Raw genomic sequence first — 59,779 nt, 5'->3', positions numbered from 1 at the left:
GCGAGTGTCCTTCTGTTTTATCCACTGCTGCTTGGCTGCCTCCTTCATTTCTGGGCTTTAATGTGCAATTTGGGGTCTGTTTCAAGGCTCGGCTCTTAGTTGCTTGGTGTAAATGAGTGCAGTCCTCTGGGTGTTACATCATTAGCTGTTGGCACGGAAACGCATAAATACTCATGTTCTCAGCAGATTTGAAAAAGGACTGAGAATAATATTTATCCTTCTGCCTTTAACAACCATGTGAGCCTCGTTACATGGGTTTTGGTCAGCTGTTTGTGTTTGTGGTCTCATAATTACACAAACTGTGTGTTTTTTCAACCGTTCCCTCGGCTGATAAGTGGACACAACACACAAGCACCATCTGGCTCCTCTCTCAGGACTTCACGGCTTTTGGTGCTGCCTCTCGGGCTGTTTTTCTTTTCTTTTTCTTTTTTTTTTTTTGCGCTACACCTCATCGGCTTTGGCCACGATTTATGTCACACACCACATAAAAATCGACTTCTCTTTATTTGTGTCATGTGGCTATCCTGTGTTTTCCAAAAAGATATTTTGCTCCCTCTTTAGGCAGTTCCAGGTGTAAAATAAATAAATAAATAAATAAATAAGAAAAAAATCAAATGTATTCCATAGTCAAAACAAAATGCAGATGTAACTTTATTTTTAAAATAGTTTGCGATAAAACATGATTAATATGATGTTTTCCATGATAAATAAGTGCTACTTTTGAAGAAAGTCACTTTTTCCGACACAGTGGACCTGTTTTTGGTGACACAACTTGACGATGTGTCGACAAAACATTAGGTTGCAGAACTGTGTTGACATGCATGATGTCTATAGTTTTTTATCTTTTTTTTAAAACATTTTTTGGCTCTAGAGGCCTTTATTTGACAGGAAAGTGGGCATTGAGAGAAGGGGGAAGACATGCAGCAAAGGTCGCCAAGGCCGGGAATCAAACCTGCAACAGCTGCATCAAGGACTAAGGCCTCCATATGTGGGCGGTGCTCAACCCCTGCGCCACCACAGCACACCCCCTGGTTTTTATCATATTTTATATGAGTCCAGAACTGCCTGCAAACCAGCTGCCGTGAACCTTCTTACTTATTTTGTCCCACCTGGTGCTGCGGTCAACCTAGGGCGTCAAGGCAACAAGCTTGTTTGAAGCCGTGCAGAAATTGTGGCACCCTATCTGAATGCTCTCAGAATTTTAGTGCTTCAAATTAGCATTTATTGGTAATCCCACTATGTTGAATAATAGGAATATTAATCTCACTGCAGGGCACTCTTATATTCAACCAGAGGGTGCCGGTTTGTTACGTGTCCAAGCCGCACTCAGGTGCTTTTTTTCCCCTCAACTTCTTCTTTCCTCTTTCTTTTCATTGATTTGTATTTCCTTTTATGTTTCTTTTGATTTCAGACATATAACAAAATATAATTAATATGAACTTGACAATGGAGAGCAGAAGTTGTAAAAAAAAAAAAATCATGAAATGTGCTTTTTAAGCGTCCAGCTGCAACTATAAAATGTATAAATGGTTTCAGTTCCCCGGGCATCCCCGGGCTGCCCTGGCTCCTTCGTGAAGTGTCTGTGTGTTGTCCTGCATGCAGTGCAGTGAAACCGGAATTAGGCTGCCTCCCTTCCCCTCATCAATGTTTTATCCACCGCCTGAAGAGCCTGAGCACCAGAGGGTGGAGCTCGCCCACAATAAGTGATCAAATTACGGAAGTCATGCACAGGTATGATAAGCTGAGGTGGGTCAAGACGGCTGTTAAGAATGAAAGAGAGCTATTGGTTTTGCTTTCAAAATAAAAGCCCGAATGTGGCGATTCTTGTCAAAACACCGTTTTATATCTTAGGAGTTTGATGCACATATGATGGCAACATCATATGGCAACACCACAACTCTTAAAGCCACATATCTACATAATCTGAAGGGGGGGGGGAAGTTTGTAAGACATTGACAGAAGTTATATGCGTGATACATTTTATAAAGTTTTCTTTGTTTTTGCATGCAATATTGAACATTTTACAAAATATTTAATGTTCTGCTATTGTCGTTGCCTTATTGTTTAGGAACAAAAACTTCACAACAGAGGCTTGTATTTTTGTGGAGTTGCACATGTTTTGTGCACATGACAAGAAATAAAACCTCTGGCTAATACAGTATGAATGTACATTGCCAGATTTCACCAAATACAAAGTTTTTACAAAGTACAATCTAGATAAAAACTGCTCATTCTGCTGATCCTGTGTTTTATCACATCATAGCAGGTACACGAATCAAATTAAGCTGCTAGCATTAGTGAGCACTAAGACAACTTTTGACTGACCTTGATTTTGATTCTGAATCATTTCAGATGCATTTTAATTGCAGGTGGCTCAACTTCATTTATGACACTCAAGACGACCTGGAGGTCATGATGTAAACCGTCAATAAAGGTTAGTGGCGACTCAAACAGTGATGATGATGATAGGTTTTTTTTTCTTTTTTTGCAGAACTTTTACTTGCTCATACCTATTTATATTCCCGTTTGAATGTACTTAGTTTCTGTGAATACTTACCACTTGAATGAACACACGTCTCATTTGGCTTGTTTCATTTAATATGCCAGTGTGATGGCATTCCAATAGTGTGAACTCATACTCCTTAAACCAACTTGAACTTTTTTTTCTCTTTCTGGCAGCTGAAGAGATTATTATTTTCTTTGTTTCCTACTTCTTCTATCTTGTGTTGTCTGGAATGATGGCCAGTGGCCTATGGTAAATTTATTTTTTCTATATTTTCAGCATGTTGCTATTGGAGAACATATCAAAGAACATACATAATATAAAACAATGACAAAAAAACTGAAGTGGGATTGTCCAAGTTTGATCAGTTAGCATAAAAAAGGCTTTGAGAAAACCTTATAGTTTTATATCATTAAGCATAACAATACCAACAGGTACAAAGGAGACCCTATGTGCATTTTATATTGATGGAGATGATACCAGCTGTATTGCATGTGCATGTTTTGTGGAGATAATTAGTAGGGCTGGCCTCATTATAAATTTATAATAAAATCTGACCATTCCAGTCTGCCCCAATCCTTTTCACACACCTGTTCCACCAGTTTGATTGTTGCCTTGTTTTCCTGGGGGGAAAAAAATGCAGTATTCTCACACTTGGTCACAACGTTTTGCTACAGCCCTACAAAGTACAAAATCATCAATTGTAGGAGAAATTGGGTTAAAAAGAAGGGAATGAGTAAAAAAAAAGTACTTTTTTGATTAAAAAAAAGTAGGCTTGAGGTTGTTCGAATAAAGCTGTTTAAAAAAAAACCTGTAGATAAACAACTAACAAAAACTCGACAAAGATTTTAAAGTTTAGTTGATTTTACAGAAAACTGTGGCTACTTCATTAAAAAAATTCCAACACAAATTGTTTTATTTTGAAGGATGAAACAGGAAGTCCGGTGATTACAGTCTTTGTTTTGACGTCACCTGCATGGATAGACGGTATTTGGGTTTCCAGCCAACTGAATGCGGCCGAGTGTTGGAGGGGGTCGGTTAAACAACGCTTTATTTTTTCAAAATACAAACATTACTATCGAGGTAGGTCGTCGTTTTGTCACGCAGACGTAATGTCGCAGTGGGTTAGCTTGCTCTTGTAGCCCAGCTGTCTCCTCAAAGCTCTGACAGCATCCAGCAGCAGGTTAGCTCGGTCCAGTCAGTCTCTGGCTCTGCTCACTGACCTGCAGCATCGACTGGGGCGGTGTGTGGATATGTAACATTTTGACCAAATTGGTAATGTTCTAGTTTTTGACGTCAAAGTGATATAACTGGGGAAAAAATGGCAGTTGTTATTAGAATGACTCAGGGTGTCACCGGATACAACACACTTCTAAGCTTTAATGGGGGCTGAAATGTTTGTGAGAAGCACACCATGTTTTTTTTTTTTTCTGCAGTTTGATTTTTTTAAAATTATTATTATTATTTCTGTTTGTTTTTACAATGCAGATTGAATTTAGTACATTGTAGTAACTCTGTCATTCGCCCACACACAGCTGGAAACAGGAAGTGAAACACAAACTGACCTGAGAGATCTCTGAAAATAGTTTGTCCTGGGATCACCTTAATCTGAACAGCTGAACACAAAACAATAACCCATTTAACGTCTCTCTCTTCCTCTCTCCCTCGGCCCAACGTCTCCCTTGCACGCCCGCAGCCATGTCTCCATCAGTCCCGCTGCAGGAGATGATCCGAGCCATCAGGTCAGCCAGGACCCAGTGTGAGGAACGGGGGGTCATCCAGAGAGAGTGTGCCGCCATCCGGGCCCAGTTCAGACAAACCGACAATGGCGGGCGGTCGCACAACCTGGCCAAGCTGCTCTACGTGCACATGCTGGGCTACCCTGCTCACTTTGGTCAGGTGAGGGGAGATTTAGTTAATTCCTGTCATGGGGTTTTGCGTGGGCTGAAGTGTGGGAAACCATCAAGTGTCTGCTTTCACTTCATGCCGACTTTCGCAAAGTCCAAGTCCAAAGAGAAGTGAGGCACCGAGAGGTGTTATTTGTGTGATAAAGCAGAACATCCAGGCCCCTTCCACATGTTGCCATTTTACAAGCATAAGCTTCAATGTCTTTTCTTGGGATTTCATTTATAAATCTGAAGCGGAACAAAAGGTTCTCATCGTACTTAGTCACTTTGAGTCAAGACTTTGTGAAAACCCTTTCTGCTCCCACCTGGAGATTATTTTGGTAAATGTCTCTACCTGTTTCGCACATCCAGAAACTAAGTTCTTGTCCCGTCCCTCATTTAGAAAAATAGGTCACATTCAGTCGGATCGGTTCAAGATCGATTGTAGACATCAGGAGTTAATTCTTACCACAAATTCTCTGTTGAATGTTCGGGTGTCCAACTCTGGGCTACTGGGTGTCTGTCAGTCGTTAAAACGTATTAAATTAAGGCCTTACAATATCTTATAATCATAAAAAAGTAAGTGGGTCTTACATACGTTGATCACAGGTCTTAAAATTTGTGTTGACAAAACTATTTAATCATATAGATTCACATACGTATACATATTTGTTTTTCTCCTGAGACTTTTCTGTCAGGTAAAATTTTAATCGTTCTCAGACATCTACATTGGACGGTTGAGGCTACTGCTAACTCACTGCTAACATACCCTTCGCTAGTTCACAAGCTGTTTGTCTTAGGTAAGTGCAAGTTTATCGCCAATTGGATGGACGCAGTTTGTGCATTTCTGTGAAGACAGAGGTCTTAAGTTTAATTCATAATGGTCTTAAAAAGTCTTAAATTTGAGTTGGTGTAACCTGCAGAAACCCTGAGCTACCTTCCTGCAGGTTTTTAGACGCATTCCTTCTCCAACACGCCTGAATCAATCGATTCCAGGCCGGGTTCTGGAGAGCTGATGAGGAAGATCAGAGACATGGCTCAGACGTGTTGAAGCACGGCTGCATCTCGAAGTTGTGAGAGTTGCTGTAAACCGGAGATCTTCTGGTTTTCTTTCAACAGCTGCTTTCGTAAAGGGTGTGTTTGCAGAGCGCAGCACGATTGGGATATCGTTTTACTACTGAAAACCTGCTTAATTTTCTGTCCATTTCACATTTTTGTGCGACTTTGTTTTGGTCTGTCACATAAAATTCTTTTTCTAACATGACAAAGTGTGAAGACTTTTCCAAGACGCTGTAGTAAGTGGTTGATCTTAGTCCCTTTTTTTCTGTTATCTGAACAATGTGAATTGTGTTTAATTCCCGCAAGCAAAACTTGTCAAAGATCAACAAATCTCCTGAAAGTAGGCCACTGACTCTGTCGTTTCCACGCTCAGACTACCGAGTCTCCTCTGCTCAGAGTGATGAAAGAGCAAAGATTTTTGCCTTTGGGCTTCAGCAAAGGGGTCAGTGTTTCAAGCAACTCCACACTTCACAGAGTCGTTTCTTTTTCTTGTGTAGATGGAGTGCGTTCGGATGATTGCCAGCCCGCGCTACAGCGAGAAGCGCGTGGGGTACCTGGGAGCGATGATGCTGCTGGACGAGAAGCAGGATGCGAGCCTGCTCATCACAAACTCCATAAAGAAGTGAGGAGAACTCTTACTAACTGCACTGTATGTAATAGGATCTGAGTTTATATTCATGCAGGGAGAAAAACACTTTTTGTGTTGGTGCATTTCCTCTTCGTACGGCTAACCGTCAGTGATTGGTAAGAATAAAATCACAATCACACATAGTGCTGTGGAAAGGTAGTTAGTCTCTTACATTTTTCTGTTTTTCTTACGCTTCAGTGTTTCAGACGATCAAACACATTTTAATATGAAAATCTAATAACTGGTTGTGTCGCCCATGGCAACAAGAACTCCCATTAAGTGTTTGTGAAAGCTGGCAATCAGCCTTTAACTAAATTTCTTCCCAGGATGAAAGGGTTTTCGATTAAGAATGGCCCGTTTAGCATCACACGACAGCATCTGAGTTAAAATCGAGCCATGACTTGGACTAGGCCACTCCCAAACCTCCATTGTGATTTTTATTTTGCGGAATTAACTTGTAGGATTTGCGACGGACTGACGGTCACGCATTTTCAAGAGTGAAAGTGTTGATTCCACCTTTGACGGTAAAAAAAACATCAGCCTAGATCACTACGCTCCCTCCACCATGTTTGATGTTTTTCTCCTAATTTCTATATTAAGATTATTAGATGTAAGTACAGATGTAACTGTTACAGAATATTTACCGAAAACGATTAAGAAGATATTTTGTTTTGTTTTTTTTCTTGGTAAACGTGAGACAAACCTTTGCGGGGTTTTCTGGTCGTTTTTTCTTATCGTGTCTTATTGTTGAATCATGAACCTGGGAACATTAATCTGCTTTTATTTTTGTTGTTTGTGCTAGTCGGCTCTCACTGGAGTCATAGAAAACATTTGTTGCAACTCTTTCCAGGCTGATGGGTCTCAACAACTTTGCTTCTCATCTAGTCTTGAATTTCTTTAGATGTTGTTACTTTTTGAGGTATTTTTTCCTACTTCATGTTGGTCCCCTTCAAGAGATGTTTGGGTTCTTCAGACTGGTTTGTAATTTAGACGGACTTCTTTGTATTTTCCTCAGATTTTGGGTGATATTAAAAGTTGTTTCCTATAATCTGAAGAATGTGGCCAAAAGATAATTTTAATGAAAGAGACAAACCTCAGTGGAATGAAAAAATAGCTAATCATAAAAGTGTTTCATGTCATTCAGATAAATTATATGTCCAAGTTTTATTTTATTTTATTTTATTTTTTCTGCGATCAATGTATGTTTCTGTGTTTGTCTCGTTCAGCGACTTGTCTCATAGCAACCAGTACGTGCAGTCTCTGGCTCTGTGCACGCTGGCCTGTATGGGTTCAGCTGAGATGTGCAGGGACCTGGCCCCAGAGATCGACAGACTGCTGCGCTCCTCCAACTCTTACATAAAGAAAAAGGTTACAGCATTTCCTTTTTTTAAATTCATGCAGTTCCGACACGTTTATCCATTAGTAGAGCTCTTTTTGGTATTACTGGAAACACCAAAGAATGTCAGCGGTTTATTTTATTATAATTTTTTTGGTATGTGGGAGTTTTATGTTATTATGAGCAGTCGGTGTCCGCCCCCAAGCTTCACCAGTCAAAGAGGAATTTGTTACAGATGAAGATAAACTCTGCACAGACTAGAACCATGATGAGTTTTATTCATTTGATACAAAATAAGAAATGTTTTATCGGTTTTACACAAACGCGTTATTGTTCATTTTAGGGATGTCTAGATTGAGATTTTTAGTAGGTAGTGTAAACTTCAATAAAACTTGATTAGAGATTCAAGTTGACACTATTTTCTTATACGTCCATTTGAATTTAAGTTTTCCAGTAACACCAGATTAATATTGTGACTAAAACCTCTCAGATTTAGAATATCCATTTTACCACATGATCCGCCGTTTGTTAGATGTTTGTGTAACACGGGTTACATTTTTGCAATACACCCTTATCTTTTTGAGGGGAGATTGGTGTGTGAAAATCTGACACACTTTTTTCTCCAATCGCTGTCAAGGCTTATTCTTTCAGTCGCTTGAGTAATAAGAAAACAAACTTCTGCTTTATCCTATTTATTATTGAGTTGGTAGTCCTAATGTTACTAGAGTTTAGCAAAATGTAAAACAACAGATTGGAAACGTTGCAGATTAATTTAGCTACATATTAATGTAGATGATGGCTAATAGTAGCCTTTGAATTGAGGTATTTGTAGCTCCTCTGTTTAAATTTAACCACTCTTGGTATGAGATTGCGTAATTTATCTTGCAGGCTGCTTTATGTGCCGTTCACATCGTGAGGAAAGTCCATGATCTAGGAGAGCTCTTTGTCCCGTCAGCTCGCTCCCTCCTCTCCGAGAAGAACCACGGTTGGTAGATTTTAATCCCACGTCTTGCGTCCCGGTGTCCCAGATGTCGCTTCCATGACCTTCTCGTATTTACCTTTTTACGTGCAGGTGTGCTACATGGAGCTGTTGTGCTCATTACTGAGCTGTGTGAGCGCAGCCCAGAAACGCTGGAGCGCTTCAGGAAGGTAAGCGGCGTCCCGATCCGGTGGCTCTGCGGTAATGTGCGCGCCGTAACAGTGGGTGTGTCGTGTGCTCTCCAGACGGTCCCGGATCTGGTTCAGATCATGAAAGGCCTGGTGATTTCAGGGTATTCTCCGGACCACGACGTGGCAGGAGTCAGTGATCCGTTCCTACAGGTCAGCCTCACTCTTTAGGACTTTGACGCTTGCAAAAGATGTCCGCTTCCTCTCTTTGGCGTCACTGGATATTTTATTGACTTAAACCCAGATTGGGTTTTTTTTTTCTGTTATGCTTTGTAAATTTATGTCAACATTTGTTTAAACTTAGAGCAATTCATAGTGCCTTGCAAAACTGCTCAGACCTCTTCAACTTTTCTACATTTTGCCACATTGCAACAACAAATTTCAATGCATTTTTATTGGAATTTGGTGACTTCTTGTGCCAGCTGGTTGCACTAAATTTAGAGTAAAGCAGGCAGATTACACATGAGACTTCTAAAATATTTATTGGTAAGAGATTTGGAGAACCTACATTACTTTTAATTGACCTATCATTTAAAATCCCCATAAAATACAACAAAGTTTATAGGTGTAATGTCAAAACTGCCAAAAGGTGTTAATACCTTTGCAAGGCACTGAATACTTTGATGCAAGTATACACAGGCGTATTATTTCTCCTGTCTTTTTGTGCTTCTTCTCCCCCCAACTTTTCCTTCAGGTACGCATCCTAAGGTTGCTGAGGATCCTCGGTCGGAACAACGAAGCAGCGAGCGACGCCATGAACGACCTCCTAGCTCAGGTTTTGTTTTTATTCTTCCAACTGGACAGCAGTACTGGAAAAATGAGATGTTTTGCTCAGTTCCAGAAAAGTTTGCTGTTCAAATTTGTCTTTTAGATATCTTCCTTGTCTGTACCAGACTGAATTGTTTGCAAAATGCAGAGTGTCCTCAAATCCTTAAAAGGTTTTATATTAATTTATGTAAAATTAAGGCCTTAAAATCTCTTGAATTCATTGAAGAAAATGTAAAGTCTTACATTTTGTATTCTAGTCGTGTGCAGACATGTTCTGTGACTGAAGGCGGTTAAGGCTACTGCTAATTAACTGCTAATACTTGCTTGCTAGCTTGCTAGCACACAAACGAGCCATTGGCAGCTAGCATATGTCTCTCTAGGTAGCTAGCTTGCTAACTCATGACTGAGTTAGCAAGTGATGTGAGAAGCACAAATCTGCTGCCAAGAGCCAAAAACCCCCCAGTTTCGGTCCCCTGCATTTCTTTCTGCTCTGTCATGATAAACATCTTAAACTTTTTTTATTTTATTTTTTTTTTTTAATGGTCTTAAAAAGTCTTAAATTTGAGGTGATGAAACTTGAAATTCAGTCTGTTGTCCAACAACGGCAGCTTACTGACGTGCGATTTGTTTTCTAGGTAGCGACCAACACAGACAGTACCAAGACCGTGGGCAACGCTGTGCTCTATGAAACTGTTCTCACTGTACTGGACATAAAGTCAGAGAGCGGCCTCAGAGTGAGACACGTTCTCTTTTTACTGCATCGTTACATCAGCAGGCTTTATTTGATTGTCAAACGCTCATAACTTCACTTGCTCCATAGGTTTTGGCTGTAAACATCCTGGGAAGATTCCTCCTGAATAATGACAGGAACATTCGGTCAGTGCTGATTTTCTTCCCGTTTTATTCCTTCACCCTGTGTCGACTCTGCTCGCCGCCCATTTCCTCTGATCTCAGTGAAGGCTTTTTTTTTTCCTTCTTTATTTCAAAAGTGACTGATCTCCTTCCAGCAGGCCGAGCTGAATAATTACTTTCCCCCTGAGCGTTTTACACTAGGAGCTCGCTCAGTTTAAGCACATTTTAGCAGTGAATGTGGACTTGTTGCATAGGTTCCTAGAGGTTTTGTTGTATTGTGGATTTGTTGGTGCTTTTTAATAAGTAATAGAACGGGTCCATCTAGTTTGCTCTTGCAGAACTACTGACTTTCTTTGTGCCAGGGTGGCAGTGATGAGAATGTTTCTTTCCTGTTAGACCTGCCTTACTTGATCATATCTGCCCAAACATAATGTCTTTACTTAGAACTGTAGAAAAGTGCTGACACTGTTGTTAATCACTGTTCATGATGTGGTATAAAAAGGAAATGCTTCATTGTTGGTCCTCTTGCAGATATATTGCCATGACCTCTCTTCAGAAGATCGTTTCAACAGACCACAATGCAGTTCAGCGGCACCGTGGGACCATAGTGGACTGCCTGAAGGACCAGGACGCATCTGTCAAGCGGTAATCGTTGCCTATTTCTTTGGTGAAAAATGGGCTGAAACAGAAACACAACTACATGAAAGGCCTCTAACTCACACCCAGGGTACAAAAGAGTCCGTTTTCAAGCAGGAGTCAGAAGACCAGAGGTGTCCAAAGTGACCCATTTGCAGCCATTGGAATTATTTTTTTTTTTTTTTTGTGGCTTCTTAATTGTATTTTTTAAAAATTGCACAAATTTGGTTTCTCAAGCACAAACTGTTGATGCAGATGGACAATTTTTTTTTTACCATTTTTAGGGGAAGATTTTCTTTGGCAAATTGAAGTCCCCTTATGATGGCAAATATTGGTAACACAAAGTTCTTGATTTAATTTACCATGTATTTGGCTTTCATTTTAATTTCATGGTAAACAGGACAAAACCCATCCATATGTCATTATTATAATTTTAAAAACGTTATTTTTCTTTTTTAGCAATTTTTAGGACGCCTGTATAGTTACTTCAGTATCATTATTGGAGACTCTTACAACCAAAACCATAAATAATAGAATGGATTATGAAGTCTCAGCACAAAATTGCCCTTCAAAAAATATTAATTGTTAAAATGAAAGTTATTGAGTTTATTTTAATTTATCATGTGATTAATCGATTAATTGCTTATTGCGACAGGCTTAGAAAAAAAAAGTTGTATAATTTATGTAAAAACATGTGGGAAATCAGTTCGAATCTAGGAAAACTGCATAATTTGCCATTATGTAAAGATGTGCAGTAGTTATATTTAGATTAAAAAAAGGCAAGAACATGTTTTTAAGATTTATTTTTATGGAAGAAAACGTCAAAAAAAAAACGATTACAAAGGACTTAATAATAGTTTGACTTAATCTCATCCTGCACTTTGTTTGCAAAGAGGAAGATCCATCTGGATCTGTATGATTGGGGGAACCACTGCTAAATCTACGAAACTGAAGTAGAAATGGTTGCATATCATCATAATACACATTTTATATCTATTTATCGATTCAATCGTGAACCAAACCTGAAAAACGCCTGTTGTTCCACTTATTGCTTTTGAAAAAAAAAAAAAAAGATTTGAATAAACGCAGTGAATCGGTTACAAAAGCAAGATTTGATTTTTTTTTTTTTTTTTTTTTTTTTAGTAGTGTCTCACCATTAAAAACAATCTTTCACGATTACGTTTCCATAAATCCACACAAGCTCTCAACAAATTTACAACCAGCAAGTGAGACAGTTTCACACCACCTGTGATTTTTGGCTCCCTTATTTTCTCGTGTTTCAGCCTCTTACTTTGGGAGCTGCTTCACTTATCTGGCATCCATTTAAAAAAAAAATAAAAATAAAGCTGCATTAATGAGACAGAGCATTTGTACCAAACAGACTAGCATTTAAGCCTATTTAAAGCATCTCTTTTAATGTTCATATGAAGAGATAAACCCAGAGTATCAATATTTAAAGATGTTCCTTTTTTCACGTCGGGGAACGCTGTGAGCGCCTGTCGACGCAGCCAAGCCGGATTAATTAGCACCTTTGATCCTCCTCTCCCGTCCATGTAGGCGTGCTTTGGAGCTGTCCCTGGCTTTGGTGTCGGCCTCCAACATCCGCTCCATGATGAAGGAACTGCTCATCTTCCTCTCCTCCTGCCCCCCCGAGCTGCGGGCTCAGGCTGCCAGCGGCATATTTAACGCTGCTGAAAGGTAGAGTCTCAAAGAACGTTTGGTGGATTTTATTCCGCGTATAAACGACTGATTTATTCTCAACACAGCCTCGTAACGCATGCAAACACAGATGACTTCCCCTCATGCATGTGAACAGATTGGACGTGTTGTGTGTTTTTTTTTTTTTTTTGAGCCAGAATGGGGCAGTTTTAATGCTGAGGCAGATGCAATAAAGGCTCTACTTATCCACTCAGTGATATTCCTGTCTGACAGACACTGCCCAGCACTTATTCTCCTACACACAATGCAGATACAGATTCAGCGCGCTCGTCTCACCGCAGAGCACTGCTCAGTTGGCTGTGTGTGTGTGTGTGTGTGTCTCTGTCAGGTATGCACCCTCCAAACGCTGGCACATTGACACCATCCTGCATGTTCTCACCACGGTAAGTTCACTGTAGTAAACACTCAGAGCCTCGCGAAATGAGTCGTGCTGACATTTTGTCGCCTTACAGCCACAAACTTTGATGAGTTATTAGGCTCGTACAGGAGGCATCGACGACTTTGATCGCCAGCGTTTGCACTCCTGTTTCACGTGTTTTAGTGTTCCCTTTATTAGCAGGTGTTTTTATTCATAATTTAGTGGTTCAGTGGTCTTTCTTCATCAGCAGCTGGATAGGAAGTGTTGTAAAGAAGTAGAAGACATGAAGTAAAACTCCACACTAATTTGACTAACAGTTACTCTCCCAGCTGAGCTTTGCATCTCTGCAGCTCCTCCAGAGTTACTGCAAGCATCTTGGCTGATTAATGCTCTCTGGCCCGGTCTTGATTGGTTTCACTCTCTTCCCGTTTTTGGATGACGCATTAAAAAGTTTTTGAAGTTTGTGGTTGTAATTTGACAAAAACTAATACAAAATTCAGGGAAAATAAACTTCTGGGTTTTTTTTTTTAAATGCCTCCTAACTAAGCTTTTTTTTTTCTCTTTTAATTGGCAAGAAAGTGTAAATTCAACAGTTCCACATATTGCTTAAATTTTCAATTAACCAATTACTAAATTAGCTGACAATTATTTCAATAATTTATTAACCATTTCATGTCTTGCGGTGAATGGCTAATAATTTTTTTTTTGCTAGTGTAACATGAAGGGTTGGTCTTTTTGCTAAATGCTGCCGCTATTTTCATTGAATTTCAATATATGAATATTGAAGAAATACATATGACGACACGATGCTGAAGATCCTTCAGCATCGTGACCTTGCGTGAGCTCGTGTGTCATTTCCTCCATCGCAGGCAGGGGGCGACGTCAGAGATGAAACTGTGCCTAACCTGATTCAGCTCATCACCAACACCTCAGAGCTGCACTGCTACACCGTCCACAAGCTCTACCGGGCGCTGCTCACCGACATCTCTCAGGTCTGAGGCTCAGGCTGCTCCAGTTTCACTGCAGCGTTTGAGTTGGATGGAAACAGATTTGTCTGTTAATAAAAAATTTAAAAAAAGTGAGAATTTACGCTTCTCCTATGTGTCTCCAAGTGATGTACAAGTGGAGTTTCTTTGTGTTCACAGCAACCCCTGGTCCAGGTGGCTTGCTGGTGTATAGGAGAGTATGGAGACCTGCTGCTGAAAGGAGAGTGTCAGGAGACAGAAGCTGTGCAGGTGAAGTACTGATGTTGTGTTTAGGTAGAAAGCGAAGAGTGCAGGATGGTCACAATGTTCAGGGAGAAACAAATCGTTTTTTGTTTTTGTTTTGTTTTTTTAACTCCACACGGTTAAAGGGAGAAAGATAGTGGCATTTATTTTACTCAAAACTGAATTTAAAATGTCTTTTTTTTTTCTAGGTTTATCACATTTTTTGTTTGTTTGTTTTGCACGTGTCTTCATCAGGTGACGGAGGACGACGTCCTGGACGCTTTAGAGATAGTTTTACAGTCGCACATGTCGACTCCAACGACCAGAGGCTTCGCTCTCACCGCCACCATGAAACTGAGCACACGCATCACAGACAATGTGGAGTAAGGAAACAAAGCAAAGCACCTTTTTAGCCCCTGGCGCTCCACAGTGATCAGAATCGTGTAAAAAGCCCTTAACAGACCAGTTTGTTGATGGAAGAACTTCTGCAGAACGCTGGCTGTAAGCAGCTTGCGTAATTTCTCCGTCTCTCTTTCTCCTCATGATCGCGCTCGCCACCGGCAGTCGGATCAGGAGCATCGTCAGCATCTACGGAAGCTGCATAGACGTGGAGCTCCAGCAGAGGGCGGTTGAATACAACGCACTCTTCAAGAAGTATGACCACATGAGGTAGGCAAAGACAGAGCAGCGTCAGGTTTTTTCTTTCTTATGTTCTAAGACAATGGCTCTCAAGTTTTTATAACAAATAGACAATGTGCTCTCTTCTATTTTAGACTTCATTTGGGATTCTTAAGCAGTATGGAAGTTTGAGTAGGGTTTCTCCAAGGTCTGGGTATTTTTTTACTCTAGAAAAGTCTGATCACCATCAAAATGTGTTAGAAATTCAGGGTGAACTTTTATTTTTGATATTTAAATATTAGCTACAAAAAATGAGAAATCTGTAAACCGGAGCAGTTCTTTAACTATCAGTCCATCCATTTGTTAGTTTATCCATATATCGATTTGCCCGTCCATCCATTTATTCTCCCATTAATCAGTTTATCATTCAGTCTGGGCTAATAAGGAAGTTTTGGCTAAACTGGGTTTAAAGTCATTTCCATATCCAGGTTCTAAGTTCCGAGGTCAATAAAACACACCGTCTCTCGTTCCAGGTTCACCGTCTCTGTCGCGCTTCTGTGTTTGAAGAATGTTCTGATGAAGCAAAGAGCACTCACTTGTACGGCTGTAGCTATTTCCAGACTGAGGTCGTTGCTTGTTTCCGCAGGGCGGCTGTGCTGGAGAGGATGCCTGTGATTCAGAAAAACTCTCTGGGTCAAACCAACGGAGAGCTGAGCGAGGAACCCATGAAGGAGAGCCAACCAGGAAAGGTCAAACAGGAAGAGACGGCGCTGCCGCCACAACCAGCTGGCCAGGTATGAGAACACAGACCTTCCTAAATTATCTCTTAACTATAGTTATTGTTTGCTTTTTTTTATTATTATTATTTTGACGGTCATCAGGAAGTTTAATAATGGTTTATTGTAATAATGTAAGAATAAAGTAACAATATTCTGAGGGTAAAATCATCATAATATGAGAATATTCATAATATGACTTTATTCTGCTAATATTACGACTTTATTCTCATAATTTTATTACTTTTTTCTTGTAATTGTACTATTTTTATTCCTTTTTACGGTCCTAATATTCTGTCACAGAATACAAACCGGACGCAGAAAAAGTGTTTCCATCGCGCTTTTTTTTAAAAATGTTTTTTTATTTATTTATTTTTTTTTGTGTGTGTTTCTTGTCTGATTGGTATTGTTTCTCTGTAAAAGCACTTTGAATTGTCTTTGACTGAAAGGTGCTATATAAATAAAATTGCCTTGCCTTGCCTTGCCTTTTGGCAACTCCAATTTCGATGTGACTGAAAAACCTCCTGATTCTAGAGTAAAAACGTTTTAGCGAAAAATGTGTTTATTCGAAAATAGCATGCTTCTATTAAGAAGATTTATTTCTGTAATTCGAATTTGCGCAATTTCATGGTAAGTGGAAGCACAGCTACAGTTTGTTTGGCTTAGTTCTGTTTTAAATATCTGTGTATCTATGTTCTGTGTTTTTTTTTTTTTTTTTTTTTTTTGCTCAGGTGGTTGACCTCTTGGACCTGCTGGGAGGGTCTCAGGAACCCCTGCAGCCCGGCTCGTCAGTCAGTGGCTCAGCATCAACCCAGCTCACTGCTGCCCCCACCAGCGCTGGAGGGGACCTCCTGGATCTGCTGGGTGGGTTCGAGCCCACCCCTCTGGCCCCAGGTCAGTCCCATCAGACACAGATGAGATGGAAACACAAAAACTATATGATGACTGTAAAAAAAAAAAAAAGCATGTCATTTTTAGAATGTATATTTAACTTTTCATAAGCTGGTTTGCGCCACGTATCTGAATCAATTCCACGTTTCTTTATGCTTCTGCTTGCCTCAGCTCCCACTGTGACGGTGTACGAGAAAAATGGTGTGACTCTGACGCTAAGCTGCGAACAGCAGTCGGAGTCGGGCCTGACGGTCACGCTCACCGCCTCCAACTCCACTGACTCAGACATCAGCGGCTTCACCCTGCAAGCTGCGGTGCCCAAGGTTTGTTTATCTCCCTTCATGAAGCCACCTTCTAACCGCTTCTGTTATGATGATGTCGAGTTCGGTGATAAATGCCCCATTCAGTGCTAAAGCGAGGAAAATGGCCGCAGCAACAGCAGTAGAGCTTTAATGAAACACTTAGGGACTCACTGAATGTAATTGTTAACAGCAGTCAGCTAAAGTGCAAACATTTTAAACAGACTGACATCATTTAAATTCATTTAAAAATGTCTTCTATACTTAAATCACGGTGACAGTAAACTGTTTGTCATCTTATTGAACCGGATGTGTTCAATAATAAGTTCGCTCAGTTCGTGTTCAAAATGTTGTTGTTTTGGAATGCTAACAGCGGTTAGCATACTGCCTTAACACAACAATGAACAAATCCCTCTGGTCTTCTGAGTCCAGTGAGGTTTAGAAATGAAAATTTAAATTTATGCAACTTTAAAATGAAAAAAAAAAAAAAAAAAAAAAACTCACTAAAATAACTATTGCATTTTGGTTTATGCTTAGCGTTGTGAAACCAACTACTGGAACCAGGAACTCTTATTTTATCTCTGTTAAAGACATTCAACCAATAAAACGTCTTATTTTCAACATTTAAAATGTGCTACTTCGGTTTTATTGTCTCTAAAATCGTTACTACAGTCCTACTGGCAGTAAATGAAAGTAAAAATCACCTGTTTTGCTACGCTGCTGCTTCAGCTTCACCGTATTTTTATTTTATTTTTTGTGTGTTGTTGTTTTCTGTCCTTCAGAGTGTGCAGCTACAAATGAGGGCCCCGAGCAGGGACTCTCTTCCTGCACATGGTGGCGCTAAACTGACCCAGCTGGTGGTCCTCAACAACCCCAACAAGGTTGGTGTGCAGAATGCAAACAGGGCTGTCCCCACATCCTGAACAAGTCTTAAAATGCCTTAAATTAATGTATTTGGAATTAAGGCCTTAAAATGTGTTAATTTCTTTCTTCATTTTTTTTTTAAAGTAAGTTGGTTATAGGTCTTATACTTAGTTGTAGGCAGATTATTTAACCTCGTTTATTAATAGTTTTTTTTTCATGTGGCTTTTCTGACACTTACAGTTGGCTTCTGTGTGTACTGTGACTCGAGGTGATTGAAGCTACTAGTTACTAGCTAGCTAGTAAATACTTATATTAGCAGTATATTTATCATCAGTTAGCTGGATGATGTCTCTTAGCCATTGGCTCACTTCTGTTGCCAACCCATATCATTGATTTATTTTTCTTTTGTACATTTCTGTCGCGACGGTCTTAAGAAACCCGCAGAAACCTTGTGCAAAGGCGCAAGCGGAGAAATAACGCACAAGCTGCTGCTCCCATTCAATGTAGTGATTCTTTAATGTTGCACCCTTAGCGGTGGAGGAGAACACCGATGGAAACGTCTTCAGAAGTCGGGGCTGTGAAGTTGGGAATTGACTCGAGATCTTTGGGAACCATGTTGTATTCTTATTTATTTATTTTTACTATAATCAGACATGAACAGTGAACTGTTCTTTACATTTCAGGTAAATCTGAAAATGAGGATCCGCGTGTCCTACACCTGCCAAGGCTCGGTCGTTCAGGACATGGTTCAGGTCGACTCCTTCCCGGGACTCTGAACCGCAGCCGGACCAGGAGGCGTCTCTCCGAGTCCCGTTAGGTCGTTTTCAAAACCCTGAGAAATGACGTGTTTCACAGGAATCCACAGCCACACTGAAGGAGTGATATTTTTTTGGTGCTCGTCAGGTAAACATCACAACGGTGAACATTTAAGGATTTGCAGGTATCGCAGAAAAGAATGGGTTATGTAAAATGAAATCATCACTATACATGTTTAAGCAGGGAGTTTTTTTGTTGTTTTTTTTAACCAGAGTGTTAGGGTCACTTGGAGAAAGTATTTATTTACCTGTTTCAAGATTAAAGTCAAAAGAACCAACTCGAAATGTTGAGGAAAAGGGTGAAATCCTGGGGAATACAATTGTAATCAAAACACAAAAGGAAAAAAGAAATTAGATTAGAGTTCAAGAAGCTGATTTTAAAAAAACACTCAATATATTTTTAAGGAACTTTTCTTAAAAAGAACGTTATGTTGAGATTGTGATTTTTCCTCTTTGTGTAAATGACCTATACTGACAGCAGTTCAGACATTTTCCTTTAATATCCTGTTTCCTCTGCTTTTTTTCTTAACATTTTAGATTTGTTCTTGAACAAAAAAATTGACTTTACTGTTGAACTAAAATGTAAAAAGAAATGTGTGACCCTAATACTCTCTTGTAGATTTGAATGTTTGTGAACCCTTTGATTTCTAGATTCCTGCACAACTTGTTTCAAAACATAGTTTTTGTTCTTACAATGTAGTAGTGACAAGAATTAAACCAAATTAATCTAGATATGCCGATGAGGTCATCTCGGCCTATGACATGTTTTAAATTGAATCCTTTCGATCATGTCTCTGGACGAGGACTGAAGATGTTTTAAAGATTAACAAAGGAAAAAAAATTAAAATCTATTTTTTATTTATCTGAGATACTTATCTGCCTCTGAAAAAAATCAGATATTTTATTTAAAGATTCATTAATACAGAAAATGAATGAGGGTTCACAAACCTTAAAGAGCCACTATGCCAGCTCAGCGTTTTTTTTAAAGACTTGCTGCTGCATTCATTGTTTTTATTTTCACCGGGGTTGTAATTTTTTTTTTTTTTTTTTTTTTGGCTTTTCATCTTTGCTCCATATAAAGATATTTGTTTTTATGCTCTTTGCACTGTCTAAACAAGGCAAAAACACTAACAAATGAGTTTCTAACCACTACTTCAATTTTTATTTATTTTTATTAAAATGCGAGAGATATAGAAGAGTAGATTTTAAACACAACCATATGAGTTGCCTTTTCTTATCTCAGAGAGTTCTTCGATTATCCAGGTGTTTTAGCTCCTGATCATTCCCCCTGTGCCTTCTGTCACTCTTTTTTCTTTTTTCAAAACATTTCCTTCAGAGGCCAAGATTATTTAGTTTGTTAGACTTGACATACCAAACAACACCTCTCCTGGATGCTAGACTCTTATCAATTGTTTACAGATGATTAAATAAAGCAGGTTTATTTATGAAGATTATGTACAGCAAAACAAGAAGAAATTCAGGCACGCCGCTGCCTACCAGATGTATATTTTGGATAACAAATGTCGAAGCACAACCAAGAGTTTTAAATCCACGGAAACGCCCAGCCTTTTTGTTGGTGGGGAACAAAGCGCTACAAAAAAAAAAAAAAAAAAAGAAACAAATGTCGAGATGAAACCAGGGTGTTTGTGTTAGCTCGGTGACTCATTTTCATCCTCTCTGCTTTTAGCGAACACTCTAGACGTCAGATCACACACACACACACACAACTCCACTGTAAAGAGCTGAGAGAATATTGATTGTCTTTAAATATTCTGTTTTGTTTTCTAATAAAATAAATTCTCAGGCGTGACTTAATCTGATGTCTGGGGGGTTTTTTGTGTGTTTTTTGTAACCAAAGGACGACACTAGAAGTCAACTTTCACCTTTATTCACAAGCAAAGATCACATAATCTTCAAACTGTGGTGGTTTAACTGTTCAAAGTCAAATAAAACAATGTAGGTTAACACACACAAAAAAAATCTACATATGTATTAGAGCGTCCATTTTTCAGTTGTTTTTTTTTTTTGAAGGTTTAGTTTTAGTTTTGTTTTTAATTGCTGTTTCTTGGTAGCATTAGCCTAATTTAGCTCTAACACTGATTTGAACGCCGCAGTGTTGGCACTCGGCAGGTCTCAGGTCAGCAGCAACTCATGACGAGGGAGAGAGGCGTGTGCAGCTTCTGTGGGGTTCTGATCCTCCTCTTAACGCCAGCACAAGATGGAGCACCGAGCCGCCCTGGATCTTGTAGTCTGCAGCCGTCTTCTCATCGTTCCTGAAGACGGGAGGAAGACAGAAGGAGGGAGGTTGTGGTTTTAAAGGAGAACCCTTATGGAGGGATCACAAAAAGGACTACAAAGTGAGCTGGCTCACATCTGTTTCCCGCTGTAGATGAGCCTCTGTTGCTGTGGAGGGATGCCTTCCTTCTCCTCAACCCTTTCCTTGATTCGCTCCACCTTGATGTGGGACAAAACGAGAACACTCAGCGCTGATAGAAATCAGTTGAGTAATGAGGGTTTTATTTTGTAAAACAGTAGTTTGCGTCAATGCTTCACCTTGTCTGTGGGCTCGATGTCGATCTCTATTTCCTTTCCGGTCAGGGTCTGAAAGTGAGAACGTTAACAGCATGGGTGAGATTCGACCGGATCAACCTGAAAGCTGTTCCAAACTCACCATGATGACATTTATAACTACAACACTAGTGTGATTTTTTTTAAAGCCTCAACAGAAAAATATATTTTTCTTTTTTATATACATGTAGGCATAATTTAGACTTTCAGTTTTTTTCCAACTTACACTTAAATGTTGTGACTGTATCATACATGTACATATCATTACCTTTCTAAAAATAATAGCATATTATATAAAAAAATAAAGGGAACATTTCACTTTAATTTTGTGTGTGGCTCCAAATCCAGGCCTCCATTGGTTAATAAATTTGATTTCCATTGATGATTTTTGTGTGATTTTGTTGTCAGCACATTCAACTTTGTACAGAACAAAGTATTCAATGAGAATATTTCATTCATTCAGATCTAGGATGTGTCATTTGAGTGTTCCCTTTATTCTTTTGAGCAGTGTATATATATCCCCCCCCCAAAAAAAATCACTTTTGGCAAGAAAATAAGATACATTTCTTAGGCCGTTACGATGGTAACGATATGTTAGTATCTCGAGATTACCAATAAACCTAAAATTTGAAGAGTTAGATGGTTTTCAATCTTTCAATCTGCTGTATAAAGGAATTTGTACAAACATTCATACCCTTTTGAAAAGTCCTGTGGTGATTTGTAAGGGTCGCAATTAACTGGAATTTGTCCCCAAAAATTATTTGCTCTATAAAACTATAGAAACAATAAAAACATAGTTGTTTAGAGCACATGTCTGTCAGTCAGCAACCAGAATAAATCTAGGGTTTTGACACGAACACCCAAAAATACATAGTATGGCTTGTACAGGAACTCCCGAGTCAAAAGTTGTTTTCCCTCTGCTTTGACTCATGATTTTATTTTTTGAAAAAACTTCAAGAGCAGTAAGTTAAGCAACCAAAATTATACATTAACCTTACTACCAGCTAATGAAACTGTCTTCTGAGCATAAGACTGAGCAGAATCACTGAGTAATGGGTTGAATATATCTCCGGAGAAGAAATAATGAACCGGCGGACCAGTTAGCGAACAGCAATAAAGTTAAACCTCAATGAAACATTTCTCACCTTAACTTTGATCAGCATGTTGAATAAACACTATTATTTTACTGAAAAGAGAAAGGAGGACTAACAGAACAAAACAACTGGCAAATTAACGCTTTACAACCAGTTCGTCAAGCTAACCTGACTTTACTTCCTGTGTAGCGGGCCAACACTCTAACTATGTCGGCTTTTACCATAACACCAGCAGAAAGGTTCCGCTGTTAAAGCTACAGATTAATAATGATAGTAGTAATATAAATTTTATCTAGACGTACCTTATCTTTTTTCATAAACTTTTGCAAAAATAAAAACAACACTAATATATTTGTTAGCCGCCATGTGTTGGAGAAGCATCTGTTGTTACTATTGCTTTCATTACATCCACCCAGAGTTTTAAACCACTGTAATAATTGAAGATAAAGATTTAACCATCTTAGCGTCTGAACAGTTTAGCAAATTAGTGTCACAATTTTAGTAAACTATACACGAAATAATTGGGAAATTTGCGAGATATGTTGCTAAAAAACATAATCTCATAGGAAAAATCTCTTAAGAAAAACAAATTCTTGTTTTTATAAAGTGTTGATTACATGTTTTTCTAATTACTATTTTATCTATCTATCTATCTATCTATCTATCTATCTATCTATCTATCTATCTATCTATCTATCTATCTATCTATCTATCTATCTATATAATATATATATTTCATTTAACTTCATTTGAAAATAACATGTTTGCTTGTGAATAGGTTTACTATATTAATAAATTTAAAGTTGTGTACATTTATTTTTGATCATCATCTCTAAAAAGAAAAAAGCACACTCTAAACAACACGATAGCACACCTTTGTTTCTACTAAAAATGAAAAGTGAATTTTTTTTTCTTTTTTCCTTAATTTAAATATATATTCATGTCAACTCCTATTCTTCCTGGGGACCGTGAACACAACACTCTGATAAATAGCTGTCCCGCCTTCGCACAGATGTCCCCCACTCAGCTAATTAACTGAAAGGTGGATAAAAAAAAGTGTCAGTCTGGTTGTGTCTGAGATCTATTAGTCATGGTAGCTCATCTCTGTCTAGGTCTTGTGGTCTTGGCTGTCTTAGCAACAGCTGTTGCTGACCCAGGTATTTGCCTCATACATCCATGTCGATGTTTAGCAGCTATGTGTGCTTTTTGTGGTCATGAAATAATCCTGGAACTTTATCCGCAGATATCAAAGTGGTCTGTGCAAAAGACTCTGTGCGAGTGACATGGAGGGTCGCCCCCCAGTTCGTCCCATACGCAGCTCGATTCTTCCTTGGAAGCTGCATGCCGTCGTCGTGGAAAGTTCTGCCCACCGGAGAGGGATTGGCACATTTTAACTACAAATTCTATGATTGCAAGTTTACCAAGCAGGTAAGGTGTCTCCATAACGCTTTCAGTCGATTAATCGGCGCGCAATGTTCGCCACTAACTGGTTATTTTTGTCTGCAGCTGAAGGGAAAACGCATAATATATCAAAACGAACTGAGCTTCAGGCCACAAGCAAAACCTAAGCCTGTTGCCTTCAAGTATCCCATCCAATGTGTCCAGAAACGGTAGTAATTTGTTTTACTAAAGTATGATTAAAAGAGCAAGGTATGGTGCTGAATCTTCACTTGTTTCAGACCTGAAGGAAGAATCCCCCAGTTCCTGAATCCTGGCTCAGGTGTTTCTGAGGGACGCAGTAAGCTAGTCTTTCACATGGCTCTCCTGAATGGTAAGTTCTCTTGCCAGGTTAAATCGTGGCTAGATTCTGGGCTGATTAACTTGTGTTCTTCACCTCCATTCCTCAAAGAGCAATTAACAGGCGTCTCAAAGACAAATGTGATTCCCCTCGGCTCATTCCTACCAATCTGGGCAGCTGTGGAGCAAAAGTCCCATCAGCCACTAGTGCTGCTCATGGATGAATGTGTTGCGGCTTCAACCCCAGAACTGGAACCTGGCAACCAACTTTATCACATTGTTGGCAATCATGGGTAGGTGTCAAACTTTATAAATTTTTTTTGTTGTTGTTTTAAAATGGTCATCGGGCTTGTTGCTGACTTGCGTTTGGGACCACTAGGTGTCTGCTAGAAAGTAAAAGGGGAAGCTCGCTGTTCCTTCCTCGGTACCATTCATCTGCCATAATTCTCTATCTCCAGTCATTTGAGTTTGGGATGGGAGGAGAGGTGAGTCTGGAATTAAATTGCTCTGATTTCCCCCCCCCCCCCCAATTTGTGAACTGTTCTTGCGATTCCCAGGTATACATTCACTGTAATCTAATCGTGTGGGATGGGGATTATTTTGATAAACGCAGGAAGGCTTGCCATGTGAAAGATGGGAGGTAACTACATGTACAGAAGTTGTATGTTGCCAAATCTCTCACGGTTTCTAAGGACAAGGTGCTTAAAACTGTTGTGGTCATCAGGTGGGAGCTGCTTGATGACCCTGCTCGGAGCTCTCTCTGCAACTGCTGTGAAAACTCTTGTAGTCCTCGCACCAAAAGGGCAACAAGCTGGGGTAAGTGGGGTGTGTTTCTTTTTTGTTCCCCCACCCCCTGCCCAATAGCCTTGCTGTATAGCTGACCTCTCCTGATTTTTCTCGTTTTAGAGCCTCACAGCGTGCACTTCAATTCTGTGTTGGGACCCATCATCATAGTCGACCAGCCAGCCTCTCTGGTAAATTCTTCACTGCCTGAGACTGATGCAGCTGGCTCACAGGTGGGAGTGCGGGGGTTGTGAAGTTTCTGTATCCAAGCTTTGCACCAATGCGTGTCTCCTTACAAATGCAATTGTCTATTTGCAGGAAATTTAAGTTGAAGCTGAACTCCAAGGTGCAGCCTGTGGCACTCTTGATTTACAAGACTCTGGACACCAGTATTTTTTATTTTTTTTATAGCCTGACTTGATGCTGTTGAATTTGAAAGGGAAGTTGTGAAATAAACCCTGTTCTTATTTTGACCCTTTTTGATCTTGGTTTATGGGTGAACATGTGCAATGAACTTCACTAGATTAGCTTAAATCTTTAAACCGCTATATGAAAACTAAGTATTTCTCCATCAGTGGAACACAGACTTATTCATGGATTGAAATCCAGAATTTGTATATATATATTTTTTCTTCTGACTATTTGTATTAGCTTAAGGTCAAACCCTAACTTGCAGTAGCAATGTTCTACAAGACTGGAGTGAGCCTGAAGTGCCACAGCATAGATTAGGAGCACCTTATTTGGACTGAAATGAAGTTGAGTGGCAAGGTTTTCAGATAAAAGCTTGCCTTTCGTCTCGAAATCAAGGTCCTGAAGTGAAACTGAACCCCCGCACCCCCAGGGTCCAACGTCCTCTGTGTTCAAAAGTACAGTCTCTAAGGAAATGCAACAGGACTACTTTCCTTTTCAGCAGGACTTCCAATACTTGCAGTACCAAAAGCTCAAATGATATTGTTTGACCAGCAACTTGAACTCTATATTTGGTGTATTAAAGATGAGACATCAAAACTAAACATGACTAGAAGGCCACTATCAAACTAATCTGGACTTCTGTATACTTCAGCAAAAAGCACAGGTTTGTCACCTCCATGCTATGCTGCAGTCCTGACAAAGTATAGAAATTCAGAAGCCTGACATTGTTAAAATATCCTTTTTTCTTATGTAATTTTTTTCTGTAAGTCATGTTACAAGAAATAGTACTGCAATAAATTTCACTTTCTGAAATGAGTAACAAATTTGTCAGTCTTTTATGTACCTGTTACAGTTCTAAGAGATTGGAATTGGTTCTGTATTGACTGAAGGTGTTCATCCAATACAGAGGGGAAAAAGCCAGTGACCAGTCTTTGGAGCAACACATTAAAGTAAAACTGCTTTCTACCCTCTATTCCCTGGAATGGACTGTGTTTTCTAAACAAGTTTCATAGAAATCTTATTTAAATGCTGCTTCAAGTAATCTGACAAAAATATTGAACTTTTTTTGTTTTCTCAAAGAAAAGTATTAGATGTGGGTTGCCATTTTGAAGTTTTATCATTTACCTTAAAGTTATTTGACAGATGATTTCAGTGTCTCTTTAGGAGATTCATGTATTGAATACAGCATAGATATTTAGTCAATTTATCACAGGGAATTCACATATGCACACAGATACCTAAGGGCTACTTGGAGAGATCAATTGACCCAGTGGTACTTTTGGACTTCGAAGGAAACCCGAGTACTCGAGGAGAACCTATGCGTACATAAGAAGAACATGCAAACTGGATGTGGAGAAGCTCTGGGCAAGATTCACACTGAGGATCTTCTTACTCCGAGGAGAGAGTAGTTAACTGTACAAGTAGAATCCCAAGTGGTCAAAGTGATCATTGGATTTCTAGACCACACATTTCCTACTCATGCTTTTTATGCATGCGTTTCATAAATTAACACATAGACATTTGCTTTTTCTCATAATATAAATAAAAAAGCTAAATGGAACAGGAAAAAGGTAAGAGGAGTAGGAAGTTGGTTGATTATCATAGAAACTAGAAAATGTAGAAATTTTAGAAGTTAGAATACATGATTTGCCCTTGAAGGTTTTGGAACCCTTAATCTATTTCAAAGTAATATCTTAAGTCATTATAAACAACAGTACACATCTGTGAAGGTAATATAAATTAATTTTCAACACCACATAAACCATATGTGTGCTTTTATTCTCTTTCCTTCTCCTTACCATAAAATGAAACGTTTGATTATTTGGATCTTCTGGGAGATTAGAATTAGAGCCTTGCTGCAATTACACCAATTAATGGTGTATGACTGACTGCTGCTAACAGCCACCAGGTGAAAGTAATTTCCTTGATTGAACTGCAACAGTCGGTGAGAATAAAAGCACAGCTGGGACAACTCCTCAGCATTCAGTCATGATGGCTTTCTTTTGGCATCATGAGCTCCTTCTCTGGTTTGTGGCTGTTGGGTTAGCTGCTGCAGGTAGTGGTGCTAACATATAGATATTTCTTTTTCCACAAACAGTTTTTCTAGCCTTTTTACAGACTCGTCCTTTATCCTCTCCAGAGATGAAACTGGACTGTGGGCTGGAGTTCGTGACCCTGGTTTGGTCAGACAGCGGATCCCAGGCTGATGCGTCGCTGTTTCGTCTTGGCAGCTGCTTCCCCACCACCTTTACACCACGGGAGGTGGTCTTCAATGCGGAACTTGACAACTGCAACTTCAGGAGGCTGGTCAGCAAGAGATCCCTGGCCAAATGAAGCATGTCAAACTACTTCATACTGCATTTTGACTCTCTTCTTTAAAAGGTCTCTGGCAATGAACTGAACTACACCAATGACCTGTTCTACATGTCGTCTCCTGGCTCTTATGTGCTTCCTTTTACTCTTCCAGTGGTCTGTTCATATCAAAGGTAAGAGTTGGGTGACTAGATTTGAAACTCTTATCTGTACTTGAAGACTAAATGAACTTCTCTTCAGGCCCAAAGACTGGTACCCAATACTCTATGAGCCGGTGTCCTCTACATATGGAGTAGAGGACTTGCTATTCCATATTGAACTCATGAATGGTAGGTTCTGACACTCATGTCAATAACTGATGTTGACCATCCACAAGTCAAACTGAAAGCTGTTTTGGTGGGATTTCTTTTTTTTTTTTCCAGCTGACTTTTCAGGCCCTGCTGAAACATCTACCTTTCCCCTGGGTTCCATGATCCCCATCATGGCTAGTGTGGAGGAGGTAGCCCATCAACCCTTGCTGCTTCTGCTTGAAGAATGTGTTGCTGCAACCACATCAGACCTTGAGACTGCTGTTGAAACTTATACCATAATCACCAATAAGGGGTACTTTGATTAACCTTGTATATGCAAGGATTTCATAATTCCCCTTATTTGGGACTCAAATGACTCTTCTAACTTGCAGGTGTCTTGTAGACAGTAAAATCACTCGTTCAAAATTTGAACAAAGACAGAAGGCCTCAGAACTCCAGCTATCGCTTCAGGCATTTAGGTTTGAGCTTGGACAAGAGGTAACTTGTTTCTTTACGTGGCTGGCTTGTTGGCTGTGAATAGGGTCTGACAGGTGTCTCTTAGGTATACATCCACTGCACCATGTTTGCTTGGGATCCCAATGGTCTTGACGGCACCAAGAAGGCCTGTCATTACGTGAAGGGTCACGGGTAAAGATAAAGGCGTCACCTTGCTATCGAGTTATCCTGAAGCTCTAGCTGAATGGTGTGCCTTTTGTTTTCAGTTGGGAGTTGCTGGATAACCCTGTGTATAGCAGCATATGTGACTGCTGTGACTCCTCCTGCAAGACCAGAAGAGCAAGAAGCCCAGGAGCGGGTATGATTCTTAGTCTAAAAAAACAAACCTGTTTTGTGTGTACTAACCCAACTCTATTCTTTAGGCAATGGTTTGTTCCAGAAGGCAGTGATTGGTCCACTTGTCATTACTGACCTGGCTTAACATGTGATGCTCTGGCTGGAACTTCTGGAGAGTCCTTGAAGGAATGTGGAATCTATAAATACTTTACAAATGAGGAAAAGTCTCTTTGTATTAACTTATAAAGTTTGGATTAAAGCCTGACATCAAAACTAGGAAGGCTACAAGTTGACTATAACAGCCCTCTTGCCCATACCTGTGTGTGTGTGTTTTCTTTGGGGGGGAGGAGGAATCAAATGGCTTTTATGCAGAAGGTTAACACTAATGTTCTCCATAAGTATAAGGTGTTGGAAAATGATTTTCCAACACATGCAAAAGAAGCTGATATTCCAAGATGTGTGGTAACTGTGGGAAAACTAAAAAATGTACAAGTGAGCATTTTCACTTTAAGCTGAATGTACACTATATCTTGGGCATTTAGTCCACTTTCCAGCTTATTGGCATAAGATGCACATGTAAACAGGAGTTGTATAAGCCAGATTTCCTGTACATTACAAATCTTTAGATGGAAAATATACATTAAATATGAACAGTTTAAGGACAAATCTTAATTTAGCCTAAAATCCTGTAAATGAGGAATTCAGCGCTTTAGGAATCCAGCAGGACCAGACTCAAATTGTGGCACTTCTGGTGGCAGATTAATTATTTTTCAAATAAATCAGTGGCATCTTTTGTGATGAGTGCCACAAAGCCATGGCATTTGCCACAAAATCAGACGGATAACTCAAAATATGCAACTTATTTGTTCTAAATTAACTTATTCAATCTGCCACCTGTCTTTACTATATTGTAGCAGCTGACGGCACCGGAAGTTCCACGATTTGAGTTTGCTACGTCACTGGACCAATCAAAGTGGAGTTAAGGCTCTTCGAGGCGGATTCTTAAAATTGAATTTCGGTAAGCTTAATAGTATACGGAAGCAGGTTTTTCCTGGATAAAAAGTAAGGTGGATGAACTTTATTTTAACAAGCTGCTGTTTAGGAACTCACAGTTCAGTTTCCACCGCTAATAAGCTGCTAATTATTTAAGCTAACTAGCTTACCAGCTATTTTGAGGTGGTGACGTCCAACGCTGGAAACATAACTGTTCTGAATTTAATTTTGATTCAGTAACAGTTTATATAAATGACTCGACCTTAACTGCTGGATGTTTTTAAAAATATATTAATGTAGGATAGCCAGGGCCGGATGTAGGAGACCGTGGACCGCTGGGCTGGAGCTACATTTGGTTACCTCCCCACAGAAGCTCCTCTTGTTACCCCGGTAAATTGCAATATACTTATTTTGTAAACACACAGATCATAAGTTCTAGGCTTTGTTGTTAAGTTAGTTTTTCCCCAAGCAATCTGTTCTTTCAAAAAAGTTTGTCATTTATAAAGATAATTTCTGCAAATACATTCACAAGAAATATATTTGTTTGCAATCATCCATCACACAAATGACTTGTACATAGAAGTCAGTAGCTCCTGTTATGTCATTGTAATGTGAGCTTGTCATATTGTCATCCAACAGCTACATACTGATTATGTTCTGAAAAAAAACTACAAATTTAAAAATGTCTCAAGTTTTTTTTGTAAACATATAAAGTACTATGGTGCTTGATTAAAAAAATACTTTGGGACTCTCGACTCATTTCTGGTTTTGGGGGGCGGGGGGGGGCAGTAGTTTTTCTTTAATAAAAAAAAGAAAAGTCATCTTAGAAGGTATTATCAAACCAAGCCTTTAGCATTTTACTAATCATTTTTAATAGATTTTAATTAGTGGTGATGTTTTGCTTCAGAGACTTGTTTCATTAGATTTAGTGGCCTAGAAAAATAAAATGTGTGTATAACAGGTGCTTGAAGCTGGTTCACCTATTTAGGAAATATTTCAGCATGGTGATAACCTGATAACCTTTATTTCAAACCAGTAAAATGTGTGAGAAAAAAAATGAATAAGGAAACAAGAACACACAGAAACATATATTCCAATTTTTGTTGCTGCCTGTTTATTGGAACAGGATTTCCATTATTTAATCAACATTTTTAGTTTTTTTGGGGGGATAAAATGTTAAATCTCTTGACTACACATAGAGCCAGTAGACTTAACTACAACCAACATTTCTTATATTTTTTTATATATATGTGAAACACCAAGGCCTTTGCCTTGCTTAATAATACACTCTCCATCCAGGCTGACTGAGCTTGAACTATTGCGCAAAGAATGGTAGAAAAAAGGTTGTCTGTAGATTTTGAAGCTCGTAGAGACCTTCAAAGAGAGGTTTGCAGGGGTTTTTGCAGAAAAATGTAGTTCAACAAAACACTACACTTTTAAATAAAGCACAGAAAGTCATCTACTGTCTTCTCTTTGCTTATTGTTTTGCACTATGTTGCGTTTATCTGTTTCACTAAACCCAATACAGTTACATTGAAGCTAGTGGTTTTAACGTCACCAAACGTGAACGAGTTTCGCCTGGCGACAATATCTGTTCTTGATCTAGGAGACGCTAAAAGTCAAAGATGGACTGGTTCCACTGCAACCACTGCTTCAAGAAAAGCGGGTCGAATTTCGCTGTGTCGAGCTGCGGCCACATCTCCTGCGAAGCTTGCATTAAATCAAGTGAGGATTTCGTTAATTTCATCCAACACTGCTTTCAACAGATTGAGTTCATTATTTTTTTTTTTTGATGTCTGCTGGGTTTGTTAAATTCATCAGAGCAGTGCAGTACGTGTGGGGTGGCCTGCAGTTATCTGCCCATCACCGATCAGGTTGGTGAGTTTGACATAGATTCATTGCAGGTTATGATTGGACATCATCTCAACTCACAATGGAAGATGTTTTTTTTTTTTTTTTTTTCATTTCAGATGAAGCCACAGGAAAAGGTGTTTTTCATGGACCCTGGAAAGCTCATCCAGGCAAGGATGGAAAACATATCGCAGGTCTGTCCTATTTGTACGTCCTCTCTGGCGTCTTGGAGACGCTTTCATTGGTCACTGAGGAGTTTTCACACTCCACAGATTGCCATTTTCCAGCAGAAGCAGATGGAGAGAGTCATGGTTCACTTTAAGACCAAATCCGCTGAACTGGAGAGGCTTCTGGAAGAGGTTTCTCAACAGGGTCACAGGTGGTTTTCACGTTGCTGCACGGTAGCTGTGCAAAGTCAAATCAAATAAAATAAAGCAAAAGTTGAGACTGTGACTCTTATTTCCTCCTGCTGCTCTTATCGCAAGGCAACTGTCAGAGCTGAAGAGAGAGAACGGTGAGCTGAAGAAGCAGCTGTCAGAGCTGAAAAGAGAGAACGGAGAGTTGAAGAAGCAGCTGTTGGAGCTGCAAAGAGAAACCGCCGAATTGAAAAAGCCACTCTCTCAAAGGAGGGCAAGTGCTTAATTAAAAAAAATTCCTTTCCCCATGTTGAATTTTTAAACACTTAACTTCCTTCTTCTCTTGTGCCACAGGTTTCTCCTGGACAGTTCCAAACTACTGGGTAAGCATCTCTTCGCGTTTATGATCACAAACCGAGTTGTTAGACGTCAAAATCATTCTGTGACGTTTTCCGAACCGCAGCGCTCAGAGGGTTTCGCTCCCGGTTGGCGTTACCTCACCAGGTAAACCCAGTGGTTGAAGCTCAGAACATGTTCAGGGTTGGTGTCGGTTTCGGTGTTTTAACGACTAAAATGGCGTGATGTCTGTTTTTATTAACAGTTACTCCTCGATCAAGAGCATTGAGGTAGGTTTTTTTTTTAATCTCATAAATTGCTTATTGTACAGATGCATCTATAAAAATGAGAATATGATGATGAATGTCAATATGTTTTGTCTCTGATTTCAGAAAGTGGAAATCATGTTTTCTATAGATTTTATTACATAGAACTATCAGTCAATATGGATAAATATTTATTAGCTTTTTTGTTTTAAATATCCAGAACACTACCACACTGGCGACATGACCAATCCTGTTTTATCAACAATTTCCTCGAGTTGTTTTACTGTTTTTTTTCTCTTTTCCCTCCCTGTTGTTTTTTGTTTATGAAGTTATGAGACACGGTGGAAAAACCTTAAACCGCTGCTGTGCAAGTTACTTAATAGGTTGTTGCTAGGTAACCAAAATAATAAAAATGTAAATGTACAAAAAATATAGTCAAGCCATTAATTCTCGTAATTTTGATGATTATGGCTCAAATATTATGAAAACCTGAATTTCAGTGTCTCCGAAAATTTGAAGTATTGTGAAAAATCCAATATTGGAAACTCCTGGTGTAGGCCAAGGAGAAAAAGAGTCCTTGTTTTATATTTCTTATTCACCACAAAAGAAAATTGGGAATCTATCAACATGCAGACTTACAAGAAGATATCCACTGACAAAGAAATATACAAAATTGCACACTGATGAAAAACGGCAGAAAGTTTTAATTTAAAAGGAGACCCAACTAAGTATTAATTGCAAAGAAACTTTTCACAAGCCTGACATTTCACAATGTAAGATAACTTTCTAAGAAACAGAATTTTTGGGTTTTCGCCATATGCAAGAGAGCATGAAAATGACGATTTGAAACATTTCATCCTATGTGTAATAAAGACATACAACAGTTTCACTTTCTGAAATGACAAAAAATATTGAACTAATTAACATATTACAATTTTTGGATTTGTACCTTTTAGAATGTCATTTATTTTAGTAATTCAATCCATTCTCTTTGGGGTTATTGAAGTATTTTTGAATTTAATTTCAATAGTTACTAGTTAATTTATGTCACTGTATGTCACATATAATACGATTTTCCTGTTTTTATTTAATGCAATGAAATTAAATAACTTCTCAGTGATGTTCAGATTTCCAGAGATGCAGTTGTAAAACACTTCAAAAATGCTTTTTGCCTCAGTAATGTAGGCTCCGGAGAGACTCAGAGATGGAGCAGGGATAGAGGTATTTCTCTCACTGTAAGTCTGGATTTATTCCCCAAGTTTACAAACACTTGAACATGTTTAATCTTTGTTGCATAAAATATAAAAGAGTTTGATTCTACTTCCTCTTAATCAGACTCCGGGCTCCATTGCTTCCGCCTCCAGCCACAGCTCTCTCCATGAATTCAGTGAGTGTGACTGAAAATCGAATTAATTCAACACCGATCATATAAATGTTGATTTTTTTTTTTTTTTTTTTTTAAATGATAAAACTTATCCGTCTTTTCCCGTTAAGGAACGTCACCATCTTTTGGCACTCCTACAAGGCAAGTAGCAACTTCCTGGGATCTTTTGGCCTTGAAGCCTCAAGTCACAAGTGATTATCGGTAAGAATTTTTCCACCGTAGAAATGAGTCAGTCCGTTTGTGTCCTTCCCAGAACTCAGACCCCTGGCTTCCAGTTCCCATTTATGAATGGGATCTCACTACATTCACCCAGACAGTGAATAACTCGCCACGCTTGCTTGGAATGCCTTTGATGTGCATGACGCCCGTTTACGTGAGCCTGAACAACAATAGCATCCTTAATCTTTGTAAAGGAAGGAGTATTCCCCAAAAGTTGAAACACCTTGCCGTATTGTTCACCTGGATTAAAACCTCCATGTAAACTTTGGCTTGATTTTTTTAATAGTCTACTTTCCTTTAACTGCACGTTGTAACCAATTATTATTAGTAAAAGTCATTTCCATAGGACAATTTCAGAACAAAATTTACACAGCAGGAAGTCGTCACAGGTGTCTGTATTCATAACACACACAAACAAATCTTTGTACACTTGATTATAATGGCAAAAACACTTAACTATTTTCCAGTGACACAATTGTGCAAATGAGATTTTCTCTTTTCAAACAGGAAAAAAAAAAAAAAAAAAAATAACCTTGAAGACTTTACATGTATAGATTTACATCAACAGCATGACAGTTGCATTAACTTTTCATGAGCGACAGGAGGAAAAACTTTAGTCATACGCGCCACTTTGTCAAGTTTCTGGCTGTTTGACCTTTGGACGAACATTTTCAAAGAGTTGAACTCCGTTTAAAGCCGACATCAATTTCTAAAGTCAACAAGAAGTACTTAAATATTGTCAACTGTACGTGAACTTATGACCCCGATTATATTGCTCTGTCACTTTGTGTGAAATGTTACCAGTCTTTGGATTTTGGTTCATTTTCGCTTCTATTTCAAAACCCACCTTCTGCCCACATTTTAAACTATAAAATTACACCCTATGCCTATTAAATGCTAACTAACTCATCATCTAGTAATATAGCAATTCTGCCATCTATGCAATGATGTAATTCCCGCAACCTGGATCAACCTTTACTGTTAGAAACATGCTGCAGAATGCAAATGACGAACAAGGCATTCAAATTGGTAAGTAAAACACCTCTATACAGAGTGACGAGCAATTTAGGAAATGTTCTGGAAATGCATTACACATATGAGATGTACCGTGCTGTTTTAAAACACGTTCTACAGCAGGGAGTAAAAATAATGACACTAATCAGGAGTATAAATTGTGAAATACTAGTATGTTATTAGCGTAGGGACAGCAGGTTGGAAAACCAAAGTGCAAGATGTTATAAGGAGCAAGTCCAGTGTGCTTTTCATGAATACAATATAACGGCTAGAAAGGAATGATCAGTCAATAGTTTGTCAGTGTAGCTGTTTTTTTTTCTGGATCTACAGCTAGTTACCTGATTATGTTATACTGCTACAAATAGAATACATTAGAAAAAAAACAACTGTAGTGATATCTAAACAAGAAGGAGGTCAAAAATATAGCAACCCAGTGTAGAGGTTACTGTTCTATTTACAGCAACAGAGCCAGTAGAAATATAATTCAGATCTAAATATATTAGGATAAACAGGAAATGCAGCATATCTATATAAAAAAAATACACAAACCACACTTTGGGCTTGTTCAGGGAAGACTGGATTTTACAAACCTGCCTTGATTAAAGCAACATGAACCACAGCAATAATCACATCTGTTGTGTTAAAGGTGTGTGTGTGTGATAAGGTGGGCAGATCAAGGTTTTTTTTTTTCTTTTTTTTTAGAAAAGGTCCTAAGCCACAACAATTTCTTCATCAGTTTCCCCAACCTCTTGAGCTGCAAACCAGTCTCGCACTTGCTGGTAGCTCATTCTTGATTTCTTGCATAGTAGGTCAAGGTCTTTTTCATTTAGTGTGCCTGTCGTAAGGTAATATGATACCAGTGGCTGGATATCGGGAGAATCTGTACTCGCTCTGCTTAGTTTTCGTTTGCGCCCTCCCCCGCCACGTGTTGAGGTTCCAGTGCCGTTCGACAGGCCGCTGCCACTTTGCTGGGCAGCAAGTTCTGCCAAGAACTGTTCGCGGACGCCCTTCACCCAGCGCAACTGGCCATTTTTGACGGCGTAGCGAGTGTCGCCAAACCACTGAATAACATCCGCCCTGGGTAAACCTGTGAGTTTGACGAGTTCGGTGTATTCCTCACTTGTGGGCCACTGGCACTTCAAAAAGTGCTGCTTTAACACATCCAACTGCTCCTTGGTCTTTCTGGGACGTCCTGCAGGAGTGAGTGCAGGGGACGTGGACGTGGAAGCGCCTGAGAAGCAAGAGGCTGTATGTGAGGGACTGGCTTTAGTTGAGTGCACCGACTTCTTTGATGCACGGATTCTGTGTGAGTATGTTTTGGTGGGGGAGGCGGTAGGCGGTGGAGTACGAGAGGGGGAAGAGCAAGGAGAAGACTTTAACTCTACAACTTCTGGCTCAATCTTGCAGGTCTTGGTCAACTGTAGTGGCTCTTCCGCAGTTTCTTGCTCCTCTTTGAAAGTATCTCCAGAAAGTTCTTCTACAACTTCATTCGCTTGTGGCTCTTGGAGCTTTTCCCCAAAAGCTTCTAGACTGTTTGACAGAAAAGTCTGAAAGAAATGTGAATTTCTGATCCCGTTATTCCGGCTTCCCTCATGACTTTTCACCCCGTTTACTTGACGAGATTTTTGGTTAGTAAGTGAAAGAGGCTGAGTTTGAGATTGTGGTTCATGTTTACTCCCAACAGAAGCCTGGTGAGAAAAGGTCTGGGCTGCTGCCAGGCTTCCACGACCCACTCTTAGCTGATAACGACTGTCACTGAACCATTTGCGAATGTCATTGCGGCTCAGACCCGTTTCTTCCTGCAAACGCTTGAGCTCAGGCTCTGCAGGCCAGTTCTCTCTTAGGAAGCTTTTGCGCAGGGCAGCGAGTTGAGCTTTTGACTTTTTGTAGCGCCCGTGTCGGTACTGTTGCGAAGAGGATTCTGAGAGGTCAGGGGAGACATCAGCTGTTGTGGTCGCTGGAGTGTCTGCTGGTGAGCGGTAGAAATATGAATCCTGAGGAGGTGGGAGACTGGACCTAAAACATGGAGGAGTAGATTTATGTGAATCTGGAGACTCACACTTTGCCATCTTTGTTTCAGGTACAAAACCAATGAGATCACACTCCTCCTCATCGCTGTCCTTTTCCCCGTCTAAGTTTTTGCTCTTGGTTTTTAAATTGGCTCCGTTTGTTTCAGTGGAGTCCTCACAAAGCTCAGGCACAGCCAACTTCCTCCTTGTCTCCTCTATCTCTTCAGAAGACCAGCTGATACCATATTTAATCCTCTGCACCATGAACCACACCTTAACTTTGTCCAGTGGCAACACACAGACCCGAGCCAGTGTGCTAACCTCTTTGGACGATGGGTATGGAAACAAGTTAAAGGCATTGACAAGTTCTGGGATTGAGTCAAGTTCTCGGGTCTGATCGGACTGGGTCCATACCAGTTTGAGCCCCTCTGAGACCAGAGGAAGGCACACTACAGAGTTATGATTGGTGGTGAAACTAGCCACGCCACTGGCACTGCTTTCTGCTGAGCTGGGGGAGTGCCGCAACTTCTTGGAAGAGCGTTTGGTCTCTGCCTTTTCTTCACGCTCTGGCTCCGTCATATCCACTTCAAAAGGCTCATCTAGGTCCACAAGTCGTCTGTCTCTGCCGTTGCGTTCGGTATATGACGCCATGTCGGCTATCAAAATATGTTCCGCCATCTAGAAGGGAAAAACAAACAATGATAAAGTTGTTTTTGTTGTTTTTTTTGTTCACCTCTTCTTACAAACTGTCACTTCACAGATAAGATCACCGTACAGAGAAGGACAATCTGTTCAAGAAAATAAACTTTCTGTTCTGATTTCATTCTCAAAGCTAATTAGTGGACAAATACACCCCTTTGCCTGTTCCCCTACTTATTCCAAACTCTCTACAAAACTAGTCGTATACTGTGTCAAGGCGCGCTCTCCCCTCCCCCCAAAGCGTGGTGAATGACTTTTGTTTTGCATGAGCTGAGGGGGATTGGTCCTAAAGGGGTGGGAGCACAGGGAATGAAAATCTACAAGGAATCCATCACTGTCTGCTTGCTCACCCTAGCTGGTCAGGCTTTTGTTTCACTTCCAAGTTTCTCAGTCCTGAGAGCTGAGAGAGGCCTCTTCACAGGAAAAGATATGGCAACAGAAACCTGCAGAAGGAGGAGGATTCGTCAGACTCATGTCTATGCCCTGGTTCATTCTGAAACTAATGCGATCCAAAGATTTAATTAATAAAAAAAGATGTATGCATGTACATTTTCTAATCCAGCAACAGGTGTTGTGCCATACTACAGTGGTTGTTAAGAAGATCTATGTAAATAAAGGTTTAAATATCTTTGCACCACTTTTGATTCAGCAAGTACATAAATCTGGTGACTAAAAGTTGATCCGAACTACTTCTCTTAACTTTTAATTTTATTCCAGGGGTTATTTATTCGGAACAAATAAGAGTATTGCGTATTTCGCTAGGCTGGGTTACGCCACGGCTGACCTTAAGTAGCTGGGAACTGGGCAGAAATGTTTTTGAGTGGGACAAACATTAGGTCACAAACCATCGTGTTAGTCATTGGTGACACACTTAAATCCCAGAGGGTGAGAACAAGGGTTCTCTCCTCAGTTTCGACACTTTTCCGTAATACATGAAGATAGTTTATTCAGGCTTTGTTTAATTGGGTTCGATAAAAAGCTGTGGAAGTTGACCACTATGCCAGCAACAATAGCGGTCCAGTCTGGCCCCCCTCTTTGTGGCGTACTAACTAAAACGCTTCACACTGCACAGGCGCACTTCGTCGTCAGACACGCTTCAGTGAAACATAAAAATAAACTTACCGAAATTGCCGAAATACCCCTTAATCCCCAGGGTCCGTTCTGGTGACACGTAAACCAGAAAAACTGAGCCTACTCCACACTACTAGAATATATATGACCGAAGTTGGAGGCACCGAGCGAGGAAACAATACCGTCCATCTATTTGGCTGACCCTTGTCTTATTTTTACCAAGCACCTCGACGGATTACGGTCGGGATTCAAAGATACGACGCAACCAAGTTTGTCCCCAGTCGTAGGAGTTCAATCGCTGGTTAATTCTCGGTCAGGGACACAAATATCCAACTCGGGAGATTAAAAGGCTGAATGTGAGTCGCCGTTTGTTCCTCCCCCTCGGTCGGTCCGTTGCTGCTTTTGTTCTTTAACTGTGAAGTGTTTCCCCCTGTCCGGCCAAACCAACGCGAGGCGGAGCTGAGGACCAGGAAGCCCGGAAGGCCCACATGACTCTCCCCCTCGCTGACGGCTGGGTGGGTGTGCCAGTCTGGGTGAGCAGGCCGTGGATTGGAGGGAGAACGGGCCAGTATAATAAATCCGCTACAGAGATCCAATACCAACTACCCCGCTGCAACCTATGGTGGCATCAGAGAGACGGGATGACGCTGAGAATCATCTTTTAAACTGAACGGTTCTTTTTGAGCCAGTTTTGTGTTGTATTGGGGAAGAAGTCTTCTGATGGTTGAATCCATCTTGAACAGTCCTATGACAAGTATTTGCCCTCTTTACAGATTTCTTTATATTAACATTTTTGTTATATGATTAAGATTAAAAAAATATAAGACTGAGAAAACATTGGTGAACAATACAATTGGTTTACTTAAGATTATTTTATCTATTAAAGGGAAAAAAAACTGATCCTATGTGAAGTTATACTCTCCCCAAATTGTTAAATCATGATTTCACTAATTTCCCACAACAGTCCTATACTTTTTTTACAATTCATATAACACATTGTAACACTTTATTTTACTACAAAGAAAAACAGATTAAACACCTACACAGATATATTAAGAAATATCTGCCTACAGGGAGAAATGTTTCAACAGACAATAGCAATCAAACGTCACTTAAATACTTAAATGTTTGATTGCCAAACAGTAATTAATGCAGTCTCCCATTCTGCATATGTTATATATCTTGAACTAGCTGCTTTACGTAGTAGTAAAAAAAAAAAAAAATCTGGCCTACACTTTATGAACTCTACATTTCTTTTTCCAGAAATGAGTGGGACAAATAAACAGCAAGAGATTTTAAAAAATTCTTTGTTGAATTGTATTTTAGTTGGAAAAATACATTAGCTGTTTAGACAAGTAGAAAACAAGCTGAAATTTCAGAATGCCAACTGGTTTCTTATTGTAGTCCTATTTTTAACCTGTAAGACATAACGAACAAGAGATGACACTCCTTCACCGATAAGGGGCGACGCTGTTCATTCTGGCTTATCTACAGCCGTACATCCACCTCAATGTCCCCTCAGGGAAAAATAAGGCTCATTACACAAATGAAGATCCTGCCAAAAAAAAAAAAAACACATCAAGCACAAACAATGTGTCTGCACATCAAAAAAAAAAAAAAAAAAAAGAACAGTAAAGGCAGAAATTAAGTATGAGAGCAGGCTAAACATGACACTAAAACTCTACATTCAATGTAAAATCACACTTCTTTTCAGCTGATTGGGTTAAACTTCACATTTTTATCTTTCAAACATCTTCAGGCAGAAGGAGCTCATGTCTGACACCCCAGAGAAACACCAGTTCCTGTTTTTCTTTCTTCCACAATAGTAATGAAATACATTCAGTGGTTAGTTCAAAAGGACTTCTTTAAACTGCACAGTTAGTGCTGTTACAATCACATTGGGAGGGTTCACCTTTGGCTGACATCAGTGCTAACGTTAAGCTTACTTCATGTGGACCTTTTCATTGATACAATTTTAGCACATCTTCAACATTAAATAATATCCTTATTTGCGATCTGACTGAGTCAAGACTATGTCTTTCCCCCCCAAAAAAAAAGAAAAAAAGGAACATTTTTGTCATTCATGGAGTTGCTTAGCACAGATATTAAAACTACAGTATGGCGTTGTGGAGAGTGATGAGGGAACCCATCAGAAGCGTCCGTTAGCCAGCGTGAGCACAAAGCGAGGCAGGCGAAGAAACGAGGGGATGACTGCTGAAAGCCAGGAGAGGTACGGGACCTGGGTCAGGAGGAATTTTAGGGACGTAAAATCTGTTACATCCCGCCCTGAAGGAAAAAAAAAAAAAGACGACATATTTTTCTTTGAACTATTGCAGACTACTCTGTTGACTAACAGGATGAAATGAGTATCATGACCACTAGGCAGGTGGTTATTGTTGTATGATTGTATGACTGTTAGTAGTATTACCATCAACATCTTTAATGCCATATCGTCTGGCCAGGTCACACGTCATGAGCACCTTCCCAGTCAGGGACATCAGATTTTTATCTAGCAGACAAAAACAAAAGTAGCTTTAAAACAATCCATCTGTGTAAGATGTTAATTTACGCTGGCTTAAGTGTGCACCTCTGTTAAAATTCCAGATTTTGAGACTTAAAAATTTGATTATGACCAATCATTTTCTTCCACCTTCAATGTAACATGTCCTGTACAATTCAACGTGACAAAACAAAATCTGGGGGAACATGAAACAAGGGGAGTAACATGGTAACATAAGTATAAATACTTTGTTAAAACACTTTCTGATTTAATTGCCTCATTCAGTCTTTTTGATAGGAGACAATCAGCATCACACACCCTGACATGGTGATATTTGCACTCTCTATCATGCAAAATTCTCAATCACATTTACCGATTAAGAAAAAGTTGCTTCTATACATTTTTGAGATCTTTAATGATAACTCACCATTAGCCAGGCTGACGATGCACTTCCCACTTAATTCTGTAGTTTCCCCATTGGCGAACACATCTTTATACTGAGGAAAATCAAAGTCAACAGTTAAGACAGAATTAGAAATTGACCATTTATGCAAATAGACTCGCTATCCAATGGTAGCCTACCTTGGGATTCAAACCCTGCGGTGCATCTTTCTGTATTATCAGCTGCGATACAAGCTCTGTTTGTACCGGTCCTGGCCACAGACTGATGGAGGTCACTCCTCTGCTTTTCAGCTCAACCGCCATGTCAGCTGCCAGCCTGTCACACTGGAAAAACACAAAACAAAAACAGGTTTTCATGACAGTAATGAGATATAAGACAAACTGTGCATTTTGATATCAGACTGAATGGCAAATTGAATCAAGTGGAAGAACTTACAGCAGCTTTACCAACCCCATACGCTACGTTGAAGAGGTAATGCAATCCGCCCATAGATGAAACGGTCACTATAAATCCATGGCCTTGGGCCACCATCAATCGAGATCCATAAACTGAGAAAAAGTAGTGCCCCCTAAAAAAACACAACAAAAATAACAATAACAACTGAAGTTATAGCTGATCAGAAGGAAATGTGCAAGATGAGACTGTGGGACAATATGATTTAGAGTGTCTGACAGATAACAGTACCTCAGGCCTGTGTTGTTGATAGAATCCCAAATAGACGGATCGGTTTCCCAGAACTTCTTACCCATGTTGTCAAAAATATCCTGGAATGACAATTTAAAGTCAACACACTATGTTCAAATCTTTACTTCCTTTCATTCATTTACTTTTTGTTTTTCCTAAAAAAAATGCCAACCAAAATCACTTTTACTATTTTAAATCTGTATTTAACATGGAAGCTTTGAGCGGACGTTTCCCACATATACTTTTTCCAGATGGTTTTCTCAAGATCACAAGTGAATTTGCCAACAGTTTTATCGAGATAACGAGTTATTCCAATGGTTTTCTCAAGATCACAAGTTCGTTTCTTGATGGTTTTCTCGTGATCATGGTGTGTATGTTAAGCTTGATTCCATCCTTCACTTATTCACAGCATTATTCAAGACATGACACTTGTATACTCTCGCTGTTGCGGCATGCATTTGAAGGACAGAATCAGGTTTAACACACACCCATCATCTGGAGATCTTAAACAAAAATATTGGAAAATTAACTCGTTATCTCGACAAAGCCATCAGGTGAAATTATATGTCGAATACATCCTCCACATATGACTTCTGTAATTTAATACCAAGAACTGTTTCATGAGTGTTTTATTGATACAAACCTGAACTCCAGCGTAGGCATTGTTCACCAAGATGTCCAGTCTGCCATCCTGCTCTTGTTTGATCCTTTCAAAAAGTGCCTTGATGTCTTCCGCTTTTGTGGAATCACAGATCACTGGAACGCCCTTCCCACCTCTCTCAGTCACCTACATTATAATTAAGGGCGTCAGAAAAATACAACGTACCGACAAGTATTGTGCAAAAAGCTTGGCTTGCAAAGTACTCTGATTTCATTTAAGAAAAAGAAAGGTTTAAAGTTCACCTCAGCAGCAGTTTGTTTGAGGGTTTTCTCTTGCCGTCCTGTGATGTAGACAGTAGCTCCGGCCTCAGACAGCTGGAGCGCTATTCCTCTGCCGATGCCCCTGGAGGCACCAGTAACTACACACACCCAGCCGGAGAGGGACATCTTGGCCTGCAGGAGGTAAATTTGCAACATAAGCCAATGGTTCTCCAACCTTTTCTGACAAGTACCACATTTGTACATTTGTCATTTTGATTACTTAGTGCCAAACTCTTTGTGATGATGTTTTGTTGGTACATCATCATTGTACCAACCATGAGTCAGTTTGTACACCCCACTCAAATGTACGTCATTCTAGCTGCTTTGATAATTGACAATTTCAAGTAATTTTCTGTAATTCAATAGGCTACTGTAGAGGAATGTGGTTATCCGATCCAAAAGCCACTTGGAGGTTGTGTAGAGTTGCGTTGGTTTCATCAGTCATAGTTTGTAAGAGTTAATTGACTTAAGTTCATCATTTTAGTTTATCAGAACTAAAATGAATGGAAATAGGGTGATGGATGAAATAGTGTACGGTAAAGTCTTGAGCTTTTTTTGAATAGCAGATAGGGTAATGGGAGTACGACCAGATAAAACAGTCACTTGTTAAATCGGTGTATTAATTGGCGAAGGTGTTAGCATGGAGTTAGCTCATCAATTATCAAAGTTCTGGTGTTCCTGGGTAAATCCAGGGTACATATAGATGCATTTCTATCAATTACTGCAAACTGATTTCAAGTCACAAAGTGATATAGATTCACTTGACACAGAGAGTGATATGTTTTATGTACTTATTTTTGTTCATTTTAATGTTTCCAGATTGTGGAAATCCAGCATTTAATTTCTTACAAAATTAGAATACAACATACAACCAATACTGAAATCTCAGATTACTGAAAGGTAAGTTTACGTATGTCATCAATGCTGGGTCTGGTGTCGCTCATGTTCCTCTTGACAATTACCCCTAGATACTATACGGGTTTAGATCAGGGCAGCTTGCTAGCCACATCAAAACACAGGGTGACCATTAAAGTGGGCAGTGGAATATTGGCAAGTTCTGCTGGACAATAAAATCAACATCTCAATGAAACTTGTCAGTAAAAGGGAGCATAAAAAGTTATAGGATTTCCAGATAGATAGACTTGATAAAACACAGTGGAATGACAGCAGTAGATGACATGGCTTCTCTAATCATCACTGACTATAGAAATTTCACACCGGACCCCAAGCAGCTTGGATTCTGTGCCTCTCCACTCATCCTCCAGACTCTCCTTGATTTCCAAATAAAATGCAAAGTTTACCTTCATATGATACGAAACGAGAACTTTGGACCTCTGGACAACATCCCAGTTGTCCAGAGGTCATCTAGGCTGTTTCTCCTTAGCCGTCCAGGTATGGCACTTTTCCTTTCACTCAACTTTCCTCTAATATGCTCCATGAACAGCCAGCTAATCTTTGATCATTCGTGGCGTACACTTACTGATTGCTGGATGACATTCGTGTCAGCAGTTTTCCTCACGGATGTGTAAGAATTAGGACAGCCATAACAAGTCATTTCTGTCTTAAAAATCTCCTTTTAAATAGAACTTAAGATTAACATTTTCAATGGAATGAACTTCAGTTTTTGATAGCTGCAAGCCACAATTATAAAAAAATAAACCAGAAAAAACCTTGTGGGATGTATCACCGAGTGTATTGAATACATACATGACGTGAATTCAATTTCTAAAGTAAATTAACTTTTCAAATTTATTGTAATCCCAACCACAATTGTTCCTGGTTCACCATCATCCATTTCAGTTCCTTCTTGAATTTCTCAAAATATGCTGCACTCCACTTATCTGTAGAGTAGTTTTTGATGATGATGATGATCAATTTATTTCAGACATTTCACCAAGAGAAAACCACACATAATAAAAAGTAGTATTTGCATATTTTCTCAGTGTAAATGCAATACCCTATTACCAACCACATATAAACTAATACATGCAAATAAACCTGTTTGCGCATACAGCTTATCCTAGCTTACAATGATACATTAGCTTCACATTTACCTTGTAAATAGTTTAGATATCATGTTTATAGAACCACTGATAAAAACGTTAAAATAAATTAGATGAGATTAATGTCCTGTGGGTTATGAGGGAGGAGTGGAGGCAGCCACGGTTACATAAGTGCCACGCTGCTCTGTTGCTTCTTGCTGTCCAAAGTTCACTAGAAGTCAAACCGCATTCTGTCTTAAAAAAACACTTTAGGTCCAGTAATGATTAGTCAGCAGCAACCAGCCAACATGCCTATATTATAGTAACGAAATATGTAAGCAATCAGTGGAAGAGTTTTGGGTGAAAATTAGCACTATTTAATAAACTTTATGGTGAGGATTTCTTATGGTTTAATTGTTGATCAACTACATGAATTTTATTTATTTATTTTTTTAACTTTAGGTTACTATTTTTTCCCTTTAGTAAAATCCACAGTCGCTTTTCAGTTTTCATTGTGATACTAATTTATTTTCATCCTTATCAAGTCCTGCTGAACATAAACAGTGATTACAAGCGAATGTTATTCTCAAAAAGAATACGTAACATATTAGTTGTAGACAGGCGCTTTGGGCAGCACACTAAAATTTAACATACATAATGGACATTTTTTTAGCGCTCATTCGCAATATTGACAAAGTGAATAATATATATAGCCTAGTACAGTGTACGCCCAAAAAAATTACACTAACTCTATAAAAATAAAGCAGATAAGCTGTTGTTTTACCGACAAAAAAATAAAGCTTACGTTGTATTAGTGAGCGGCGGATCTGGTTTGTCTAGTCCCTGATGTTTGTTGCAGTCTTTTCCAAGGAAGAACGAGAGCAACTGGCAGTGCTGATTTTCGGTGGACTGTCGATGCTGGTTTGGTGACATCACAAGTTTATCACCAGATCCATGTTACACGGATATCCAAAAAAAAAAAAAAAAATACACTGCTTCTGTAAATATCGCGAGAAAAGGGTTTTGAAAGCATCGCGAGAGCATTTTAAAGAAGCTCAAAAGCACATTTACTTCATGTGTGGTTTGTTTTTATTCATTTTTATTATAATTTTGTACCTGTGGTGTTAGCTAACCATGGAACACGACAGGTTACAGTTAACTTTCAAAAAAAGTTAATTATTTTGAATGTCAAGAGTGAATATAACTTTCGAAACACCAGAAGATGGCGCTGTTTATTAAACAACCAGAAAATCCTAGAACCCGATAGGATTATAGAACTTGTTTTTGTTACTCAGTGATTCTTGAGAATAGGGACAAAATGGGTTTTAATTTTCCCATTTTTTTTTTTTTTTTTTTTTTTTTTATTATTTCTCAACCTTATGTATGCAAATATGACAAATAATGTTTAGAAAACATGAAGATGCTAAGGTACAGGCTCCCAGTTGCGAATTTTTTTTTTTTTTTTTTTTTTTAAATTACATTTTTAATCGACCTGACCCAGAACTTTGTCATCACCATCTGACAAAAATAAATCTAAAATGATTTTTAAAATACCTTAGTGATATTTTTACTCAATTTACAGACAAATGCTTCTCAAGAAATAAAATAAATATTATTTAAAACAAAAAACAAGAAAAAGTCCATCTGATGGAGTTGACACAGAACTGAAGGTGGTGACAAACTAGTGAGTAAAATGAAAAACTTGGTACATGTGAAGTAATGCAATTCATGGGAGATAATCCAATATCATTCCTTAAAAACTTGCGTTGTGCTTTAAACTTCTGTGGTATTATGGCCGGAAGAGGATGTCCACGAGGAGGATTTCACGCTCAGGCGCGGGGACCCCCCGCAGGAGCCGGCGCGCGCGGGAGCCGGAAGGCCGGAACAGAGCCCGACGGAGCAGGGCACAACCCCCGACCCCAAGAGCCGGAAAGACCAGACGAGCCGCCCCCGGAAGCCGCCCAAGACACCGGGGAATCCGACCGCCGCCGCCACGACAGCGAGAGGGGAGGACAAGACCAGAACCGCGGCCGCAGCACATCCCGAGAGAGGGCCGACCCAGAGGAAGAGGGGGAAGAAGGAGAGGAGGAAGAGGAGTTTTATGATGGAGACCAGGATCCTGGGGAGGAGTTCACCGAGGCAGAGTCGGAAGAAGGGTATGAGCTGCGACGGCGATGGGGACCTGCTGACAACCCAGAGATATTTGCTGCATTGGTGCAAGGGGGAGGAGTAAAAGGCTGCATGTTTCCCAATCTAGATATTGCCCCATTCACGGAAGCAGTCATGAGAGAGAACGGGTTCATCATAGACCACCTGGCCACTATCGGTGTTATCTGCGCTTTACGTGCAGAAAGAGACCAGCCTGCGATGGTTCGGCAGCAAATTATTGCTGAGGCCATCGCTCCAAATTTACCGATACGCCAATTCCTACCTCAAGCAGAGGCCCGCGCAGAACTAGAACGAGTGCTGCGCGACACTCTCCGGCTGAGAGACGCGGGCTGGTTTGCCGATGGGGTCGCGAGATTGTCGGATCGGGAGTTAGCTGGCATCTACAACAAAGCCACCGGAGCATGGGACGATGCAGCCACACTCGGAGCAAAACTCAGCTTCATATACCGTTTGGTATCACATCCTGAATGCCGAGAACGACAACGTTGCCTTTATGGTATATTCATCCTTTTGATTTCCTTTGCCACCAGAGGGAACCTGAGCAATAGGAAGGCAGACAGGATTATGGGGGAGCTACGTCAACTCATGCCCACTGTTGTACAGATGTTCCAGCACTCGGATGTCGCGCTCACATATCAGAACTTCGGCCATCTGATACACGAAAATAATGCGCACTTGGTTATGGCCAGATGGCTCAAGGAAGTGCCACAAGCAGCCATCCGATTGCGAGTACTCCTGGCACAAGCAGCTGGGTCAGGCATAACCGCTTTGGACTTGGTCGCTCGTGCAGTGCACCTCCACCCCGGGTTTGAGTGGGTGGTCATTCGGAGACTGTATCCCGACCAATGGGAAAACGTAATGATGGCCTTCCGAGAGGTAGATGGCAGGATCTATTACGGCTTTCGCAACGACCTCGGTGCCGTGAAAGCGACTAGATTCCGTGCCATTACTTGGGTGTCGCATAAACTGCTGACTAAGCTGCACTGAAAGAAAAAAGCTGTTCAGTTTACTTAATTTTATTGTGTACATCCGTCCCACACAATGCAAATAAGTAGAACAGACATATTTTCCCTCTTTCCCTCAAATACTTAAAGCTTGTCAAATCAACATATTTTATTTACATTAGATTACTTGAAAATATTAAGTTGAAACTACAAACATTTTATCTCTTACCATAATGTAAATATATTATGTATTATCAATAACTTTTTTTATGTCTTAGCAACACTATTATAATGAGTAACACCAGCTTATTTTTCATTGCCAGTATTACTCAATGAAATTGTGTTGGGCGAACACAATTCTATCATGTTAATGGAACACATGTTACAGCTTTAAATCCTACTTAATTTTTTCAAGTTATCTATATACCTTTCTAATGTAAAAAATTAAATAAAAAAGAAAGATCTTTGACAAGAAAGACAAAGAGTGCAAGTGCTGCTGAACAATTGAACTTTATTTAAATGAACATTTCTAAATCACACCATTTTGTATTTAACATTTTTTACATTTAAGACACAGAACATTTTTAAATTGAGTCTTACCTGAAATACAATTTTTATGAACAAACATGTTATTTAAGATATGAAATGATATCAAGTTTTGATATATTAATATTTAAGATATAACATGGATAAGAAAATATAATAGTTAAGCTTTATAAAACATATTAAACATGGTATAGAAAAGTATTTCAGATTTTAACTATGTTTTTGAACATGTAACATGACATTAAAGCTGCAGTATGCAAGTAAGCAAATTGTTTTTTTTTTTACATGTTTGTCAACATTATAACAATGTCATGTCAGTGGAAGACAGCGCTGGATTTCTTCCACTGATTGTCTTGCTTTCCCTCGTAAAAGACGAGTGAAATTTTATACAACTGTTTTTAAAGAACTTAATTTTTATAAGTTACACACTGCAGGTTTAAAGGTTAATCTGGAACATATTTGTACAAGAGATATACAAGATTATGTAGAAAAGTAAGTCGGATTTCAATAACACTATTTGACAGGGTGCCCATATGGCTGACATGAGATAATATGTAAAATAATTTTTTTTAATAAAAGTTACATTTGGCAGCATACATGCTCAAAAAAGTTGAACATGTATGATGCTGATAATTTTCTAAATCATTTTATCTTTTATAGATATGTTAAAGGTCAACCTTTAAGCTGCTGTATGTTCCACTGAGAAAAAAGTTTTTTTTTGTTTAAACTATCACTATATTATTACATTACAAACAATAAAACATCAGACAGAAAATTGGTGAAAAAAACTGAGCCTTGTCTTATACAGACACAACATACTGATAGTCCTAACTAATATGTAAAAAGAAAGTTATAAAAGTTACGTACTGCAGCATTAATTTCATATTAATACATGTTCAAACAGTTTGTAGAAATCTGGCTAACACTTTATTTGACGGGGGTGCACAAGACTGACATGACACTGTCATGAACATAAAAGAGTCTTTATAAATGTCTATGAATGTTGTTATGAAGTGTCATTTGGTAAACAATGACACTTTTAATGCAAAGTTGCTCCAAAAGTTGCATTAAAAGTGCCAACTTTGCATTAAAGTGTCATTATTTACCAAATGACACTTCATAGCAGTCATAGACATTAGTAAAGACTCCTTCCTGTTCATGACAGATGCTATGCTAGGTTTATGATAGGTTTCTATCAACTTTATGGAACATGTACATGCTGCAAAATGTAACTTTTGTGACAATTCTTTTGTACATATTTGTTAAAATTATGTCAAGTCTGTATAACACAGCTTATTTTTTATATCATCAGTCTCATGTTTTACTGTTTACTATGCAATATCATAGTGACAGTTTAAACAAATATGTGAAAAACCTATTGCTTATAAATATCACATACTGCAACTTAATAGTTGACCTTGAACATATTTCTGCAGTTAGTTATTAAAAAATAATAAATTTGTGTCCTGCAATGAGGAATACAACAACAGAAAACACGAAAAGTGAACATTAGTTCATTAGTTCACTTTTTGTGAACTAATGGACTAAAATGTCCATTTACTCACTCATAGAGGCAGTTTTTAAGGAATAATGTCTTGTTGGACAGTTAACCTCCATCCAGTTCCATTGTTATCTTCTGTAACACCTCAAAAGTGTAGCAAAGGCCAGCAGGGTAGGCGAGGTTCAGCCCATATATCAGTCCAACAAGTATTACAACAGCTGTTGGCACACTATTCAAATTGGACACCACCCTGATGCCTTCATGGACGATCCTGATGTCTTCATGTGATGAAGTCTTTCAGATGAAAAACGCCGGTGGTGGTGGTTCCAATAGCCTCTTCAATGGTAGCTTCATACACACCCTATGTGAAGTGATGACAAGTTAATCTCTCTTTCTCTAGACCTAGATGCATCTATATATATAGATAGATAGACAGACATTTCTCTATAAGAGGTATCTCTAAAAGGTTGGACAGATCAATGTAAATTTCGATGAATATAGATATATCTCAAGTATATCTAAACGTAGAGATAGACATAGATGGATGTATCTATCCATGTAGAAAGAGATATACATATCTAGAGAAATCTAAATCTAGATAGAAATAATTATGTATGTACAGATATAAATCTTTCTTTATATTTAGAGATATTTATCTATCTCTAGTTGCGTAAATACACATATACATACATACCACATACTCCTGGATGAGCTTGGCTGGATCTTCTCCCATATACATGCAGACTTCCTTAATGACACTCCCATGCAGCATCAACATCTTCACACTGAAGGAAATTAATGGAATTAGAATCTTTTTTCAAGCCTTATGCTTGAAGTTTAACAATTTACTTTACACAACTATTTTTAAAGTGAAGACATACAGTAGAGGTTGAAGTGAAAACAAGCAGGTGTAAAAGTTAAAGGTGAGAACATTTAACACAAGGAAAATGTAATTTTCTGCATTAAAAAAGTTTATCCAAAAAGATTGATAGTTGTGTTGTGGCTACATCACTTACCTCCTCCATTTGTGCAACAACTTGTCCTAGCATTTGTCCAAGCTGTCCTCCTCTTCTTTTGAACATCTTCATCAGGTTGTCAAAATGGAGATCCAGCTGAGACAAGAACTTTGACTGAAGTGGTATGGTGGTAATTCTCTTAAACTCAAGAGTTTATCTGAAAAAAAGAGCACAAAGTAATGAGCTTCAAATGTTCAACACTTGTAAGAGCCCAACAATCACTGCTGCAGAAGTGAACAGTCAGGTAAATGTGCCTAGACATCTTAGATTAACATTACATAAAAAAAAAATAAAAAAAAAACTTGTATAACATTGTTTAAACAAACATACGTCACCATCAACACTTCTTAGTAGATATTTACAGAGGACACTTTACACAAGACTTGAGCATCTGGAAGACATTTGGATTCAAATAAGATTCTGAATTTATACTCCATACTGTGCTCCAGCCCAGCGCGCTGGAGCATTGAGCCTTGCCCTCCACATAGCGCCGCTGCCGCGGTAGAACCATTACATCAGCAAAACGAAACATGGAGATGGAGAGAATTATTAACGTAGCGCAGTGCACCACGGATAAGGAAAAATAAGGCAGAAAACAGTCGAAGTACTCAAAATCCCTCTTATTCGTATTTTTGTCGCTCAGTAAGCGACGCTAAATGCAGACCCGTTACCATAACGACAGACAATGGTTCTGTTAGTGTGCTTGGGAGAAAGTAACGAGGCAGTTTTGATAGCTCGATAAGCTAGTGAAAAGCCACTAGCTTGCAAAGTGTTCGTGTTGCTTTTTTCCTCATTGCTACTGAGTCAGTTACTTACAAATTTGATCAGTAACAACTGTTTTTTGTGAACTACTTTGATAAACGATGATGTACTGATCTGTACTAGAGCTAAGCCCCGGTGCTAATAACGGTAGCTAGCAAAGTGAAAACCAAAGAACATGCAGACGGTTTACAAATGACTTCTCATACAGAATGATATTTTTTGTGGAAACATTCCCAACTACAAAAAATAATATTTAGATCACTTACCTAATCGGTCCACCTCCAAAGACTTGTCTTGTGGTCTTGTGGCTGAATAGTCAGAAGAAACTGCGCGGCAATCGCGATATCTTTAAAATTATCTTGTTTGACTTCTTATTGGTTAAGATTCAAAAGCCCGCTCTTATTATTGTCCAATCATATTTAATCCTTGTCTTTGTTATATTGCATCATTTCCGGTAATGATGAAACATGATTACAATGGTTTTAGTAATCTAATTTAATCACGTTAAATCAACATATGAAAAATGTGTAGTTTCATTATTGTTGGTTATTAAGTAAATTGTTCTTTATTCAATTGTGTAAATACAAGAAAGATGACTGAATTGTGTAGTATTAACTTATTTTGTTTGTGCAAATTCAAAAACCCCTCAATTCTCATTTTTTCAGTGTGGGCGACCATGAGCTGTCTGGGTATAGAGGGATCACCCCGGACAAGCGGCGCGAAGGACTGATCGACAAGATGATTGATGCGTATCTGAATGCCCGAGACGATGACACCAATCTCCACAATGCAGCCTCTGAGGATGAGCGCAGCGCATTCGAACAGTGCCGATCAGCCGTTGCGAATCACCCCAGCATCGCTATAGAGGTGGCCTCATTAGAGGGACATCCTGGGCCCCGTGTTCCTCAATACGAGTGACGGGTTGACAAGGCGGGTCTCCTGTTGTTATATGTCAGTCTTAATTTGGATGTCTGCTGGTTGTACATAGTATTTCGGTTGTAAGTTATGTCAAAGTGGTCTTTCGGCTATGGATTTCCAGATTACACCTGTCGCATTTCCCCCCTACCAACGTGCCAAGCACCGCACACCCCAGTTCCGCAGCCAGAGCCTTGGGTCCAGAGCTGTTGCTTAGTTTTAGTGTACAGTGTGGTTTTGTTATTGTTTTAAAAAAAAAAAAAAAAAAAAAAGTAATGCAATTCATGTAAAATACATTAAAATGAATTAGTTGCACAATTAAGTGAGATTTGACAACAATTTCACTGAAAGAGTCAGAAAAACTCTGATGGAGTTGACATCTGACGGAGTTGACGAAATGCCAAACTACCTCAATTTACATGATGTTATTCTGAAGGAGGCCATATTGTAGCTAGTCAGGTCCATGAAATCTTTACAGTTTACCAAAATTAAGCTTTTATTTCTCAAAATTTCATCAAAGTTTTGTAAATTGTCAGTTATGGAGTTGACACATCATGGTTGTGACAAACAACTTAGGAATAAAACAGAAGAAAAAACTAAAGAATAACTTAAGCTAACCGGAGCTAACTAGCCCTCCTAGCAAAGGAAGAGAAAAGACAACGTCATGGGGTCCTCAGAAGTTCTGGTGCACCCCAATAATGCCTGATTTTGAGAGACAGCAGGCGCAAATCGTGACACCGCACCTACTACTGGCACTTCCGGTGGCAGGTGTGACACCTGCCACAAGTGCCACTGCGTTCGGGACTAGCTGCCAGTGCTGCCGCTGCGTTCGGCTGACTTCGGCTGACCTCGGCACCTCTTACTGGCACTTCCGCTGACACCTGCCACAAGTGCCACTGCTTTCGGGACTAGCTGCCAGAGTTGCCACTGCGTTCGGCTGACTTCGGCTGACCTCGGCACCTCTTACTGGCACTTCCGCTGACACCTGCCACAAGTGCCACTGCTTTCGGGACTAGCTGCCAGAGTTGCCACTGCGTTCGGCTGACTTCGGCTGACCTCGGCACCTCGTACTGGCACTTCCGCTGACACCTGCCACAAGTGCCACTGTTTTCGGGTCTAGCTGCCAGAGTTGCCACTGCGTTCGGCTGACTTCGGCTGACCTCGGCACCTCGTACTGGCACTTCATCTGACACCTGCCATTAGTGCCACTGTTTTCGGGTCTAGCTGTCAGTGTTGCCGCTGACTTCGGCTGACTTCGGCTGACTTCGGCACCTTCGAAGGGTTGCCACGACCTCATACTGGCACCTCCCACGCCTCACGGACCGCTCTCGCCTATTTTTGCTGACGAGATTTAGGGCGGCCATCTTGTAGCGTTCGACCGCTCCACTCAGCGTTATATGTTTACCAGGCACAATGACGTATTTGAACATTTAATCTTTCATAATACGCTGTTTTGTTACTGGAAACCTTATACATGCAGCCATATTTATAAACAGTTGTATTTTTAAAGTATTTTTAATTGTATTATACATACTTCAGCATATTTAAATATGCTTAGTGGGGAAAACAATAGAATAGGAATAGAATATTCTTTGGTGACAGCTTCTGTGTCAGATTTAATATGAATGAATTTATAATTAATGAAAATAATGGTGGATCTGTATTGCATTTCCTCTTAAGTATTCTGTTCCCTTAAAAAAGCAAATATGCCCTGGTCTATTTTTTATACAGTCTCAAATTTCAGTTTCCAATAAACAGCCTCAGTGAAAACATGTTGACAGTTGCCATAAGCTGTCACTTGTGCCACGGGCTTCTGGGTAAGGTGCCACTTGTGCCACCTTACCACTGGGTAAGGTGGCACAAGTAAGGTGGCCATGAGTGCCACAGGCTGCTAACCTCATTCTCTATCTGTTTCAGACAGAATGTAGCATATGAATAACTTTAGTTCAAACAAATAGAAATAAAATATATCTTAATTACAACATAATTCTCATACATATTTAAATATACAGCCGGTGTTCAGACTTAAACAGAGAAAGACAACTCCTGCACTGTCAGATGGGACCTCTTCTGCAACAGCTGATAATAGCTACCACTAGGTACCTACCACTACAACTGACACTCGGTTGCCATGGTATGTCAGTGCTGACAAGCTCCTGTCAATTCCGGATTATAATTATTTTCATACAATGACCTTAATATAATGCTATTGATTATTAAACCGGGTAAGTTCACTAATATTGACTTATTAGTTAATATTTGTGACAGTGGCAACATGAGATATTGACAATTCCAGAGTGACATTATGTTCAGCATGGTTCCATGACAGTGCACAGGATGTCATAAGTTATAGTGGCTGCCTGGTCTATTATCTAATAGACCAGGCAGCCACTATAACTTTCATTGTTTTTTGTTAAGATAATGCAATTTTTAAAAAAAGAAATATGTTATCATAATTTTCCAAAAATGCCTGTTAACCATTTTTAAATAGTTATTACTTGTTTTTATTTATTAAATTTAATCCCCACTATTTTTCATTATTTGTCAAGTTTATTACAGATTTGTGTGGCATAAATGAAGGTTGCTTCTCTGTGTTTGTTTCTGGTTCTGTTCATTGTCTTCAAAGTTTTCTTATTCAAAGATGAGAAAATGACTAAAATCTGAGCTACAAAATGCATTTCAACAGCATTTTCAAGGCAGCAGGAGGACTTTCACTTTCAAGTTAAACCACCTTCAAATTTTTTTTTTACACCAATATTGAATATTGATAAGTCAAAACACAAAGTATTTACACCTCAAAAAATTTGACAATGTGTGAATCCTAAGCAGCATTAAGAACAAGATTGTTACATATTTTTGGAAATAAAAATTACTTTGGGTTATACTTAAGATGAAAATGCTTTTTTCAAAGAAAATTGTGCTGCTTACATATTATTTTATTTGGCAGATATGTTTAAACATTTTTTCAAGTTTATGTCACAAAGTATATGCATAGTAATTGATTTGCCAATATTTATTAGCCATTGTATGTAAATACTTTAAACAGCAATTTGAAGTCTACTGTAAAATTCATGTTTAGTCAACGTGTGAATTTACTACATCAGGATCAAATAACTTATTATTCCTCCATGAGAAATTATGATCATTAAGCTTAAATTTATTTTTCAAACTTTATTAATTTCTACAATATACGTTATACAGAGTCTGATTATTATTACTATTATCCAGTTGCAACATTTGGCTTCCTGTTGCACTATGTCAGCCACTGTTCTGCGATATAAACATGGGCAAGGGTTGAATGTCATTTTGATTAAGTAAAAAGTCCTATTAACTATCAATGATGTGTGATTAACCAGATGTGTCCTTGAACATAGTGACAGGTTCCACTGTAATAGTGACACTTTATAGTATATTCAATTGGCCATCTTGCTTGAATTAAACTCAGTCAAAAATATTCAAAGTGTTAAATGGATAAATAACCAATTACCATTGAATTTTTTTTTTTATAAATACGCATTATAAAAACTGTCATTGCCATCCCCCAAAACATCGGCACCAGTTGTGACAGCTCTGAAACATCCTGGACACCTAACGGTAGCTCTAGTGGAAGCCAGACTCAGCTGTTACAAAGGTGCCGAAACCAATGGCATCCCTACCTGCTGTGTATTTGATTAATACAAAGACGAAAGGAGTCGTCTGGATTATTCAGATGAACTTTAGTGAATAAATAGGATGAACGAATCATACATGATATACAAAACGTGTAGGAATTCAGCTAACATAAGTATTTCTGCGAAAAAAAACTCTTATTAAATTCTGTCTTCTTCGTCTGTCTTTAAGTTCTTCTTCTACTAGTAATAAAGCATCATGGGATATGTAGTCCATTTGCCTAAGTCAGCGGCAACTCTGGCAGCTAGACCCGAAAACAGTGGCACTTGTGGCAGGTGTCAGCGGAAGTGCCAGTACGAGGTGCCGAGGTCAGCCGAAGTCAGCCGAACGCAGTGGCAACTCTGGCAGCTAGTCCCGAAAGCAGTGGCACTTGTGGCAGGTGTCAGCGGAAGTGCCAGTACGAGGTCAGCCGAAGTCAGCCGAACGCAGTGGCAACTCTGGCAGCTAGTCCCGAAAGCAGTGGCACTTGTGGCAGGTGTCAGCGGAAGTGCCAGTAAGAGGTGCCGAGGTCAGCCGAAGTCAGCCGAACGCAGCGGCAGCACTGGCAGCTAGTCCCGAACGCAGTGGCACTTGTGGCAGGTGTCACACCTGCCACCGGAAGTGCCAGTAGTAGGTGCGGTGTCACGATTTGCGCTCGGCCCTGCTGCTGATTTTTTTACATTCTTTTCATTTCTGACGGTGTTGACAAAAACTAAGGACAAATTTCAACGGACTTGGAAAATATCTAAAAATTATTTTTAATTCAATTTATCGATACTTTTATAATTATTTATATGACTACTTATACTTAATTGTCATAATATATAATTTTAGTATTTCTTTAATTGTTTTAAACTATAAGAATGTGTTGAGTTCTGCTCCTGGACAAGGGCTTTTACAGGCATCATCCACCGACTACAATGTTTAAAATAAAAAAATATTCAGCAAAAAAAAGAAAAATATACATTGTTGTGCTCACATGACCCAGGTTAGTTTAGTTAGATATTTGAAAAAAATATATTTTGTGTATATTTTATTCAAATTTCATGCTTTATCCATAGGACCTGTTTTGTCCCTATTCTCAAGAATCACTGTACTAATTTAGAAAAAAACAGTTTACTGGCTATATTTAATCGTATTATTATTATTATTATTATTATTATTATTATTATTATTATTATTATTATTATTGGGGCCTGCCATAAGCAATGCATAGGGAGAGCAGGTCAGTCACTGCCTCCATGCATTGCATGGCAGGCACCTATTAATCTACACCCAATAGAATGTCTCTTTATTGGGGCATGCCATAGCAATGCATAAGGAGAGCAGTGACTGACCTGCGAAGCAGGTCAGTCACTGCCTCCATGCATTGCATGGCAGGCACCTATTGTTCTACACCCAATAGAATGTCTGTTTATTATTATTCCATTTTTTTCTTCCGTTACCGTTAATGCGGCTCGAACCGCTGCGAGAAACCCCACAAAAGTGGTATCAAAACGTGTGTCTCAATCCCGGCATTGGAGCTATTATTTTTATTGGGGATCGGAGTTACGACGGCGACGTAAAAAGTGAAAAACGAGCGAAATTTCCAACTGCCGAAACGCAGAGTGTAACTGACACCAACTGCTGCTTTTTTAGAGTGAGAGAAAGAGTGGAATTTTGAACCCAAAATAATTTTGAAATCGCTCTCATGGGTGCAAAAATTGCTCTATCGGTATGAAAGTCGGTCATGACATTGATACGAATGCCTGCTCCGGTAAAATGTCTTCGAAATTTCTCTAGGACTGACGGTTTTCTGTCAAGGTGCTTCAGAGCAAAATCAAGTGACAGGGTACCTTCAGGCACTCCACCATTCATTTTCAGACTATTCTGTAAAATTTCTGAGCTCAGCGCACACCATTTTTCTCTCATCACTGCAATTACTGTGATTGAGCTACAGATATGAATCGTGGTACTAAATGAGACGACAAATAGCCCTCTCATATGCTTCAAACGGTTTTTGGATCGGGCTTACGGATCCCGAACGGGAAGCAGTTGTTCGGACTGCTTTTTTCATTAAAACTGACTGGGTGTCTCATAAAGTTAGATAAGTCTGACACACACAGGGCAGTTTCATCACTATAGCAACAGAATGCAGAGGAAGGCTGGCAGCTGGTTTGGACTACAAAGACTCTGTAGTTCTAAACATGGCGGAACACTTTAATACAGAGGGCAGAGCAGGAGGTCAGAACTACAACATGGCGGAACACTCAATTATTACAGAGGAGGGCTGAGCTGGCAGTTAGAACAACTTGCTGTTTTTGGCATTATACAGGTGGATTAACCAAACCACTGTTACACATTGGATTAGTGTGGTTATGGAAATTAAGTTTATTGAAAGTTTCAAAAAAAAACTCTGCAATGTCCACTCACGACGAATATTAAGCTTTTTTATGTTTTTTTGTCTCAGGATAGTGAACTGCCTTGCGCAGCAAGGCAGTTCATTAACATTAGCATTAATGTTAATTTAAATCCTTCCCCAGCTTTCTGTCTCACACACACAGCAGTTGGCTGAGGGCCAATCGCTATAGCAACAGAATCCAGAGAAAGGCTGCTGGTTTGGACTACAAACCAGCAGCCATAACTGCCATAACTGTAGTTCTATCTATGGCCAAGACTCAGTTAAAACAGAGGCCTGAGCAGCATGTCAGAACTACAACATGGCGGAACACTCAATTATTACAGAGGAGGAGTTGGCTGGTATTATAAACAACTTGTGCTTTGAGCATTATATAACTGATTTAACCTGATCACTATTACACATGAAATTAGTGTGGCAATTTCAAATGAAGCTTATTGAAAATTTTCAAAATAAAAGCCTTGACAATTTTTACATCATGTAATTGCTCTTTTTACATACATTTCTGCAAAAAGTTCTGAGCTCAGCGCACACCATTTTTCTCTCATCACTGCAATTACTGTGAATGAGCTACAGATATGAATCGCGGTACTAAATGAGACGACAAATAGCCCTCTCATATGCTTCAAACGGTTTTCGAATACGTATCACGGTTCCCGAATGGAAAGGAGTTGTTCGGACAGCTTTTTGGAGTGAAACTGGCTGGCTCAAACAGATAGAATTGTTTCTCCCCCTGTCTGGAGAAACACAGCGGGAGGCTTGGTCACTATAGCAACAGAACACAGACAAAAGCCAGACTGCTCCTTAGGACTACAAAAACG

The 59,779-nt window shown here is 39.3% G+C and overlaps 7 protein-coding genes across 8 annotated transcripts; 4 read left to right on the top strand and 3 right to left on the bottom strand.

Moving 5' to 3' along the window:
- The first annotated feature begins 3,465 nt into the window (after window positions 1–3,465).
- Window positions 3,466–20,198, top strand: ap1g2 (adaptor related protein complex 1 subunit gamma 2). The gene is made up of 22 exons (XM_014967823.2): window positions 3,466–3,586; window positions 4,200–4,402; window positions 5,946–6,070; window positions 7,303–7,444; window positions 8,301–8,397; window positions 8,485–8,561; window positions 8,637–8,732; window positions 9,274–9,354; window positions 9,983–10,081; window positions 10,168–10,223; window positions 10,731–10,844; window positions 12,393–12,533; window positions 12,883–12,937; window positions 13,782–13,904; window positions 14,058–14,147; window positions 14,376–14,503; window positions 14,685–14,789; window positions 15,385–15,532; window positions 16,246–16,408; window positions 16,577–16,728; window positions 17,487–17,585; window positions 18,252–20,198. The coding sequence occupies exons 2-22, from the start codon at window positions 4,202–4,204 to the stop codon at window positions 18,342–18,344; spliced, it is 2,385 nt and encodes a 794-aa protein (XP_014823309.2). The 5' UTR covers window positions 3,466–3,586; window positions 4,200–4,201; the 3' UTR covers window positions 18,345–20,198.
- A 57-nt stretch (window positions 20,199–20,255) lies between these two features.
- nedd8l (NEDD8 ubiquitin like modifier, like) lies at window positions 20,256–22,261 on the bottom strand. Its single transcript, XM_014967832.2, has 4 exons — window positions 22,097–22,261; window positions 20,937–20,984; window positions 20,755–20,837; window positions 20,256–20,656 (listed from the first exon to the last, which is right to left on the bottom strand). The coding sequence occupies exons 1-4, from the start codon at window positions 22,112–22,114 to the stop codon at window positions 20,533–20,535; spliced, it is 273 nt and encodes a 90-aa protein (XP_014823318.1). The 5' UTR covers window positions 22,115–22,261; the 3' UTR covers window positions 20,256–20,532.
- A 787-nt stretch (window positions 22,262–23,048) lies between these two features.
- LOC106903826 (zona pellucida sperm-binding protein 3-like) lies at window positions 23,049–25,038 on the top strand. Its single transcript, XM_014967826.2, has 10 exons — window positions 23,049–23,202; window positions 23,289–23,473; window positions 23,552–23,655; window positions 23,725–23,816; window positions 23,895–24,075; window positions 24,162–24,267; window positions 24,340–24,422; window positions 24,507–24,598; window positions 24,689–24,798; window positions 24,884–25,038. Exons 1-10 carry the CDS (start codon window positions 23,136–23,138, stop codon window positions 24,890–24,892), a joined length of 1,029 nt encoding a protein of 342 aa, XP_014823312.2. The 5' UTR covers window positions 23,049–23,135; the 3' UTR covers window positions 24,893–25,038.
- Window positions 25,039–26,926: 1,888 nt separating this feature from the next.
- On the top strand, window positions 26,927–28,687 carry LOC106903827 (zona pellucida sperm-binding protein 3-like). The gene is made up of 9 exons (XM_014967827.2): window positions 26,927–27,032; window positions 27,117–27,283; window positions 27,359–27,462; window positions 27,530–27,618; window positions 27,712–27,892; window positions 27,972–28,077; window positions 28,142–28,227; window positions 28,302–28,393; window positions 28,458–28,687. Exons 1-9 carry the CDS (start codon window positions 26,966–26,968, stop codon window positions 28,514–28,516), a joined length of 951 nt encoding a protein of 316 aa, XP_014823313.2. The 5' UTR covers window positions 26,927–26,965; the 3' UTR covers window positions 28,517–28,687.
- Window positions 28,688–29,305: 618 nt separating this feature from the next.
- rnf212b (E3 ubiquitin-protein ligase RNF212B) lies at window positions 29,306–33,877 on the top strand. Its single transcript, XM_088015058.1, has 14 exons — window positions 29,306–29,389; window positions 29,665–29,754; window positions 30,971–31,089; window positions 31,186–31,238; window positions 31,335–31,409; window positions 31,488–31,594; window positions 31,701–31,845; window positions 31,926–31,954; window positions 32,035–32,075; window positions 32,173–32,197; window positions 33,351–33,408; window positions 33,509–33,560; window positions 33,668–33,698; window positions 33,811–33,877. Exons 3-14 carry the CDS (start codon window positions 30,990–30,992, stop codon window positions 33,875–33,877), a joined length of 783 nt encoding a protein of 260 aa, XP_087871184.1. The 5' UTR covers window positions 29,306–29,389; window positions 29,665–29,754; window positions 30,971–30,989.
- A 279-nt stretch (window positions 33,878–34,156) lies between these two features.
- On the bottom strand, window positions 34,157–39,076 carry homeza (homeobox and leucine zipper encoding a). Of its 2 annotated transcripts, XM_014967824.2 has the most exons (3): window positions 38,621–39,074; window positions 37,849–37,941; window positions 34,157–37,477 (listed from the first exon to the last, which is right to left on the bottom strand). In XM_014967824.2, exon 3 carries the CDS (start codon window positions 37,475–37,477, stop codon window positions 35,501–35,503), a length of 1,977 nt encoding a protein of 658 aa, XP_014823310.1. In that variant the 5' UTR covers window positions 37,849–37,941; window positions 38,621–39,074; the 3' UTR covers window positions 34,157–35,500. The 2 variants fall into 2 exon arrangements, with proteins under 2 accessions (XP_014823310.1, XP_014823311.1); XM_014967825.2 differs by lacking the exon at window positions 37,849–37,941 and having other exon boundaries at window positions 38,621–39,076.
- A 796-nt stretch (window positions 39,077–39,872) lies between these two features.
- On the bottom strand, window positions 39,873–46,033 carry dhrs1 (dehydrogenase/reductase (SDR family) member 1). Its single transcript, XM_014967841.2, has 9 exons — window positions 45,865–46,033; window positions 43,060–43,209; window positions 42,800–42,943; window positions 42,157–42,236; window positions 41,908–42,040; window positions 41,652–41,795; window positions 41,497–41,566; window positions 40,998–41,078; window positions 39,873–40,855 (listed from the first exon to the last, which is right to left on the bottom strand). The coding sequence occupies exons 2-9, from the start codon at window positions 43,201–43,203 to the stop codon at window positions 40,719–40,721; spliced, it is 933 nt and encodes a 310-aa protein (XP_014823327.1). The 5' UTR covers window positions 43,204–43,209; window positions 45,865–46,033; the 3' UTR covers window positions 39,873–40,718.
- Window positions 46,034–59,779: the final 13,746 nt, after the last annotated feature.

Source organism: Poecilia mexicana, unplaced genomic scaffold, assembly GCF_051168715.1.
Source record: "Poecilia mexicana isolate PSO_F unplaced genomic scaffold, ASM5116871v1 scaffold_17, whole genome shotgun sequence".
Lineage (NCBI taxonomy): Eukaryota > Metazoa > Chordata > Actinopteri > Cyprinodontiformes > Poeciliidae > Poecilia > Poecilia mexicana.
This window is presented reverse-complemented; position numbering and strand designations above follow the sequence as displayed.

What these genes read in the sequence shown, in the direction of transcription:
- ap1g2 (XM_014967823.2), top strand. Translation starts at nt 4,202, where the DNA reads ATGTCTCCATCAGTCCCGCTGCAGGAGATGATCCGAGCCATCAGGTCA. An exon ending in CGCTGGAGCGCTTCAGGAAG is followed by an intron (nt 8,562 to 8,636) that starts GTAAGCGGCGTC and finishes TGTGCTCTCCAG; the next exon opens with ACGGTCCCGGATCTGGTTCA. An exon ending in AATAATGACAGGAACATTCG is followed by an intron (nt 10,224 to 10,730) that starts GTCAGTGCTGAT and finishes GTCCTCTTGCAG; the next exon opens with ATATATTGCCATGACCTCTC.
- nedd8l (XM_014967832.2), bottom strand. An exon ending in ACATCGAGCCCACAGACAAG is followed by an intron (nt 20,838 to 20,936) that starts GTGAAGCATTGA and finishes TCCCACATCAAG; the next exon opens with GTGGAGCGAATCAAGGAAAG. An exon ending in ATCTACAGCGGGAAACAGAT is followed by an intron (nt 20,657 to 20,754) that starts GTGAGCCAGCTC and finishes TCCCGTCTTCAG; the next exon opens with GAACGATGAGAAGACGGCTG.
- LOC106903826 (XM_014967826.2), top strand. Translation starts at nt 23,136, where the DNA reads ATGGTAGCTCATCTCTGTCTAGGTCTTGTGGTCTTGGCTGTCTTAGCA. An exon ending in TCACATGGCTCTCCTGAATG is followed by an intron (nt 23,817 to 23,894) that starts GTAAGTTCTCTT and finishes CATTCCTCAAAG; the next exon opens with AGCAATTAACAGGCGTCTCA. An exon ending in CAAAAGGGCAACAAGCTGGG is followed by an intron (nt 24,599 to 24,688) that starts GTAAGTGGGGTG and finishes TTCTCGTTTTAG; the next exon opens with AGCCTCACAGCGTGCACTTC.
- LOC106903827 (XM_014967827.2), top strand. Translation starts at nt 26,966, where the DNA reads ATGATGGCTTTCTTTTGGCATCATGAGCTCCTTCTCTGGTTTGTGGCT. An exon ending in GTGGTCTGTTCATATCAAAG is followed by an intron (nt 27,463 to 27,529) that starts GTAAGAGTTGGG and finishes ACTTCTCTTCAG; the next exon opens with GCCCAAAGACTGGTACCCAA. An exon ending in GGTTTGAGCTTGGACAAGAG is followed by an intron (nt 28,078 to 28,141) that starts GTAACTTGTTTC and finishes GGTGTCTCTTAG; the next exon opens with GTATACATCCACTGCACCAT.
- rnf212b (XM_088015058.1), top strand. Translation starts at nt 30,990, where the DNA reads ATGGACTGGTTCCACTGCAACCACTGCTTCAAGAAAAGCGGGTCGAAT. An exon ending in CGAAGCTTGCATTAAATCAA is followed by an intron (nt 31,090 to 31,185) that starts GTGAGGATTTCG and finishes TAAATTCATCAG; the next exon opens with AGCAGTGCAGTACGTGTGGG. An exon ending in ATAGAGGTATTTCTCTCACT is followed by an intron (nt 33,409 to 33,508) that starts GTAAGTCTGGAT and finishes CCTCTTAATCAG; the next exon opens with ACTCCGGGCTCCATTGCTTC.
- homeza (XM_014967825.2), bottom strand. Translation starts at nt 37,477, where the DNA reads ATGGCGGAACATATTTTGATAGCCGACATGGCGTCATATACCGAACGC.
- dhrs1 (XM_014967841.2), bottom strand. Translation starts at nt 43,203, where the DNA reads ATGTCCCTCTCCGGCTGGGTGTGTGTAGTTACTGGTGCCTCCAGGGGC. An exon ending in ATGGGGTTGGTAAAGCTGCT is followed by an intron (nt 41,796 to 41,907) that starts GTAAGTTCTTCC and finishes GTGTTTTTCCAG; the next exon opens with TGTGACAGGCTGGCAGCTGA. An exon ending in TGGCATTAAAGATGTTGATG is followed by an intron (nt 40,856 to 40,997) that starts GTAATACTACTA and finishes TTTTTCCTTCAG; the next exon opens with GGCGGGATGTAACAGATTTT.